Consider the following 72,089-nt stretch of genomic DNA (forward strand, 5'->3'; position numbering starts at 1 on the left):
CTAGCCAGGGGAACTGAGACACACAACACCTGGAAAATCGGGTAACTCCCACCCCAATACTGCGCTTTAAGCAAACAGGCACACCAGGAGATCATATCCCACACCTGGCCGGGAGGGTCCCACACCCACGGAGCCTCCCTCATTGCTAGCACAGCAGTCTGTGATCTACCGGCAAGGCAGCAGCGAGGCTGGGGGAGGGGCGCCCGCCATTGCTGAGGCTTAAGTAGGTAAACAAAGCTGCTGGGAAGCTCGAACTGGGTGGAGCTCACAGCAGCTCAAGGAAACCTGCCTGTCTCTGTAGACTCCACCTCTGGGGACAGGGCACAGTAAACAATAACAAAAACAGCAGACACCTCTGCAGATGCAAACGACTCTGTCTGACAGCTTTGAAGAGAGCAGTGGATCTCCCAACACGGAGGTTGAGATCTGAGAAGGGACAGACTCCCTGCTCAAGTGGGTCCCTGACCCCTGAGTAGCCTAACTGGGAGACATCCCCCACTAGGGGCAGTCTGACACCCCACACTTCACAGGGTGGAGTACACCCCTGAGAGGAAGCTTCCAAAGCAAGAATCAGACAGGTACACTCGCTGTTCAGCAATATTCTATCTTCTGAAGCCTCTGCTGCTGATACCCAGGCAAACAGGGTCTGGAGTGGACCTCAAGCAATCTCCAACAGACCTACAGCTGAGGGTCCTGACTGTTAGAAGGAAAACTATCAAACAGGAAGGACACCTACACCAAAACCCCATCAGTACATCATCATCAAAGACCAGAGGCAGATAAAACCACAAAGATGGGGAAAAAGCAGGGCAGAAAAGCTGGAAATTCAAAAAATAAGAGCGCATCTCCCCCGGCAAAGGAGCGCAGCTCATCGCCAGCAACAGATCAAAGCTGGACGGAGAATGACTTTGACGAGATGAGAGAAGAAGGCTTCAGTCCATCAAACTTCTCAGAGCTAAAGGAGGAATTACGTACCCAGCGCAAAGAAACTAAAAATCTTGAAAAAAGAGTGGAAGAATTGATGGCTAGAGTAATTAATGCAGAGAAGGTCATAAACGAAATGAAAGAGATGAAAACCATGACACGAGAAATACGTGACAAATGCACAAGCTTCAGTAACCGACTCGATCAACTGGAAGAAAGAGTATCTGCGATTGAGGATCAAATGAATGAAATGAAGCGAGAAGAGAAACCAAAAGAAAAAAGAAGAAAAAGAAATGAACAAAGCCTGCAAGAAGTATGGGATTATGTAAAAAGACCAAATCTACGTCTGATTGGGGTGCCTGAAAGTGAGGGGGAAAATGGAACCAAGTTGGAAAACACTCTTCAGGATATCATCCAGGAGAACTTCCCCAACCTAGTAGGGCAGGCCAACATTCAAATCCAGGAAATACAGAGAACGCCACAAAGATACTCCTCGAGAAGAGCAACTCCAAGACACATAATTGCCAGATTCACCAAAGTTGAAATGAAGGAAAAAATCTTAAGGGCAGCCAGAGAGAAAGGTCGGGTTACCCACAAAGGGAAGCCCATCAGACTAACAGCAGATCTCTCGGCAGAAACTCTCCAAGCCAGAAGAGAGTGGGGGCCAATATTCAACATTCTTAAAGAAAAGAATTTTAAACCCAGAATTTCATATCCAGCCAAACTAAGTTTCATAAGTGAAGGAGAAATAAAATCCTTTACAGATAAGCAAATGCTTAGAGATTTTGTCACCACTAGGCCTGCCTTACAAGAGACCCTGAAGGAAGCACTAAACATGGAAAGGAACAACCGGTACCAGCCATTGCAAAAACATGCCAAAATGTAAAGACCATCGAGGCTAGGAAGAAACTGCATCAACCAACGAGCAAAATAACCAGTTGATATCATAATGGCAGGATCAAGTTCACACATAACAATATTAACCTTAAATGTAAATGGACTAAATGCTCCAATTAAAAGACACAGACTGGCAAACTGGATAAAGAGTCAAGACCCATCAGTCTGCTGTATTCAGGAGACCCATCTCACATGCAGAGACATACATAGGCTCAAAATAAAGGGATGGAGGAAGATTTACCAAGCAAATGGAGAACAAAAAAAAGCAGGGGTTGCAATACTAGTCTCTGATAAAACAGACTTTAAACCATCAAAGATCAAAAGAGACAAAGAAGGCCATTACATAATGGTAAAGGGATCAATTCAACATGAAGAGCCAACTATCCTAAATATATATGCACCCAATACAGGAGCACCCAGATTCATAAAGCAAGTCCTTAGAGACTTACAAAGAGACTTAGACTCCCATACAATAATAATGGGAGACTTCAACACTCCACTGTCAACATTAGACAGATCAACGAGACAGAAAGTTAACAAGGATATCCAGGAATTGAACTCATCTCTGCAGCAAGCAGACCTAATAGACATCTATAGAACTCTCCACCCCAAATCAACAGAATATACATTCTTCTCAGCACCACATCATACTTACTCCAAAATTGACCACGTAATTGGAAGTAAAGCACTCCTCAGCAAATGTACAAGAACAGAAATTATAACAAACTGTCTCTCAGACCACAGTGCAATCAAACTAGAACTCAGGACTAAGAAACTCAATCAAAACCGCTCAACTACATGGAAACTGAACAACCTGCTCCTGAATGACTACTGGGTACATAACGAAATGAAGGCAGAAATAAAGATGTTCTTTGAAACCAATGAGAACAAAGATACAACATACCAGAATCTCTGGGACACATTTAAAGCAGTGTGTAGAGGGAAATTTATAGCACTAAATGCCCACAAGAGAAAGCAGGAAAGATCTAAAATTGACACTCTAACATCACAATTAAAAGAACTAGAGAAGCAAGAGCAAACACATTCGAAAGCTAGCAGAAGGCAAGAAATAACTAAGATCAGAGCAGAACTGAAGGAGATAGAGACACAAAAAACCCTCCAAAAAATCAACAAATCCAGGAGTTGGTTTTTTGAAAAGATCAACAAAATTGACAGACCACTAGCAAGACTAATGAAGAAGAAAAGAGAGAAGAATCAAATCGATGCAATTAAAAATGATAAAGGGGATATCACCACCGACCCCACAGAAATACAAACTACCATCAGAGAATACTATAAACACCTCTACGCAAATAAACTGGAGAATCTAGAAGAAATGGATAATTTCCTGGACACTTACACTCTTCCAAGACTAAACCAGGAAGAAGTTGAATCCCTGAACAGACCAATAGCAGGCTCTGAAATTGAGGCAATAATTAATAGCCTACCAACCAAAAAAAGTCCAGGACCAGATGGATTCACAGCTGAATTCTACCAGAGGTACAAGGAGGAGTTGGTACCATTCCTTCTGAAACTATTCCAATCAATAGAAAAAGAGGGAATCCTCCCTAATTCATTTTATGAGGCCAACATCATCCTGATACCAAAGCCTGGCAGAGACACAACAAAAAAAGAGAATTTTAGACCAATATCCCTGATGAACATCGATGCAAAAATCCTCAATAAAATACTGGCAAACCGGATTCAGCAACACATCAAAAAGCTTATCCACCATGATCAAGTGGGCTTCATCCCTGGGATGCAAGGCTGGTTCAACATTCGCAAATCAATAAACATAATCCAGCATATAAACAGAACCAAAGACAAGAACCACATGATTATCTCAATAGATGCAGAAAAGGCTTTTGACAAAATTCAACAGCCCTTCATGCTAAAAACGCTCAATAAATTCGGTATTGATGGAACGTACCTCAAAATAATAACAGCTATTTATGACAAACCCACAGCCAATATCATACTGAATGGGCAAAAGCTGGAAAAATTCCCTTTGAAAACTGGCACAAGACAGGGATGCCCTCTCTTACCACTCCTATTCAACATAGTGTTGGAAGTTTTGGCTAGGGCAATTAGGCAAGAGAAAGAAATCAAGGGTATTCAGTTAGGAAAAGAAGAAGTCAAATTGTGCCTCTTTGCAGATGACATGATTGTATATTTAGAAAACCCCATTGTCTCAGCCCAAAATCTCCTTAAGCTGATAAGCAACTTCAGCAAAGTCTCAGGATACAAAATTAATGTGCAAAAATCACAAGCATTCTTATACACCAGTAACAGACAAACACAGAGCCAAATCATGAATGAACTTCCATTCACAATTGCTTCAAAGAGAATAAAATACCTAGGAATCCAACTTACAAGGGATGTAAAGGACCTCTTCAAGGAGAACTACAAACCACTGCTCAGTGAAATAAAAGAGGACACAAACAAATGGAAGAACATACCATGCTCATGGATAGGAAGAATCAATATTGTGAAAATGGCCATACTGCCCAAGGTAATTTATAGATTCAATGCCATCCCCATCAAGCTACCAATGAGTTTCTTCACAGAATTGGAAAAAACTGCTTTAAAGTTCATATGGAACCAAAAAAGAGCCCGCATCTCCAAGACAATCCTAAGTCAAAAGAACAAAGCTGGAGGCATCACGCTACCTGACTTCAAACTATACTACATGGCTACAGTAACCAAAACAGCATGGTACTGGTACCAAAACAGAGATATAGACCAATGGAACAGAACAGAGTCCTCAGAAATAATACCACACATCTACAGCCATCTGATCTTTGACAAACCTGAGAGAAACAAGAAATGGGGAAAGGATTCCCTATTTAATAAATGGTGCTGGGAAAATTGGCTAGCCATAAGTAGAAAGCTGAAACTGGATCCTTTCCTTACTCCTTATACGAAAATTAATTCAAGATGGATTAGAGACTTAAATGTTAGACCTAATACCATAAAAATCCTAGAGGAAAACCTAGGTAGTACCATTCAGGACATAGGCATGGGCAAAGACTTCATGTCTAAAACACCAAAAGCAATGGCAGCAAAAGCCAAAATTGACAAATGGGATCTAATTAAACTAAAGAGCTTCTGCACAGCAAAAGAAACTACCATCAGAGTGAACAGGCAACCTACAGAATGGGAGAAAATTTTTGCAATCTACTCATCTGACAAAGGGCTAATATCCAGAACCTACAAAGAACTCAAACAAATTTACAAGAAAAAAACAAACAACCCCATCAAAAAGTGGGCAAAGGATATGAACAGACATTTCTCAAAAGAAGACATTCATACAGCCAACAGACACATGAAAAAATGCTCATCATCACTGGCCATCAGAGAAATGCAAATCAAAACCACAATGAGATACCATCTCACACCAGTTAGAATGGCGATCATTAAAAAGTCAGGAAACAACAGGTGCTGGAGAGGATGTGGAGAAATAGGAACACTTTTACACTGTTGGTGGGATTGTAAACTAGTTCAACCGTTATGGAAAACAGTATGGCGATTCCTCAAGGATCTAGAACTAGATGTACCATATGACCCAGCCATCCCATTACTGGGTATATACCCAAAGGATTATAAATCATGCTGCTATAAAGACACATGCACACGTATGTTTATTGCGGCACTATTCACAATAGCAAAGACTTGGAATCAACCCAAATGTCCATCAGTGACAGATTGGATTAAGAAAATGTGGCACATATACACCATGGAATACTATGCAGCTATAAAAAAGGATGAGTTTGTATCCTTTGTAGGGACATGGATGCAGCTGGAAACCATCATTCTTAGCAAACTATCACAAGAACAGAAAACCAAACACCGCATGTTCTCACTCATAGGTGGGAACTGAACAATGAGATCACTTGGACTCAGGAAGGGGAACATCACACACCGGGGCCTATCATGGGGAGGGGGGAGGGGGGAGGGATTGCACTGGGAGTTATACCTGATGTAAATGACGAGTTGATGGGTGCTGACGAGTTGATGGGTGCAGCACACCAACATGGCACAAGTATACATATGTAACAAACCTGCACATTATGCACATGTACCCTAGAACTTAAAGTATAATAATAATAATAAATAAATTAAAAAAAAATAAGAATTTGAAATCAATAACATAAACTTTCACTGGAATTATAAGACACTGGAAAAAGGAAAGCAAATGTAACTTAAAGCAAACTGAAAAAAGAGAATAATCAAGATTAGGCAAAACCAGGGACATCTTTAGTTATATCTAAAACACCTGACACTTCCTTTGCTGCAAAGTAAAGATTAGTCCTGGAATCCATTTAAAGAATGTAGGCTCTTTGCCCATGTCTCTAGTGCTACCACTGCCACAAAAAATGTTAGCGCCCTTATTCACCAAATAGTTATTGGATTGTCTGCTTTAGATGATATACTATGCTGAGGTTTGATTTTAGTCATCAGAGAATTAACATCTAATTGGGTAGTCAATCTGCAAACACTGGCAACATTGTGGACACCCTCCAGGAAGTGAGAATGCAGTTTCCTCTGTGATGTCAAGGACTTTAAGGGTTGTAGATGCTGCTGTTGTCAAACACCTTCTTGATATCAGTCCAAAGGAGAAGAGGTGGGCAGTGTTCAGCATGTTCTGCAGTGTGGCTTTACTGGCTTCCACTTTGTCTCCAGTCCTAATCAGCTGTACATCACTGAGGATTTCAATAGTGACCCTGGAGATTTTAGTGGTGATGCCTAAAGCCTGGAAGAAAAATGACTTCTTGGGCCCCAGACTAGTGTTCTGGGCTGGCACAGTGACTTCACGTGGGGCAATGGCACCAGCACAGACATGAACTGGCACCTATTGGCCAGCAGTATGTCCCTAATCTCAGTGAAGTCCTCCTTGGTCAATACAAAGCCCATGTTCCCTCAGATATGAGGCAACAGTTTCTCCAGAGCTGAGTTGTTTTCTGGATGGCCTCAGATGGCCTTGTGTGTTATAGTGTTCTTTTCCATCAGCTCCACAGACTTCCCTCAGAAGTACATGCCAACCTGTATCTGCTTGGAACCCACATTGTCACTTCCACAATGAGGCATTTTGGATAATCATCTAAAAGTTGGTTGCTCTTAAGGAAGTGGTTGGACTTCCAGGTTGTCTTGTCTTGCCTAGATATCATGGAGGTGTATCAGGGATTGCCATGCAGGGTTTAAAGACAATATCACTTTCATCAGGACACCTGGCAAGAGGCTTGTTGGTCACATTTTAGCAAATCTAATACATAAATTTACTTCTTACTTTTTACGGTATAATAGGCATCACTGTGAATTAATCTGTCGTTATTTACCTAATTATGAAGTGTTTCAGCTTCCTTGACTCCATTTCTACATTTTAGCCACACTGTATAAAATCATGCCTGAGGAGTTCTTTTATTTTTAGATATAAAGATAAGTATAAGATAGCAAGTCATGTTTAAGGTATTTGGGGGAAAATATATAAACAAAAACATCAACATATATTATCTTCTTTATTTCTTGAAAATATGTGGTACATGTGAAGATGTGGAAAGTGATGAGTGACAAGACAAACATAACAATAGGTGACCTATATAAATGATTATCTTTATATTCTTCTGTACTTTTGTGCTCCAGGCATCCTCTAATGTCCAGAATCTCTAATGTCTTTACAAATAAATGAATACTACTTTCTCCAATTTTTCGTAGATATATAATTAAGATAACATGAAGTAGGGGAACATGGTTGAAGCTAGACAGTAAGGCTTTGGGATAATTCAGAAGAGACCACACATACTGAACTGAATTTATTTGAGCCTGTTCTAACCTTTGGATCTTATCCCTCCCAGAGGAGATAAAGAAATCCATCCACCAGTGCACACCGAAAACACTGAGTCTACTATCTAATAAACTGTTGTGTTAGGCATTATTTCCTGCTTACAGTATACACAGCTAGAGCATTCAATTCAGATATAGTGAGCAGTGGCCAGACATTTCATGACTCTCAAAAGTTTTTTCTTGTGGAATAATTTAAATGTTAAAATAACTTTAAATATTTTGCTTTTACTTGTTTTGCATTCAGTGTTTAATTCAGAACTGTTGTCTATTATCTTTTCATGCCTTTATATCTCATATAAACCTCACAATAAACTTCTTGGTGATTTAAAATACTATGTAAATAAAAAGCTTTTCAGAAGGCCTTATTAGAAGCTGAATTGGGTATTTGAAGGAAGGTTTCCCCTCCTGAAGCCGAAGATGTCTATTTAACTGCTGTGGTACCTAAGCCAAGCATATTGACTGATTTACTGTCAATCCAGTACTTGCCTAGAAGCCATTTCAGTTTAAGAGCATGTGGTTTGGCAGGCAGCATTGCTTGCAATAATGTAATAAAACAGAAAAAAAAATCCATACCTGGTTGTGAAAGAAAAGAGTCTATTTTGCCAGAGGCAGGTGAAATGGGTCTGTGTGATTTAGTGGTGGGTCAGAGCATAGACGTATAAAAGAATCCACCATTACTTGTATTTCTGAAAATGATCACATTCTTTAGAGTTCCTAAATCCTGTGCACTGTTTAGTAGTAGGGAGTAGGGGGAAGGTTACTAATTTATTTGTCTTCTGAGGCCATTGGTTTATGATGGTGCTATTACATGGTTGCTCTGGTCAAAGTTCTTTTGGTGCAACAATCAGAATGTCATGTAAGCTTGCTCAACTCTCATAAAATCAGAGGCCAGGGGAGGAGGTGGAGGTAGGCTTCAGATAAGGTAGAACTGGGATAGAGAGGCTACTTCCTATCTCTAGGGAGGCCAGCCTTCCTCTTCACTGCTCCTTCCAGCAAATCAACTCCACTCTTCTCTTTTAACACACTGGCTTCCTCTGGTTGCCCAGAATCTCAAATCACTGCATTTCTACTTTGTCCTTTTCTTTATTATAGCCTTTATGCAACATGTTTCACTGCTAAAGAACTGAGTTTCTCAAGGTCCCTTTTTCAAATTCCCCAAGAATAGAATCCATTTGGATCAATTCATGTAAGTCTTTTTCTTTCTTTCTTTCTTTTTTTTTTTTTTGAGATGGATTCTTGCTCTGTCACCGAGGCTGGAGTGCAGTGGCACAGTTTTGGCTCACTGCAACCTCCACCACCTGGGATCAAGCAATTGTCCTGCCTCAGTCTCCTGAGTAGCTGGAATTACAGGTGCGCACCACCATGTCTGGCTAATTTTTGTATTTTTAGTAGAGATGGGGTTTTGTTATGTTGGCCAGGCTGGTCTTGAGCTTCTGACCTCAGGTGATCTGCTGGCCTCGGTCTCCCAAAGTGCTGGGATTACAGGCATGAGACATCATGACTGACTGAATTCATCTAAGTTTTGATCAAAATTTTTGCATAAATCGGACGAGAGAGAAATAAAGGACATCCAGTAGGCCGGGTGTGGTGACTCATGCCTGTCAGCACTTTGGGAAGCCCAGGTCAGCGGATCACTTGAGGTCAGGAGTTCGAGACCAGCCTGACCAATATGGTGAAACTCCATGCCTGCATTTGGGCATGGTGGCGCATGCCTATAATCCCAGCTACTTGGGAGGCTAAGGCAGGTGAATTGCTCGAACCCAGTAGGCAGAGGTTGCAGTGAGCCGAGATCACGCCATTAATGGCACACGAGCCTGGGTAACAAGAGCAAAACTCTGTCTCAAAAAAAAAAAAAAATAGAGAAAAAGAAGAAAACAAAGAAATAAAGGGCATCCAAGTTGGTAAAGAGGAAGTCAAACTGTCACTGTTTGCTGACGATATGATAATTTACCTTGAAAATGCTAAAGACTCCTCCAGAAAGCTCCTAAAATTGATAAAAGAATTCAGCAAAGTTTCTAGATACAAGATTAATGTGGCCGGGCGCGGTGGCTCACGCCTGTAATCCCAGTGCTTTGGGAGGCCGAGGCGGGCGGATCACAAGGTCAGGAGATCGAGACCACGGTGAAACCCCGTCTCTACTAAAAATACAAAAAATTAGCCGGGTGCGGTTGTGGGCGCCTGTAGTCCCAGCTACTCGGGAGGCTGAGGCAGGAGAATGGCGTGAACCCGGGAGGCGGAGCTTGCAGTGAGCCGAGATCACGCCACTGCACTCCAGCCTGGGCGACAGAGCGAGACTCCGTCTCAAAAAAAAAAAAAAAAAAAAAAAAAAAAAAAAGATTAATGTACACAAATCAGATCAGTAGCTCTTCTATACACCAACAGCAACCAAAGAGAGAATCAAATCAAGAACTCAATGCCTGTTACAATAGCTGCAAAAAAAGGAAAATACTTAGGAATATACCTAACCTAGAGTTGGAAGTCCTCTACAAGGAAAACTACAACTCACTACTGAAAGAAATCATAGACAACACAAACAAATGGAAACACATCCCATGTTCATGGATGGGTAGAATCAATATTGTGAAAATGACCATACTGCCAAAAGCAATCTACAAATTCCATGCAGTCCCCATCAAAATACCACCATCATTCTTTACAGAATTAGATAAAGCAATTCTAAAATTCATATGGAACCAAAAAAGAGCCACATAGCCAAAGCAAGACTAAGCAAAAAGAACAAATCTGAAGGCATCACGCTAACTGATTTCAAACTATACTATAAGGCCATAGTCACCAAAACAGCATGGTAGTGGTATAAAAATAGGCACATAGACTGATGGAACAGAATAGAGAACCAGAAATAAACCTGATAGTTACAACCAACTGATCTTGGACAAAGCAAAAGAAAACATAGAGTGGGGGAAGGACACCTTTTTCAACAAATGGTGCTGGGATCATTGGCTAGCCACATGTAGGAGAATGAAACTGGATACTGATCTCTCACCTTACACAAAAATCAACTCAAGATGGATTAAGGACTTAAACCTAAGACCTGAAACTATAAAAATTCCAGAAGATTACACCAGAAAAACTCTTTTAGATGTTGGCTCTGGCAAGGATTTCATGACTAAGAACCCAAAAACAAATGCAATCAAAACAAAGATAAACACCTGGGACCTAATTAAATGAAAGAGCTTTTGCACAGCAAGAGGAACAGTCAGCAGGGTAAACAGACAACCCACAGAGTGGGAGAAAATCTTCACAATGTATACATCCAACAAAGGACTAATATCCAGAATCTACAACAAACTCAAACAAATCTGTAAGAAAAAAAATAAACAATCCCATCAAAAAGTGGGCTAAGAACATGAATAGATAATTCTCAAAAGAAGATATACAAATGTCCAACAAATGTATGAAAAAATGCTTAAAATCACTAATGATTAGGGAAATGCAAAGTAAAAACACAATGTGATACCACCCTACTCCTGTAAGAATGGCCGTAATCAAAAAATAAAAAAGAGAGATGTTGGTGTGGATGCAGTGACCAGGGAACACTTCTACACTGCTGGTGGGAATGTAAACTAGCACAGCCATTATAGAAATCAGTGAGGAGATTCCTTGAAGAACTAAAAGAACTACCATTTGATCCAGCAATCCCACTACTGGGTATCTACCCAGAGGAAAAGAAGTCATAACTCAAAAAAGATACTTGCACGAACATGTTTATAGCAGCACAATTCACAATTGCAAAATTGTGGAACCAAGCTGAATGCACATCAGTCAACAAGTGGATAAAGAAACTGTGATATCTATATATCTATATATATATGATGGAATACTACTCAGCCAGAAAAAGGAATGAATTAACAGCATTTGCAGTGACCTGGATGAGTTTGGAGACTATTAATCTAAGTGAAGTAACTCAGGAATGGAAAACCAAACATCATATGTTTTCACTGATATGTGGGAGCTAAGCTATGAAGACATAAAAGTATAAGAATGATACAATGGACTTTGGGGACTTGGGAGGAAGGATAGGAGCAGGGTGAGGGATAAAGGACTACAAGTATGGTGCAGTGTATACTGCTCAGGTGATGGGTGCGCCAGGATCTCACAAATCACCACTAAAGAACTTATTCATGTAACCAAATACCTGTACCCTAATAACTTATGGAAAAATAAAAAAATATGTTTTTGCACCAGATGATATCATAGGTCCCTTGCCAGCCTATAAATTTGTGCCTCAAACGTGATATGTCAGGTCCCTTGTCATGTGGTCTACCATGCATTCAGCATGGACTATGGACAGGAAAGGCAACAAGTAGTAGGCATGTCTAATATAATAGTAGCTTCTAATTTTATTAAAGGTGGGCTATGCCTTCTTTTATTAAAAAGTGTTGAGTGCCTGCTATATGCTACTATGCTGAGTTCTCTATGCTAACTTCTGGAAATACAACTGTCCACAAGATGAAAAACCTCTGTTCTTCACTGATCTGGCCTGGCCGCTTCATCCTTAGGTTCCTTCAAGCATATTTATTCAGTGTGTCCTTTATTTAGACTGTATACTCCCACATCTGAGTCTTCATAATATTCCATATCCTAAAGACCCCTGCTTATAGTAATGCATCAAGCCCTACCATTTTTATTATTCCAAAAGCTATGTAAAGCCTATTCTTTCACAAAGTGTTTTCACTCCATCCTGTATCAAAACACTTGCAATTTCTTACCAGTCTTACACTTTCTATTTGGGTATTTATCACCTTAAAATGTTCTTTCTTTTGTCTTTATCCTCTTTCCCTATCTCAGCTTACAGAATGCCCTGAGCTGATTAGAAGACTGTGTTGTTGAAAGAGTTGAAGACACAGTATTCTATATAAATATACATTTGGTTTATATTATTCCCCGTAAGTCAGACTTGAAGAAGGATTTAAATTAATTAATTAATTTATTATTATTATTATTTGAGATGGAGTCTCGCTCTGTCCCCCAGACTGGAGCGCAGTGGCGCGATCTCGGCTCACTGCAAGCTCCACCTCCCGGGATCACTCCACCTCCTGCCTCAGCCTCCTGAGTAGCTGGGGCTACAGGCGCCCACCACCACCCCCAGCTAATTTTTTTTTTTTTTTTTGTATTTTTTAGTAGAGACGGGATTTCACCACATTAGCCAGGATGGTCTCAATCTCTCGACTTCGTGATCCTCCCATCTCGGCCTCCCAAAGTGCTGGGATTACAGCTGTGAGCCACAGTGCCCGGCCGGATTTAACTTTATTATACACAAATTTGCTTTTCCAGTACAGAGACTGTGCAAAGGCATTTCCTGTAGCAAAAGAAATTGGCTAAATAAACGTGATTCTCTGGTGATTCATTGAGCTGGTAAAAATCCAGGTACACTATTGTTTCTTTCTATAGGTACTTTAGCAAACCAAGTGAATAGCCCACTAGAGAAAAGTTGTCACTTTCACTGATTCATCAACACTTTTCCCAGCAATCACAGTACCTGCACCATCTGTGTTTAGTACTTTACAAAAAAAAAAAAAAAAAAAAAAAAAGGTTCTTTGCAACTGCCATACAAATCAGGGGCACTAACAAGGTCACACAGAAGGGAATTTCAGGACTCCAGTAAGATGTTCTACTGCATGGCAGTAAGCAATAACAGCATTCTACACAAGTTCTCCAGTATCCCAGGCTGCTCTGCCCCAGCCTAGAGCTGCTTTGGGTCCACTGGGAAATGTGTATTATGCCTGGGTTAATTTGCTGATTAATCTCTAGTCAGTGGTTTGTGCTTTCCCCAGATGGCCAATTAAAATTTACAACTGGCAGAACAGTGTCCTGTTGGCAGGCTGCTGAGGGGCTAAACCTAGAGGCAGTGACAGAAGGCATGGGCCGAGTTTTGCCTTGTTTTCCCCTCCCCTTTTCTTTATTTCTCTCTCTTGCTCTTTTTTAAGCTGCTGGATTTATTCAGAGGAAAGTGTAAGCCGGGCTTATGCGGTAAGTGTGAGATGTGGGGTGTAGTTTACAACTCTGCTGCTATTTACTCTTCAACACTCTCAGGGCCGCTCCAGTATTCCAGGCATCAACGGTTTTACCCACAGCAAATATAGCTGACAAAATCAGCCAGGGGGCACAACTGATTTAACAGCTTCTGAAATGTAATAGCCTTTTTTTTTTCCCCCTGATTTGCAGTCCCCATGGATTGATGGTCTAATATCATTCACTTCCTCACAAATATATAAAACATTTACAGTTGTTTGTGTAAATCAAAGGCAAAGTGCTGTGTGTGAAGCTGATAATAAGTAATGCTGTGATATATATAAAAGATAACATACTTTTACAGCAGTAGCCCCCCAAATTAACTGCTACTTTTTACTTAGCATTCTATACAAATTGCATTGTATACACATTTGAATAAAACATACAGCAAGGAATTTAATTAAAGAAATGCAATTTGGTATTACTCTTTATTTTACAGTGAAATGTTTACCATGTGCTTCAAATACACATGAGTCATCTGGATTGGAAATTCTGAAGGAAATTTAATCGACTACCATTGATCTTTACATAAGCCAAACATGGTAATGATGTATGGTATTATGATAGTTTTTTATTTCATTAACTGTTGATATTAGTTGCCAAAAAATAAAATAAATACATTTCTTGATACAGAAAAAACATTTTAAAGATGCACATTACATTACTGATGATAAAAATAATTTAGGGGACTCAAGTATAAGTCTCATATGAAATAAACTAGGGGATTCAAGTATAAGTCTAATATTAAATGAACAGGAAGGGAGGTGGCATTGTGTTAAATTGCCTTTATGTAAAATGCATAAAATTTTGGATATTTTGGATCCTGTTTTTACAAACAGCATGTGATACAGAATTTACATATTGGACATTGAGTCCCTATTAGACATTGAGTCCCTATTAGATAAACCTCACATTCACACATGGCACTCTGTGAGTCATATTCACTATGCCATCTACCACAACAAATATGTAATTGTTAAATTAATTTTTATGAAATAAAATTTAAAAGTATTTAGAGACATGTTAAGTTTCTTATGGACAATGACTACATCTTGTTAAGCTTTGGTCTCAGCACCAAGAATATTACCTTGTGTATTATATATATAGTGAGCTTTCAAGAAATGTTTGGAATATTACATTAAGAAATAACCCTTCATCAAAGAGGAAAAGCTAAATTTATTCCCTGCAAGATTTTCCATGTCAACCTCCATCCAAATGAAATCTCTCAGAATATTTTTCAGAAGGGAGTCTCTCATGTGTTCTGGCATTGCATAGCTCTTGTCCACATGATCATAGGATCCTTTGTGGCAAACATCATGTATCCCAACTTTTTTGATCCTCCACAGTGTTAGCACCATTGTACCTGCTCAATAAATGTATCTTGAATTGTATTCAAAGTCCCGCATGAATTGCTGCTATACTTTACAGAAACAACTCAATTTCATTGGTAAATTTTTCATACTATGATGCCAAACCTTGACTATGCAGGATTTCAGTTCAACTTTTAAGGGAAGTGGTATAGGCCAAAAGAATTATAAATGGGATATCTGCAGACAGGACAGAATTGCAAGATTAATATTTCATAGTTTTATATTTTTTTGTCTAATCACGTAGACTACAAATTTATTTGAGGTTTTACCTATTAAACAAAGTACTTTTATGTAATATATTTGTTATTCTGAGATATTTGGCAGTACTTAAATCATATTTGTTCTCAGTGGATTTGGGGAGTTTATATTTAACTAGTAGCTGATGCTCTGACTCACTGGTGAGATGATAGGACCCAGATAAGAGGCAATACAGTATTACTAGTTGGAATTGATCCATGAATCATCATGTCTTAATGGACAGACTGCAGGTTAACTTCACATGTATTTATTAAACACATATTCTATTCAATGTACTGTGTTAAACACCATTGGGCATCAGATATAGTTCCAAATATCAAGAAATATGTGATCTATGAGCCAAAATAAGAGAAGGCGTAATCTGATTACTGCCAAAGATCGAGTACAAAGAGCCATGTAGGACAAGTATTAGGAAATGATTGAATTTTGTCTGAAAGGATTGGGAAAGCCTTCTTGGGGAAGGTAAGCCTTATGGAATAAGCCTTATGGAATAAGAAGGGAGAAGTGAAGGAGAATTTCCAGGAAGAGGGAATTGCATGAGCAAAGGTATAAAGGTGGAAAGATCTTAATTTAGTTTAGGGAGTAAGAATTGATGAAAGGATGTAAGAATGTGTGAGTATGGGTACAAAATGAAACTGGAAAGGTCAATTGGTAAATTTGAGGTATAGAAATTTGAATTGAGTTTTTGATCAAGGCAGAGTCTTCAAATTTGTTAGGCATAGAAGGCATCCTAGTTATGTCTTCATTTAACAATAAATGAGAGATGTGGAAATCTGGCAGTCGAAAGAGAAGTCGGCACTATTACAATAAATTAAACAAGAGGTATGAGAGCGGCTGACCTAGCCATGATGGTGGGAATAGAGAAGATGATGAACAGCAGAGGTATCTGTGATGCAGAACTGACAAGACAGGATGATGATCGAGACGTTGAGGATAAGGAAGAAGGTAAAGTCAGAGATTGTCTCAAGTTTCTAGGCTAGGAGGCAAAATGGTAGGCAATGCCCTTACAAGGAAAAATATGACAATGGAAAGATTATGTTTATAGAGGAAGAGAGTCCATTGAATTTTTGATTTGTTGATTGTGAGGCATTGACAGAGTATCATTTTTTTAATATATATAATATATTGTTAGAAATACAGGTCTGCAATTGGAAGTGAGTTAAAGACTAGTGTTGTGTGCTGGGCACAGTGGCTCATGCCTATAATCCCAACACTTTGGGAGGCCGAAGTGGCAGGTCACCTGAGGTCGGGAGTTCGAGACCAGCCTGACCAACATGGAAAAACCCCGTCTCTACTAAAAATACACAATTAGCCAGGCGTGGTGGCGCATGCCTGTAATCCCAGCTATTCAGGAGGCTGAGGCAGGAGAATTGCTTGAACCCGGGAGATGGAGGTTGCAGTGAGCCAAGATCTTGCCATTGAACTCCAGCATGGGCAACAAGAGTGAAACTCCGTCTCAAAAAAAAAAAAAAAGAAAAAAAAAAAAAGAAGACTAGTGTTGTGGATTTGTTGGTTACCTGTGTAATGCTGTGTGTAATGTGTCAACTGAAGTCGTAGGGATGGATAATATTGTCACTGGTCAGCTGACAGTACACACTGACTTCACCACACAGATTATTAAAGTATTAGATTACTTCTCTATGGAGTGGTAAATATAGCTGTCCCAAGTTCTCCAACGTAACCTCTCCCTGAGCCATCCTGGCACTTCTAGAGAGATCCTGTGACCACTGCAGCAAAAAGACAATTAGAAAGTTAGCATCTGCCCAGCATAAGGCCACCAGCACACTGGGGCAATGCTGGGGCTTTGCCTGTTCTCAGTGGTTGATGCCATTTTTAAATATATATATTTTTGGTCATTCTTACCCACAGAAGGACTATATAGCAAGAATAGAAGCAAGCTGAGGTGTATGCCACATGACATGACAGGTAGGAAGAAGTGCTCACAAGGGACATAAGCCTTTCTCATCCTTGTACCTACCATATTCTTTAAGTTAGTTGCCACGGTGGGACATATAATGAGATAAATGAAAAAGACATTATATAATAGAGTTTTTATTGTGTGATGATATAGTTCAATAATAAGATGGCATATGCAAAGATGATCAGTATAAACTTTTAATTCTTTTCTTATATTTTAATTGGCACATAATTTGGTGAAAAGCATTCATGTGAGGCAAAGGGTTGTGAATAAAAATGTATTATACACAAATTTACAAAGTTTTATTCTATATAATCCTGCAAAACTTAACTTATATAATCTTCTGAACCGAAGGGAATTGAATTTCCCTGAAATTATTACGCCCACTGCAACACACAATGTTTCATTAATATGTCCACATTTTCTTTTTTAAAATTATACCTACATTTGGGAAAACTTAAAGGTACATAATCTAGAAAAATGCAAAACAGGGAGTGCACATTGAATTTATACCAGAAACAATCGCTTTTGACTATTGGATCATGAATATCTTACCTACAAGCTTCACATATCCTTGTGACTATATTTGAGCAAACTGTAAATTCTTAGATCTCAGACATTTCCCTGATTTTTCTTTTTGTTAGGTAGAATAGAATGTAACAGATCATTCTAAGGCAAGATTGTGAGAGTTTTCCAGTTGAAAGGTCATGTAGCAAAATCAGTGTGCTAGCTGTAATCTTATCATGCCTTTCTCAGCATGGGAGAAATTTAAGTATTCATGATATTGTAATTACACATACTGATCCTGTTTCACTAATGACCTTGGACGAGAGTTAGAAAGGTATGTTTTTCCCCTCATCACAAGAAAAAAATATTACTTATTCTAATTATTTGCTATTGAATTTATATTATACAATTTTTATAAATACTTTAATTTGATCTGACAATTAATTGGTCCTACAAATGCCATTCTTTCCTTTCATCATCTGCTTTCAGAGAGAACAATTTTGAAGACATATTTCTAAGTTATTATCCAGTGAATTACAGTGAATAAGCCTTACGTAAATAATAAAAATGTAAATATTAGATCTATGCCCTAATAAGAGGTGGGTCAGAGTACTTTAAGATATTACAGGGGGAAGCCCAGCTTATTGTCACTATTTTCATTCTTTTAATTGTATATTCTTAATTGAACACTTAAGCAATGTAGAGTAGGGTGAGCCCATAGCTACTTTTTGCATAAACATATGTATGATTATTTAATCAAATGTCAAATCAACCCTTGCCTGTTTTACAGTGACCTGCAACACTTTCTAGCAAGGATTTTCAAAACTGCCAGTTCAGTAGCAAGCAATATTGGTATATCTACCCCTGGTGCTTTTGGTAGTCAACACAATTCACATTCCTCTCCAGAATAGGCACAGACCTACTGAGGCATTTGGTGCATTTAATGAGATTTTTACATGAAAATATTTTTATTTTACCTTAATTAGGCAATTAAAATAAAATAATGAACTCCTAACAGCTAGATGGGTCAAACACAAGTTAAAAGAAGGCCTTTTGCTGTGTTTCATTCTTTTAGTCGAATATAGGGAAGAATAAAATGTAGAACAAATAAAATATTTATTATTAGGACAATGAATTATTATTTGAAAATCCAAATGACATGAAGCAATTATAACCTTGGTGAAGAAATAGCTACTCATTTGCAAACTCATGTTATATGCCTGAACACTGCACTTTGGGAGATGATATAGAGACAGATAAGTTGTAGGATGGCTCTGTATGAGCTGAGATCCTCCAATGATGCAACTACATGGGACCAAATTAATGTAGGTAACGCCTGAAGAAGATAAAGGTCATAACTGATGAGATTGCATGACTATATGCAAAATAAGTAAGCTAATAAATAAAACTAGAGAGACAGAAAGTAGGAAAAGAAATAAAAAAGAATGATCAAATGAAAGGACGAAAACAACTTTTAAAATAATTTTTAAGTGTAACATCCAGGCAATTTTCCTTTCTAGAGGATGAGCAGAACTTTGAAAATGCAAAGCCACGATGTCTGTTGAAAAGTTCAGGCATATTAACTGTTGCCCAAATTTTAGTGCCTGTTTGCAGAATCTGTGACACTGAGTGTAAGTGAAAGGGGCTGGTTGAAAGAAGATCACTTTAAATTAATATGTATGCATTATAGTGATATTTAATGTTTATGCATTATTATTCATTTTGTTAGTTATGTATAGTTTACTTATTCATTTATTCACTAAATCTTGTATTATCTAACAGAGGAAACACATAGCAGTGAATAAAACAGACATGCCCTTACTGTCACAGAGCCTATATTGTAGTTGGCAGGGAACAGACCATAAACAAATATATATGAAATAATTATAATGGTTATTAGTTCTATGGAGAAAAATATGGCAGGAAGTTAGGTCAGGGAATGCCCTAGAAGAAGCATTGCAGTTTAAAATAGGAATATCAGGAAAAGTCTCATTAAGATGGTAACTTACAACCAAATACAGAAGACAGGTGAGGGAGTAAGCTTTATGGGAAGGCAGAGAAGTCCACACATGGGCCTGGCATGTTTAAGGAAAAGGAAGAGGTCAGTGTGCTGGCAGTATGGTAAGGAAGAAGGGAAGTAACAGAAAATGTGGTCTAAGAGGTCAGAGAGGATTGCGTGGAGCCTTTTAGACTAGTGAAAGATGAATTTTTTGCTTTGTTTCTTTGTTTGTGTATTTTTGGTTTACTTGGAGATGCTGTTGTGGTTGTGAGCAAAGTGACAAGGAGACAAGAGCAGAAGTAGGGTCATCTTCTAGGAGGCTATAAAATCCAAGCCAGAGGCAGTGGTGGTTTGATGATAGTCATAAAAGGAGAATGATTTGGTTGGCTAATGAGCTACTTGAAAGGTGGAGCTGGAAACATGGGCTGATGAATTGCATGTGGGTTTCAAGAGAGAGAAAGAAGGGAAAACTTACTCCAAGGCTTGGACCCTGAGTAACTTGAATGGAGTCACTATTTTCCAACATGAGCCAAGATTGCTGGAGAAGTAGGATTGGAGTGAGAGGTGAACAGGATTTGAATATATTCAAATTTAAGATATCTTAAGATGTTGAGTAGGTGGCTAAATCTATGAATTTGGAATTTAAGAGAGGTGGGAATTGGTAACACATTTGGAAGTAGTGAGTACAGAATTGTAATTAAAACCACAGACTGGATGAGCTTCACCCTTGACATGAGTGGAGATTAAGAAGAGGGAAGTTTGAGGGCTGAGCTTTGAGGGTTTTCAATGCATAGAAGCTGGATAGAAAATGAGGAAAAAAATAACAGAAGAAATTGAGAAGTAGTGACCAATGAGGTGGGATAAAGATCAAGAAGATGTGTTTTGGAAGCTAAGTGAAACAAACATTCTCAAAGTGAAGAAGTAAACAACTGTATCAAATACTACAGATATGTCAAGTAAGGATTGAAAATTAATCACAGATCCTTGTATTGATGGATACCCTTTGGAATTCTGAACTAGAATGGAAGCATCAGTTTTATCTGAAGTCATATTGGAACAAAAGCAATACCAAGTTTGTTCAGTACACTTTCTATATGGGACACAGTGATCAGAATGACTAGCTGATGTGAACCTGAGTAAATTTTCACCTGCACAAAAAATAAAATGAAGAGTCCTTCATATAGGACAGTGATACAAAGAGAATCTGAAGGTTCATGGTTTTCTAAAAATAATTTGAAATGAAGTTTCACTTTTTCAATGGTTGCTATTCTGCATAATTTAATGATAATGTGAGGAAATGGAAAGGCCCCAAGAGAAGTTGTCATATACTTGGGAGGTACCATAGATTCACACCATGTGTTGAAGTTCTTCTATCACAGGTCAGCGTGAGCTGCACCTTCGGATCCTCTTCTTTCTTGAACCATGTTGCAAGGGGAGGCGTGTGCTAGGAAACACATCCCGAGGGAGCTCCGGCAACGGAGAGTCTGCCTACTAGGTCTCAAGCGCACCTTTATGGGAAAAGAAATTCTAGTGTTGGGTAGTGAAATTTGTGAGACTTCATAGTCTATTTTTATAATGAATTTTCATAAATAAGCAAAAACATGTTTCCGTGAGGAAGAGAAGCAAAGGTTAGTGACTAGAAGCAAAAACAATGGTTTGGTAAGAATTTTACGTGTATCTCAAAGAAAATAAAGTCATTCTTGCAGCAGTTTCAAAAACTTACCAGCTGTGGGAAAAAATTGTATGTAACAAATGCATTACGTATAACATTATCTAAATGTAATAAAAGTGAAGCCATCACTCACTTGGTAAATATTTTTATTGGGGATCTACTATATTCTGGATCATTTTGCTAGCACACAGAAAACGTGCTTTCAGAAGATTTATAATGAGAGTTCCCATTAAACTTAGTTTCATTTGATATGTCAAGGAACATTATCTGTCTAAAGTAGACTGCATGTTTGGTGAGGCATTGCCACATTCACAAGAGTCTCTGTCCCTGTGATAAACTGCAATATAAAGCTGATTCCTAAAGCCTGGAGATGAGAAAGAGTTTTACCTCTCTTCCACACAAAGCACAGGACTTTCCTGCCAGTAGAAGAGAGCAAGCGGCTCTGCAGAGCAGGCTTTGCCTAACTCACCCACTTGACTGCACAAATGGAGAAAGTGGGAGAGTGAGTATTCATGGCAGGAAGAAGAGAGAGGATACTGTACAGACACTGACCTTTAAGGCACATTAACGCTCACATAACAAGTGGCCCAGTTAATGTCCTGGCTCTGAACAACCAGATTAACAGCTCTTCCTCCCTGGTCTGGGGATGAGGAGACCAGTCAAAGCACTCTTTCCAAAGACCTTAGTTTTCTCATATATATAATGAAGCAGTTATTATGAAATTCTCAGATACCATCCAGCCTAAAATTCCACGTGGCATAAAAACAGAATTTTGAAAATAATATGTAAATTAACACTTTTAAATCCTACATTTTATAAGGATTGGCGTATATTTGCTTCTCAAGCTGTGTTGAGTAGAATCAGCTTCAGCTGGAAATTGTTAGAAATAGAGTCTTCAGGCCTTACCCCTGGTGAACTGAACCGGGATCTGCATTTTAACATGAGCCCCATTTTATACGCATATCTAAGGCCACATTCAGACCAATCTTTGAGTAGCAAGTTTATAGAGATAAAACCACAAGACACGTTAAATTTCAAAAATAGTGGGTTACACCTAAGACAATTACAAATGGGCAGCAGCTCTCTTTACCATTCTTTGAGGATTCTATTTACTATAGAGTATTACAATGTAACTAATTAATAGAAAATCTGTCTAATGACATCTGGGATTGTCATTTCCCATTCGGTTAAGAAAATAAAGGAAAAATGCCTACTTGGTACTTGTCTTCTACATATATATTGAAATTGTATTTAAACTTACAGTATCGTCTAGTTACACCTCCCTGATTCCCTTGGTTGTGCTACTTTGAGATTTGTCAAAATGTTTGCCTGACTATTCTGAGTTTTCTCCCAAGGACTATTTTGGAAAGGAGTTTCTAAAGTTATCAGGAACTTATATGAAGTTGTTTAAAGATCATTGAAAATCAATGGCTTTGAAATCAACTACGTATCTTGGCTTATTCTAAAAACTATAAAAGAAATTACAAAAATATAACTGTTGTACATGTCTATCAACATACTTACTGTCAAATTTTCTTCTTCCTCATTCAAAAGTATAACTTAATTTTATTTGGATGAAATTAAATAAATCTGATATCAAATTTAAATCATACAATTATTTTGGTATAATTTCAAGACCATTATTAATCATAGAGAAATACGAAAAATTATTAAAATACTTTAGTATGAGTTGTTCTTAAATGTAGAAAGCATTTTATCCTGTAATACAAAGAAGGAAAGTTTAAGAAAATACCTAGAGGGAAATGGCACACCGTTACTGCAATCCAAGGAGCACTGATAACTAACAGTTAACAGTATTTTTAGTTGTAAATACAGAAAGCCTAATCAGTGTAATTTTACAAAAAGAAAACTCTCATTGTCTTAAGTGACTGAAAAATACAGAGATAGTCTGGCTTTCAGTGATTCTGGACCCAATGGCTCCAGGTTTTTGATCAAGACTTATTTCTTTCCATTCATTTCCTCCTCTCTACAGGACTCCAACCGCAGCAAACTCCCCTCTTGACATCACATTGGCTGACAGTAGCTTTCAACTCTAGGTGCTTTCTTGATTTACTTCAGCAAAGAAAAAATACAATGCTTTTGTCCCAATATTTTTAGCAAAATTCTGAAACTTAGTGTGATTGAACCAACTTAGGACCCGTGCTCACTTCTAAAGCAGTAACTCAACCAGGGGGTTGAAATATACTGATTAATCTAGTCTTAGAGAAGCCTACATGCTTGATCTGAGGAAGGCGTGAACTTACCTAGAAGCACATAAATATCTCATTGGAAATAAAGGTTCCTGGTGACAGAAAAAAGGGAAGTGCATGCTGAAACAGCAACCAACATTCACTCTACCTGGCCTGGTAGCTAGCTTTTCCTGATGGGAAAGTAAACAAGCGAAATTTCATTTGGTGGTAGGTGTATTTTCATATTTGCATTAAAAATACCCTAAGGGAAAAATGTAAGGACATTCTGGAGGTAAGATATGAGATGACAGACAGAAAGAGAGCTAAAGAGTTCCTAAAATCTAAAATCAAACTTGGTTCAGAAATACGGGAAGCACCCTTACTTATTTGAAAAATAAATTTAATTATACAAATACTTTGACTTAAAAAATAAAATACTTCATATTGTGTGGGTGCTGTTATCCTTCTAAAACAAAGACACAATCCCAGTTTTCCTCTGATCAGAAATATTTCGTGATGACCCATTGCTTATAGGGTGAAATCTAAATTCCTAAACAAGTGAGTTTCCACACAATCTATCTCTAATATTTCGATCTTTAGTTTCTTCAATTCATTCTGCCCTTCCCCACCTCACATTCTTGTCTCTGTGAATTCTGCACTTTTCTCCTTCCCAGACCCACCGATCATTTTCATAAGTTCTTGCCTTTACTTATCTGTGTCTTTACCTGGGACACCTCTCCTCTATTTAGTCTCAGACCTTACCCCATGCTTCTGATTCTATGAGGCAGAAGGCCCCTTTCTGCTTTTGTGCCGTTGTTATTGTACTTATCCCGTTCACAGTGTTATTACTGGTTGCATCTTATTTTACTGTAAACTAATTGAAGGTTGTGAAAATGTTTTATTCAGCTTTGTGTAGTCAGAACCCAAGACAATAGTCTTTCACTAAATGTATATAGTCAGTTAAATTTTAAGGCACTCAAAGATAACAGGAAACGCTGCATTCAAGAAAGCATTTTTTTTTAAACATCAGGGATTATAAGTTCAAATTACTGGTTTAACACAAATCATTGTAGATAAATAGGTAGATATTTGGTTAGATTTTTTTAAAGGAAATATTTTTGTTTTCAAATTTTACTGTTATATTAAATGTTTTTCCAAAAATGTCATATACTAGGAAGCTTCTTTGTTGAGGTAGATGATATAGGAGGAGTAATTTCTAGAATTAGCATATTATTGAATTTGTTAAACATCTAGTTGCTTATCAGTCAGGCAAAAGAGTTATATTATAAAAAAGAAATATGTGAATGATGCATGTGTAGTTTTATGGGAAATTGCCAGCGATTTTGGGAAATACTATATATACAGTATTGGAGTTCAATGTAACATATAATCACAGTTTACTTGTCAGGTGTCTACCTCTAGTCTTGGTAAGTAATACAAGATACAAGTAGAAAGAACCATAATGGGCTCAAACATTATTATTCGGGAGAATGGGATTCAAGTTATAACCAGGATATTCAATCTACCCTCTGAGCATCAGTGTCCCAATTTATGAAATGAAAGCATTCCAAGAAAAGCCAATAAATTTTGTTCTCTGAGGTTTTGAAGCAACTTACTGAAACCTAAAACTTTGGGTAATTTGTTTTCCCTTCCAAAGCTATCATCTCATGTCATTAAAAATATTTTTCAGTGATATTGGCAGCATTCAATATATTTCAGAACATTTTTATAATTTTTTTTAGAGTAGAACATAAAATTAATATATACTTAATAATGAAACAATCTTTATTTTGTGTGTGTGGTTTTTGTTTTGGAAACTAGTGAACAATTACTCCTAATTTAATAAATAAAGTGTTTACTATGGTTTGGACACAAAACTAAGGTGAGAATACAATTTGTGAGTCTTTTAAAAAGATGATACATTTTTAAAGAAGGCATATCTGGCTGGGCATGGTGACTCACTCCTGTAATCCCAGCACTTTGGGAGGCCGAGGTGGGTGGATCACGAGGTCAGGAGATTGAGACCATCCTGGCCAACATGGTGAAACCCTGTCTTTACTGTAAAATACAAAAAAATAGCTAGACGTGGTGGCCTGTGCCTGTAATCCTAGCTACTCAGGAGGCTGAGGCAGGAGAATCACTTGAACCAGGGAGTCGGAGGTTGCAGTGAGCCGAGATCCTGCCACTGCACTTCAGCCTGGCAACAGAGTGAGATTCTGTCTCAACACAAAACAGACAGACAAAAAGTCATATCTAACAGCAATTCAAGCATTTGAACAAGCATTCATATCTAACATAGCGATTCAAGCATTTGAGCATAATTTCAGCAAGTATATAGCCTTCAAAAAGTTTTACTGCTAAGAGCAAGAAAGATATGGTTTGTTGAAAAATTAATTGACCTAATTCCCTGAGACTGAGGAAATATGAATATGGTTAAGAACAAAAGCTAAGTCAGCTGTGAGTTTAAATCTAAAATCTATTAAAAAGAAATAGTCATAGAGTTGTTATGAGGATTGAACAATATACATTCATTACAAAACACAATGCCTAGAATAGTCAGCCTTCAACAATTTATTGTTGTTGTTGTTGTTGTTTTTGTTGTTGTTGAGATGAAGTCTCAGCCTGTCACCCAAGCTGGAGTGCAATGACTCTATCTTGGCTCACTGCAACCTCCGCCTCCCGGGTTCAAGTGATTCTCCTGCCTCAGCCTCCTGATTAGCTGGGATTACAGGTGCCCACCATCATGCCTGACTAATTTTTGTATTTTTAGTAGAGATGTGGTTTCACTATGTTGGCCAGATTGGTCTTGAACTCCTGGCCTCAGGTGATCCGCCCGCCTTGGCCTCCCAAAGTGCTGGGATTACAGGCATGAGCCACCACACCCAGCCTCAACAAATGTTTTCTATTAATTATTATTACCTAATAATACTCACATAATCAGATAATATGTCAAGTTGTTACAGTTTGTTAAAGATGTTAATATGTTCATTTAATCACATAAATATTCATAAGTGGTTTATTGAAACCATATAGATCAAGAAGTGAAAAATTGAAGCTGTATAAAATTCAGTGGTGTGGTCATGCCTAAACAAAATAAAAATTGTGCCTTTCAATGAAAACTTATTCTTCACTAATAGGGATGTGCTTTGAGAATTGAAAAAAGGACTAGCAGGGTCTAGCTTTTTAAGGAAGATAAAAACTTAGCTTATGAGATATATTTAATTATATATTGTTTCACGATTCTTCAAAAACTGCCACATCTGTTGTTTCACATCATCCTCATAACAATGTTGTGTAGTAATCAGAGTAGGCTTAAAATCTACCTTTAACAATGGAAGAAATTGACACTTCGGGAGAATGTGACTTATCTAATGTTCAACGACTGGAATGAGGTGTAGGCAGATGGTCTTTGTCCTTTCGCTGGGTTCTCTCCCATCAGTCCATCTTCACTGGGAAGAGATACTCAGTAAATTATCCTGGATGACTGACATAAATATATATATATATATATATTTTTAAGAAATTTTAAAATTACAGGTTATCAAACATAGTAAAAAAATCTCTAAGCTGTTTTAGAACATAAATGTACTCTACATTACTTGTCTGGTTTAGTGTCTTCAGTTGGCTAGAGTTGAGTTGGCTATGGTCCAATCTCAAAATGTTATTCTTCTTATGAGAGGCTGGGATAATCAGGCAATGAGGGCGAGCAACAGCACAATCTACTTATGGTACTTTGTGGTGCTTAGAGATAAGAGTCACTACAACTCCCAAAGTATCATAAGCTTTGACTTCTGTAAATGCGAAGGGACCTTGCATAAGGCATTTCTAAGAGATTAACTTGATTTTCTAAGTGAGAAATGGAACCTCAGAAGCAATAAAACTATGGAACTGTTGAGGTTTGTTCTTAATCCAAATCAATAATTTAATCCTCATATAGGTTTAAGAATCAATGTTTTATTTTATTTTTAATATAAAAATCAATCTTTTGAGACGAACATAACCTTTACATGAATATTTTTATCTCCTGAATTACTGTCAAATAAAGTATCTTTGTTATCTGTAAAAGAAGATGTGAATCCTAGGTGAATGGCAAACTGATACTAAAAATCCATGGCTTCCAGTTTGCTCAAGACATGCAAATGGGAAACTGATTATAATGTATAACTAGGTTAAATAATTACATGATCATTTGCGAGGGTGCCACAATTCTTCAAAGTCTGTATTGGGAGCAGTGAAAGAAAAAGAGACTTATGTGCACTATATAGAGAGAATAGCTAAAGAAAACAGTCTATCAGCACCATAGGAAAGGTTAAAAAAAAAAAGAAAAGAAAAATGAAAGTCTAAAGTGGACATAAAGCATATATGATATTACAAAGAATGGGTTATTACAGTAAGGGTAAGATGAAAATGAGAAGTGTGATAAAAGGGTTAAGCATTGAGGTTATGGAATTTGGCTAACGTTTGAATCCTGGCTCTATCACTTACATCTTGAGCAAATTAATCTCTCTGAATTTCACCTTCAACTAAAAATGAGGCAGTAATTTTACTCTCACATAGAGTTTTTTGAAAATTAAAAAGGATAATATAAATAAAGTGTTGTGCATAGTTCTTGGCACATAGCAAATACTCAATGAAAATTATCATATTATTATAATATAATATATACTATTATTATCTTTTAGATTATCTGTTTTTAATCTCAAATAGAATTTCGAAGATTTTGAACATGAGAAGCAGAATAAAATAATATTCCCTAAATATATAGTTTGAAATTAACATTGTGAACTGGTGCATGTCCGCAATGCCCTTCCTTTCAAGTTAAAACAACAATAAAAACAATTAAGACTTAGTGAGTGAACAGAATCTCCTTTCAGACAATCTCGCCAATTCAGTAAAACTCTAGTAATGTAATTTTAATTTAGAAGGTCTTTTTCTATATTGCTTCTAAGGCAAAAATCAATTCAGAAAACTGATATTCAAATTTTACTCAAATTAATGATTTAAAAAATTCGTTATTCTATTAAAGTCAACATTTATTTACTGAAGGCCTACAAAATGTCCATAATGTAAAGTAATCTTATTCATCAGACCTTATTAAACCCATAATACTTTTTTTGGCATAAAATCCAGATCCTGCACAAAAAACCCATCATACTTTAAATCCCTGCAAAACACTATACAACAATAGTATTCATTAGAAATAGCACAGATTTGTCTATTAAGTGTTAAGCATCATTTTACTCCGCTTTTGTTCCTCTAGAGTAGATATGAAAAGTTAGAGTTTAGTTACTTCAGGGAATAAGATCAGTACAGAAAATAAACACATCTTAGTTACTAGCCTCAACCTGGCACACAGCTTGGCAACAAATGCTTTTCTAAAAGACAGTAAGAAGAAAAAGTAGTCCAAATCACACTCATACAGCAAAGGTGAGACAGTCACCTTCCCTAGAGTCAATTGCTCATGCTCAGATTATATGAACCACAGGATTGATTTCTATGCAGTCAAATGAAAAGCAAACTCTCCGTCACCCAGGATTTTCATCGTGACAGGAGACACTTGGCTCTGATTTTGAAAAAAAGTGGATGCGAGCAGAGCATTTTCTTTTGTTGAATATATATACATATTAAAACAAAGGGAACTATAATGTCATTCAAGGCATTAAAAAAAGACCCTAACATTTATTTTTCTTTGATATTCTGCCAGTCAGTTGTTTGAGCAATCTTTCTGAGACGAAAGTTCTTTAGAAAACAACAAACCGCGATAGTTCTCTCTGTTAACCTAGAAGTTAACATAAGTATGCCCACGGCCCATTTAACTTAACGGCTTGCCTGTCCTGGAATTGCAGATAGGGCTTGCAATAATCATGTTATGCCAGAGTGCTGTGGACCAATTCTTTATCAATTGTTTGGAAATAAGTCAATCCCAAACACTCAGCTCCTCAAATGAAATGACAAAATGTTAAAGAAGATGATTGTACTCCTGAATTGCAGAATCATAAAGGGAAACCTGATTAGGTCATCTGCTGTGACATGCAGAATGTTAATGAAGTTGGGGACTTAACATCTTGATAAGGGTGAGAGGTGCTTTTCAGCATTAAACAAAGCAAAACTAAAGCTGCCTGAAAGCTTGCTTTGTAGTTTCACACCAGAGTCCCTATTTTACAGGCAATAGGCAGGAAAGACCACAGCACTCTGTGTGATGTGAAAATATTACCTACCTAGATTTGGAGTGGACGTTATAAGCCAGTTTCTTTTTGTCTAAAATGTAATAGAAAAGCTATACATCTAACAATAAAAAAGGAATTACATTTTGGTGAGGGAATAGTAAAGGTTTCCAGCACTTTCACAGGCCAACCAAATGTCGTCTTCTGCCATGTAAATGCAGTAAAAGGATATCTGCATTAAATTACAGGATTTATAGTCGGCAGAAAAATGAAACCACGTAAAGATCATTTTTGCATTAAAATTTGGTTTTCTCTGCTAGTATATATTTTAAAAATATAGGTGCTTTTTACTAATGAAGTACATCAAAGCATATTATGTTCTGCATTTTGTGAGAACTAGGCAATTTATAAATGCGATTCACATTTAATTAGTAGTCATTTCTTCTCCATAAGCATATTTACTCGGATCTCTTGTTCCTACGGCAACCCAGTGAGTACTACAGCTACGAGAACAGCCTAGACTAACCTAAAAAAGGATGGAGATTAATGAGCAAGCTCAATATTAAGACTATAATGCTCTAAGACCAAGCTCTAAGATTGGTGAGGGGAGGATTACAAAGAAAGCTCAAATAAGAATCTCTTATTTCAAGGAAGCTATTTATATAGCAGCACAGATTTTATTTATTCAAGAGTGCCTATAGTATACAGTGAGTACAAGAGATGACTCATTTAGTGCTAAGTTCTGCTTAATTGGCTAACTACGCAGGTACGGTGTCACACATATACATGCATATATACATACATGTATATAATTATAATCCGCTTAACACACTTATCAAGGGACTATATAAACAACATTACAAGGAGTTGTGCTTATGGATGTTTCCCTTAAATACTGCACTTGTTTAAAAATAGAAAGTCTTTAAAATTAGCTTTGATATAAGATGATGTCATTAAACATTTAATGAAAAATGATCTTAAACCTGAATGTTTATGTTATTTTAGCATAATTCTCTGATCAACTTCTTATTCCAGTTGCAATACTCAGCCATTATTAAAGGGTTGACTTGAAAATAAATAACAAAAGCAATATTAAGGGTAACAGAACAAAAATAAATGGGTCACAAAAATTTTGCAGGTTCCCCTTAAAATTCTTCTTACAAGTGACATTTCTTAATTTAAAATTTAGATGAGAAAGGTAGGGATAAGGAATTGAGACCTAAATATGTTTCTTTACAAAAAGTTATATAATTTTACATTTTCTTTTAGAGACAAATTAGAAATAATTAAAAATCTTTTAAACTTTAGGGGAAAAAAGCCATAACAACAACAAAAAGCAAACTCCTGGAATCAGACTAATTTTGCTTTGCACATTGCAGACGGGTGACAATAATGACCGCACACTATTTGTCCTAAAATGTCTCATCTCAAAACAATATGTGGGAGAGATAATGAATATCAGGAAGGACAAATTAGAAATTATATAATCCTTGTTATCGAATCTTGCTTAGTAAAAATGACAGGCTCTCTTCAGAGCTGGGTAGTCCATTCTCACTACAACCACGTAGAGGCAACAGCATCCTTATCAAGCCTCTAAATTATCCTGCTTAGTGGCAAGAAGTAAAAATGATTCCTTCTGACCTTTCTACATTGCTTCGTTAACTCTAACTTGCAAGCAACAAGTAAAAATGAGAAGCTTTTGCAGCTCCCTCTGATATAACTGATTAAAAGAAGTGGCTGCTCAGTATCTGTTCAGGAGACTGGGTACCTCTCATGTGCTAAACCTGGTCAAATTCAGTGTGTGGTCTGAAATCCCTCCCATACATTCGCTAATGCTCAGTTTGGTTTAACCAGGGCATTTTAATTTGTTTCCTTTTTTTGATTCTTACAGATGTGAAACAGTTTGCATACCTTCTGCTGAGTTTCAGACAATAGTAAAATTATTTTATGTGGCTTCATAAATTTAAAGAATGGAACTATTTTATAAGGATTAATCTGTGCAAATACTGACAGTAAGCCAATTCTGTTGTCTCAAATCCAGCTGTATAATATAATATCAATCCCTTTTTAAAAATACAAAATAGCTCCTACCTATAATTTTTCTTTGTGAAAATGCGCCTTTACCAGCAACGATTGTCTATGCAGTGAATTAATTATACTGGACAATTAAATCACAAGGCATTTCTCTCCCAGATAATCTGTGAATTTGAGTTCAGAATTTCTATAGGTACTTTTGTTCCTGTATGGAGAGTATGTTAATACCAAAGAACACAGCAACTTAAATGCCATTGCCTGGGTTTTATGAAAAAGCAATACAGGAGAGTAAATAGGGCAGATACCAACAACAAAGAACCCGCCCCCCCCCCCCCCCACTCCACCACCCACTTTGAATCAAACAATAAATGCAAATAGAAGAACTAAACCAGAGCAGAGAGGTAGGGGGGTGAACACTGTGCACCCAGCATTTCTTCCTGAAAATGCTCACCAGCCTGTTTTAGGCAAGAATATTCTGCTACGTTTAAAAATATATATATATATATCATAATTGGCCATCAGTGAGTCCTCTTCGCTCAGCTTCCCAGGTAGAATTAAAACGCAGTCCCAGAGGCACCAAGACATGAAACCTGAGCCCTCTCACCGCAGATAATCAGCACAGAAGAGCAGCTAACTTCTTAAATAACCACAATTAAATTGCACACACTCTTCTCCCTTCCTGGTTTTCAAACGTAGGGTTATTTATCAGAGAAGAAAAACTGGAGGCTGCATCTTTAGAAGGCAGCCAGGCACTTCTAACCTAATTAGCGTTAGTCACCTCTGAAAATAAATCCCCTGAATCCTGCAGCTCCAAAGTCATCCCCGCCCCCTCTACTCCTCCATACACACAAGCACCTGGTCAGAACTGAGCAGCCCGACAGGAACCTTCCTGCCCTGACCCCCAGCAAACAGCTCTAAGAGGGATTTGCCACGACCTTCCAGGAAATCAGGTAAAACAACAACACGGGGTGATGCAAGCGATGTGCTTTTTCTGTGTTCAAACTTCATGCCTACGCCACCACAAAATACAGCCCGGAAGCTGCTCCAGCCCGGAAGGCTCCCTGCTCAAACAGAAGGCACAGAAAAGAATGGAGATTTGCAGGTCTGATAATGAGCCAGTTAATGACATAAATGATACCTCAAGAACCTCACTAAACCATCCAGGTCCTACAATTTAATCTGTAATAAATACTCCTGCATCATTGCGAGATGGCTGCTCATAATGGCAAATGAAATATGCTGGTATGATAGGTACAATAAATCTGGATTTTCCTATGGTTCCCTCAGGCTAGAACAATATGTAACCACAGTACGCACTGTCAGGATGAGCAGATCTCAAAGCCATCATAAAATCTAAATGGGGACTAATTAGGAGGCCCTTCCCTTCCAGAGTTACTATTTCTATTGACATTTTCCATGCATGAGCCCCTCCATAACATCATAAGTCACCAAGATAAGAACTCCCTAGATTATAGGGGAAAAGCTTTAATGGAGAAGTTGAACTCAAAGGCGATGCATAAATTTCCCTTTTGATACGATGGGAAGTCTGTGTTCAGTACTTTCTTTACAAACTTTCAAGCCATGAACACGGTACTTTTTAATCCCTCTGCACACTTTCTTCCTGCCTGGCCCATCCCCGTCTCTCTGCACCGGGGCGTGTGAGTGTCAGGTGGTGCCCAGGGAGGATATTAAAAGAGTGGGCTGCTCGTAAAACTGATGGCTGGGGGTCAGGAGAGTGTCATGGGCTGCACTTGGCAAGTTGGGTTCTGGGCCAAGGCCTTTTGCCTTGAAGGTTGAAACTTCCCTAAAGGTCACTGAAAATTAGACTTTCCTCAGGCTATTCCAAACAGGAATGGGGCAGATTTCCCTAAGCCAGCCCTTTCTGTGCTGCAGAGTGAATTAAGTATTTTGATACTAGGGTCCCACAGGTCCTTGAGAAAAGGTAAGGGGGTTTATATAGACCAGCATATGTGTGTCTGTGTATGTGACCTTTGAGTTTGGCTGTGGTGGGAATGAGACCTCCAGGGCCCCTGAAGTAGAAAGGTGGTGGAGAGAAAGCAGAACACTCGTGTCTGAAAAACTTTGTTTTGTTGTCTACCAATGATAGGACAAGTTGTTTAACTTTTCTGAGAAAGAAAGTCTTCATTTAAAAGAGGGAATAAAAATAATGAATCCCAAAAAGATATTGTGCAGGTAGGTACCTATATATGTAGGTAATTTGAAAAATAGCCATCAATCCTATTACTTTTGAAATTATTTTTTCATTTCAAAGAAATACAATTAGGAAAATGCCATGAAAAGGGGATGTGCCACCAAATATTCCTATGTCTCAAAATTTGTTTTATAAAATAGGAAAATCAGATTGTTGGGGATGAGTTGTTTTATGAAACAATCATCTTATACTAAAAAGGCATCTTCCTGTTCCTAGTTTAATTACTCGCAAGCATTATCTTGCTTTTGTATTTGTTATAGTATGTTTGGTTACTGAATGGAAGGCTGAGTAATGAGTGCAGAGCAAAGGCAGTGACACTGAACTGCTCCTTAGCAAGGCAGCACTACGGGGCTCTGTTAGCAGTCTCCTAACAGTCAAGGCTTGGGGTTCTCACTGTCCTCAAACACTTTCTAATCCATAGTGAGTATCAGTGACAACCAGGGCCATGTACATCTGTGCATAAAGGTGATTAACATACAAATCTTCAATATAACATGTAAATTGGCTATATTATCTATTGATTTAGCCACTGGTAAAATACTTTCCTGTCCTAGATCATAGTCTACTCTATGCAGTAGATTAAAGGCTGTCTGGTGGATATTTGGTGAATGCTTTTACCTGCAAATACTTTGTTAAGTCTGAATTTAAGATTAAACTGATAGCATCTTAGAAGATAAGTAACAACTTTGTGTGTACATCTGTTTATTTTAAATTTATATATAAATGTCTGCTTTGTATTCTTGTCTTCCAGTGTGGCTAAGTTTCTTCTTGTTGTTTGTTCATTTGTTTGAGAAAGGGTCTTGCTGTCACCCATGCTCGAGTGCAGTGGTGCGATATTGGCTCACTGCAACCTCTGCCTCCCAGGCTCAAGTGATTGTCCTGCCTCAGCCTCCTGAGTAGCTGGGATTACAGGTGCACACCACCACACCTGGCTAATTTTTGTAGAGACGAGGTTTCATCATGTTGGCCAGGCTGGTCTTGAACTCCTGTGACCTCAAGTGATCCACCTGCCTTGGCCTCCCAAACTACTGCGATTACAGGTGTAAGCCACTGCTTCTGGCCCCAGTGTGGCTAAGTTTGTTTCTTATTATTTTAATCATTGTTATTGCCAATCAGGCTTCTAGAAACTTTGCTGAACACATTTCATTTGTTTGTTTTGTCTACCAAAATGTAATTTCTATAATCTAATACTGAAAATTGTGAAAGCATCCTCATAATGTGTGTATTAGTCTGTTCTCACACTGCTATAAAGAACTACCTGAGATTGGGTAACTTCTGAATAAAAGAGATTTAATTGACTCACAATTCCACAGGCTGTACAGGAAGCATGGCTGGGGAGGTCTCACAAATCTTACAATCATGGTAAAAGGAGAAGGGGAAACTAAGCACGTCTTTGTGTGGCCAGGGAGAGAGAGAGGGAAGGGGGAAGTGCTACACACTTTCAAACAACCAGATCTCATGACAACTCACTCACTGTCACAAGAACAGTAAGGGGGAAATCTGCCCTCATGATCCAATCACCTCTCACCAGGTCCCTCCTCCAACATCGACATGAGGATCTGGGTGGGGATGTAGAGCCAAACCATATCAATATGTTATGTGTTATATTTTTATAGAAAATGAAATAATTACCTGTAAACATTATAAGGACATCAATAGAATAGGATAAAATATATTCCAAAGCCTATATAGCTTTCAAACTTTGTAGTTTTTATGAAGTTAAAACCATAAGTTGGATTGAAAGTAGTTTGGAGATGCTAGTTAGGTTTCCTTTGGGTCTGACTTCCAATTTTCTTTCTAAAACTATTTTTCATAATTTCAGTAGAATACTTGCTTGTTTCCCACCTCAACCATGCAAAAAAAATTTGTAATTACAAGAGAGGTAAAGGTAATTACGTTATAGGATTTGTTATACCACTACTGTCCTAATTTAAAAGTTAAGAGAAAATACTGTTTAATACAAATAATTTTTCAAACTTGAGATGTATTTCCTGGACTCTGAGCAAGCTGTTGGGGTTCAGGGCCATCCAACAGGTCAGAAATGTTGTCTTAAAAACTGAGACTTATAGAGAAAAAGGGAGGCTGAAGTATTTGTAAACTAACATACCTTAGGTTTACAGCCCAGAGTTGAGAATTAAAAATTTAATTTTAGCCTCACACACACCTGCCTTCATGGGATGCCTTAGTTTGTTTTCTGTTGCTATAACAATATCATAGATTGGGTAATTTATAAAGTAGTTCTCACAGTTCTGGAGACTGGGAAGTCCAAGAGCATGGTGCTGGCATCTAGTAAGGGACATCTTATTGCATGATCCCATAGTGGACAAGTGAGTTGATCCCATGGTGGACAAGTGAGTACATGCAAGAAAAAGAGGCACCAGGAGCTGAACTTGCTTTACAATAACCCACTTTTGTTATAACTAACCCACTCCTGACATGACAACATTAATCCATCCATAAGGGCTCTGCCCTCCTGATCCACCCAATCTTCTTCTCCCTACACTGTTGCATTGGGGATTAAGTTTCCAACACATAAATTTTGGAAGGACGCACTCAAACCACAGCATGGGGCTTCTGAAATACTGATCAGCTTAGCTCTAACTGGCTCAGAGTTGATTCTAAAGTGTTTAGTAGTTAATATAGTTTGGATGTTTGTCCCCTCCAAATCTTATGTTGAAATGTGATTCCCAATGTTGCAGGTGGGGCCTGGTGGGAGGTGTTTGGGTCATGGCAGCAAATCCTGCATGAATGGCTTTGTGCCCTCCCCAAGGTAATGAACTCATGTGAGATCTGGTGGTTTAAAAAACAGTCTAGGCCCTCCCTGTCTTTCTCTCACATCCTCTCTCACCATGTGATATGCCAGCTCCCCCTTTGCCTTCTGCCCTGATTATAAGCTTCCTGAGGCCTCACCAGAAGTTGAGCAGATAGTAGTTCCATGCTTGTAGAGTCTGTGGAACTGTGAGCCAAATAAACCCTTTTTCTTTATAAATTACCCAGCCTTGGGCATTCCTTAATAGCAATGCAAATGGACTAGCACAGTAGTTACAGGTTTTTCACTCAAAAATATTTATTTTATGTCTGTTCTGTGCTAAACACTATTCCAGGTGAAACAGCATTGTACAAACTGGCAAAAATCTGGCCTTTGTAGAATTTTGTTCTACTATATGGAGAAAGACAATGAATAAATATACAAGTAAATTCAAAATATGTTGGATGGTGATAAATGCTATGAAGAGAACTGAAACAGTGTTGAAGGGATTAGTAGTGATGAGTACAGAGGAAGGCACTGATATTTGATATGGGACAATCAGGCAAGGTCTCACTGAGAAAATGACATTGAAGCAAAGACCTGAAGTCGATGAGGGATCCAGCATTGTGGATATGTGGAAGTAAGGCATTTCAGATAGAGGCAATAGCAAATATCCTGTGGTGGGCCAGGCATGGTGCCTTTAAAAAACATGGAATGTTGGTATGGGGAAGGGATCAAAGAGGAAAGCAATAAAAAGTAAAGTCATTGAGGTGGCAACTGGCTAGCTGGTGTAGGGCCTGATGACCACTGTAAAGATAGTGACTTTTAATTTCAGTAAGAACTCTGAGAAGAGGAATGAGAGGATCTTGCATTTTTAGACTATCAATCATTCCAACCACCATATTGAAATTAACCTGGGAATGGAAGAGGTGAGGGCTTGGCAGCCAGGGTAGAAGCAGGGAGAGAAGTAAGGATGGACTGTGGTAATCCAGGTGAGAGGTGATGGGGGTTGGGACCAGAGTGGTATAGCTTGGAGAAGTGGTCAGATTTGGGATATTTAAAAGCACAATATAGAGAATTTGTGAAAAGTTTCAATAAGCCCATGAGTGAAAGACAAGAATGAGAAAAGGAAGGACTAAATACTCTTTAAATATTTGTTTAATAGTAAACACTGATCATATTCTCAGACTAACATAGGAGACAAAATGATTATTTTGTTGTGTGTTGTCCTTCAGTGTATACCTGTCCATCCATTCAACAAACACAATAGAAGTTGATTGAATACCCACCATGTGCCAGGTTCAGTGCTGGCAATATAATGGTTAACAAGGCAGATGATTTCCTCAGAGAGATGGAGCTCATGATTGAGTGAGAGAGGAGGAGCAGGCAAATAAAAAGCAACCAAGAAATAAAGGAGATTGTGGTGTCTGCTGTGAAATAAATAGCAATGCTGATGTGCTTAAGAGAAACAGCTCCTGTCATGAATTATCTTTAGGTTCACTCTCCTGATGACGACTTGTAAAAAGGATACTGCTTCCAAAATTTCTGCCCACTCCAGAGTGAACATTTCTTTACTGAATAGGTGGTACTGAGCTTTAATGAAGTCAGGACTCCAGACTCATAAAGAAATAGAATCATATGAAAGAGTCACAAATGAGTGTGAAATATCTACTGGATATGCAAAGAAAATACCCCAAATCTATGAAGAGGTAGAAAACCAAAATCATGCTTGTACTGGACAAATATAGAAAGACCCATTCTCTTTCTGTTTTAGTCTTAAGCTAAGGAAAAATGATTTGCTGCTAGTTATGAAGATGGAAACTCCCACTGAAAGTTGATTTTTATTAAAAGTGTGTTTAGCCAAATGGGGTAATTCAGATGATGAAACTGAGTTTTGAGGTTTTGGTTATTTGCTTAGCCTAAATTCAGTAGATAATTGCTTCACAACTTCTTTGGATGAACCTATTTGTTCTTGTAATTTTAACTAGTATACCTAATGAGAACATTCAAGTCTATATTTTTCTAGCCCCAAGAATCCACTGTGCTTCTGGCTCCTATACCTAAGTGTTGGCTAGACTTATCTACTGGCATGACACAGCTGCTTTAGAGTCTGCACATCATCACATTGCCACTTGTAAATCTTTCTAAACTGATTTAGCTAGCTTCTTCACTTGAATCTTTTCTCATTAAGTAGACGGTAAACCATCTAACCAATCATCAAAACAAAACTAGTTTTCTTCTGCTTCCTACTATATCACATACACAAACACTAATAAACCCTTACCAACATCTTTTAGTCAGCATAGACTAGGTTACTCACTACTAGCAGGTGATACCCAAATCTCAGTGGCTTCACACAACAAAAGTTTATTTCTCATTCTCCAAAAGTCTTCTGCATTAGCCCTCCTTGTGAAGATTCAGCATCATATCCATCTTTGTTCTTGTAGGAAGTCCATTGTACATGTGCTTCCACAAACACCATGGCAGGGAACTGAACAACGGCAGGTCACAGACAGGCTCTTCCATGTTTTGACCCAGAAATGCCGTATGTCCTCCTTATCCACAGCCTATTGGCAAGAGCTAATCACGTGGCACCACCCACAACCAGGGACCTGAGAACTGCAGTTTTTACATGTGCTCCAAAGGGCAGGTGAACATACTCATGGTATCTTACAAATATGTCTCATTGCTTTTTACCCATCTTGAAATACCTCCATGCCTCCCATTATCTATGGAATGCAATACAGTGTCCACAGTTCTGTGCATCTTGCTCTCTTACACTCCCCACTCACCAAGTGAACTGACTCACATGGACAGTTGCCTGACATGCTTTTCCTCCTTCTGTACCTAGCTAACATGCAGTGATCCCGAGAATAGAGATCAAGCCACATTTTCTCCAAAAGGCATTGCTGATCCTCAGGTTGTGCCATCCATAGTCCTTGGTGCTACTCGAGTTCTCAGCACATGCCTTTATTAGACGACGTATTGCATTAGCAGACCAAAGTATTTTTTTACATAGCTGTCAAACTCCAACTCCTGCATTAGAAATTCCTCAAGAGCAGATACGTGTACAATTCACCTGTATCTCTAGCACTTAGTACAGAGCCTGGCACATAGGTGACTTTTATAAATGTCTGTTGAATTAAACAATTATCTAGATCTTACTACTTTATTTGGAATTTGAATATCATATCTAATATTTGGAGATGCTGAAAACAATAAGGCACAATAGAATTTGTGTGGTTTAGATTAAAGTGATTAGGTTCCCATTAATTGATGCACAATAGGTGAATGTTAGTGAATTTGGTTCTTCCTTTTTTTGTAGTAGTCTTAAGACTAAAATCTAGTTTTGAGGGGAGTGCAGTGGTCAGAATCCAGTTCAGTTCTCTCTCCTTTATCTTCCTTTCCTTTGAAAATGTATGGGCTGTGTAGTGGTTTTTGAAAGTAGTGTGTTTTAAAAAAGAATTTTTGAGCTCTTTTTTACAGACAAATTGTTAAGCTCAAAAAGCACTTTATGAACTACTGTATCCTCCTTTTAGTCTAGATATGGGAAATCTTGAAACAATATGTGAAAAAGAAAGAAGACCCACAGCAAAACCTACCCAAACATATGCCCGAAGATACATGCTCATGGAAAACTTAGATTATCAAAATTACACACCAAGCAAATAATGATTCCTGGATTTCCTAGGTTAAAGTTATCTTATTTATTTTCATAAGATATTAATATTAACATATATGATCCATTCAAGTATTTGTAAAATAAATTATTTACTGGGCAAATTACATGCGTGACAAATAAAAGTATTAAGATACATTAATAATTTGTAAAGCAAGTAGAAATGGATAGAAGTATTTTGAGTGGGCTCCATTTTTCTTATTTACATAATGAGGTTGTTAGAGTAGATAATACATATGATTTAATAATATCTTAAGAATCTGTGAATAGAAGTACAAAGGCATGAGGGTACAGTGAAATGGATTGACCAAGTTGAAGGTTTGGGAAAGCAGTAAGAGAATTTTTAGAATTGTAAAAGGTGTTCACAAATAAGTGAAAGACCTATACTCAAAACAGTAATACTGATAGCTAATTTTTATTGAAATAAAATAATATAACACGATACTAGTCATCAATTTAAATACTTCAGATGTATTATTTTATTGAATCTAAACAGTGCAATAGCACTGTTCGGTACACACCGGTAATATCTGCATTTTAGAGACAAGGAAACTGAATCTGAGAGAAAGTAAGCAATTTATCCAGAATCACAAAGCTATGAAGTGGAAGTGCCTAATTTGAAAGTAGGCAAGTCTGAAATAGCCCATGCTATTAATATTAATAATATTCTATTTCCTATCGAAGTTTGGCTTCTTTTCATCCTGATTGCCAAAAAAATGCTTTTTAAATTTTTCTCTCAAGTAATCTCACGCTACTGAATTACAAGCTTTTAAGAACTTCTTTCAATTTTGTGATGAAATACCTATTTGATGTATTGTACTTTAAAAAAAGCATGAGCCACATCAAAAATGAGTAAGCATTAGCGCTCAACCCTAAATTACTTTTCCTGTAGGGTCTTTCTTCTGGGTATGAAGTCTTTGTTCCCCATTTGAGTCAAATTTATATTGTCTCAGTTTGCGAGTTAATTTTTTTTTCCTTCAGTGACCTACAGTATCTTATCCTAATGACAGCCATAAGGCCCTGTGAATATGGCCTTCTGATGATTAACCTTTGGGATGCCTAGGATCATTCTGATAGAAGGTTTAATACTTTAAAATGCAAATCTGGTCATCTGGGATGTCCAAGTAGATAATCATCACTTCTCAACATTAATGATTTCTATGGATTTTTTTAGAAAGTACTACATTTCTCCTTTTCCATGGCTTGTGTTGAGATTGTCATTTGTGTGTATATGTGTGTGTAATAACATATAATAATATATGAATATAAGGTAATGATACACATATACACACACATACATTCGACTTTCAGCAAAGATAGCATAAGAAAACTTTCAAAATTTGCTACATATTATATTAGAACCAGTGAAATATATCACTGAGAAGAAAAATGAGGTTGACATGTTAGCCAAGAAGGGCTAGATTATGCTGTAATACCAACAATCCTGCATTTTCAGTAACTTATCACGAAATGGTTTATTTTTCAATCACACCATAAACCGAACACAGCTTTGTGTGTGCAGCTGGTGGTGGTGGCAGCAGCATGCTGGGATCTCTGCTCAATGCCTGATGCAGATTTAAGTTTCATCTCAATATATGCTTCAACACAATCCATGAAAAGGAAAAGGACATGTTGAACCATTTACTGGCTCTGAAAGCTTCTGCTTGGAAATGTGCCACTCCCTTCCTTTTTCAATTCATTTGTCACAGCAAATCACATGAAGAAGCCTAAATTCCAGAGAAACAGTTTAAAGAAGTACAATTTACCACAATCCTAGAAGGTAGGAGTTGGAAATATTTGGTGGACAGCTATCATGACTACCACAGTATAGAAGTCAGATTTGAAATGCACAAAAGATCTAATAAACTTCAAAAAATTCTAGCCAATATTGCTTAAAATGAGGAAGGGTTTTTGCAAAACATAAAACTTTCCTTCAGGACAAGCTAAAGAATTATTACAGTAACTGACAAATTTTAATTTCAAGGGACAAGCACTATAATTATGGGAATGTCATGGAAGACATAGGCATTAAACAATTTTAGTTGGCAATTGAATTGTAATCCAAGGATATAAAGGCAGGACTAAAAGAAGAAGTGTGTATAGGCTTGTCTCTTTCCAACTCCCAATGTGGCTTCTTAACTGGATTGCAGTCTTTCTCCTTCTACTTTGGAAATGGTGTGGACAAATGAGAACCATGGATAGATAGCTGCTGATTTACTTAGTCCCGTTTTTAAAACTGTGGACAAACAGTAGCAAATAAAGTTGCAGAATATTTTCAATAATTGTACCTTCACCAAATTAAAAAAAAAAAAAACCACTTTGTCTTTTCTGTAATCTGTTTTCTCAACAACATGCCTCACTCCAGTGAGAGGAATTATCTCTAGAACTGGAGGGAAAAATACTGAGTCAGGACAAAGCGCTTTTCAAATTTAGCAGATAGCAAATAAAAGGGAACCCAGGTGCAGAACAAAAGTTAGTTGAACCTCAAAATTACCTGGAGACACTGCTGCATCTAGCCATATAATTGGTAACAGACTAGTCTTCCCATTGAAAACACCTGTAAAACTTGGCAAATTATATGAAATAACCATTTTTTGATATTGGAAACAAGGAAGTGCAAGATTGTAATCTATGAGGGAAGGTGAATAAACAAGGTGAGTACCATGACTGTACCCATTTCTGCCTGCCGGGCAGGAATGAAAAGCTCAAATAGATCATGGCAGTCTCACTGAGTTGAGTAGACAGATACAAGTGTTCTGAGAAGCTGGAATTGTGGGGCAGAATACCAAGAGAAAAAACTATTCAGATAAGGAAGATAAGGAACCCCAAAAGCCTATATAAGGAGTTATTAAGGCTTCGACCTAATACTATAAAGATCATACATATGCAGGGCAAGACTCTACAATATGAGGCAAAGAACAGCCACATAATAAAAGAATAAGTGCCAGGAAAAGAATCACAACAAGTGAACTGAGCAACATAGTCAAAGTGCAGTGACATTATTGAACACTTGGAGCATTGGGTAGAAAGGGTCACCCTGTATTACTGGGACTATACCAGAACTAGAGAAAAGGCTACTCTAGACTTACCCTAACAAATTTTGAAAGGATTGAGCCATGTAGAAGTAAACTAACATCCTACTAGAACAAGGTTCAACATTATTAAGGAAGTTATCAAAATCCAGATATTCAACAGTGTAACATTCATAAAGTCCAGCATCTAGTAAAAATTACTAGAACTGGGAAGAAATAGGAAAATGTGACTCATAACTCACAGAACCACATCAGAATGATAGAGATAATGAAAATAGTCATCAAATACTTAAAAGAACTAGGATTAATATAGTAAAGTTTCAAAGAAAACATGAATATAATGAAGGTACAAGTAGGGAATCTCGATGAAAAAATGGAAGCAATGGAAACAAACCAAATGGAAATTCTCTAGTAACAAGTTCAATATCTGACATGGACATTTCTATTGCTTTGTGTTCAATTTGATCTTATCTTCATTTCAGGATTTCCTTTGGTTGTGTGCTTTTAAAAATATCTTCATTTTCTATTCTCATTTACATTCCTTTTACAACTTTATGAGTCTTTTTGTGCCAATTCCATTATATTTATAATTTTTGTCTCTTTTTATATTTTCATTTTTTCCCTTCTGTTTATAGGTAACATTTTTCAGCTTCCTATTTTTCCAATTTTTTTTATTAGATGCTGGGCATTGTTAACATTAAATTGTTGAATGTCTGAATTCTGTTGTCTCTGTATATCAAAGTACTTTTCACAGCAATTCTGTTTCTTGCAGATAACCAAAACCCCCAAACCCATGATGTGTAGAGTAATTCAGCTTACCACTGCATAGTAAATCATCGACTGGCCTTGTAGAGTTTTGCCCTAAGCATCCACAGCTTAATGTTTGGTAATAGAAGCAATGAGACCCTGATGAAAATTTCTGGGGCTCTTTCTATGCACACCTACTTATTCACTAATACTTGCTCTGTATAAAGGCCAATTTGCAAAAATCAGTTGTATTTTCAAATACCTACAATTAACAATTGAATAATAATGTTTAAAAAATACCATTTATAGTAGCATTCAAAACATGATATACGTACATATAAATTTAACAAATGTATGTAAGACTTGTACACTAAAATTAACAAAGCATTGTTAAGAACAATGAAATTCTTAAATGAGTAGAGATATATCATGATTACAGATTGCAAGATAATGTTCTCAAGAAATAAATTTTCTTCAAGTCGATCTATTGGTTCAATGCAATCAATCTCAGTCAAAATCTAGAAATGTTTTTGGTAGAAACTGACATGATGATTGTAAAATCTGTGTGGACTTTCAAGGAACCTAGAATACCCAATTTTGAAAACGAAGAGCTGGGTTTAAACACGAAAACTATTAATACTCAATTTCAAGACTTACTGTAATGAAACTCCAGTAATCAAGACAGTGATTTATATCAAGATAGCTATAAAGATTTTTTTTTAGCTGTCAGAAAGAATATAGAGTCCAGACAAAGACTACACTTTTATAGTCAAAAATTTTAATGAAGGAATTGGAACAATTCAATGGAGAAAGACAAATCTTTTCAATATATGGTTCTGGAAAAACTGACTATGTGGGGGAAAAATGAGCCTTCAGTCATATCTCAGATCATATATAAAAATTAATTCAAGACAAATCATAGACCTAAACATAAAGTATAAAACTCTACAGTTTCTTGTAGAAAGCAAGAGAAAATCTTCATGACCATGTGGTGTAGAAAAAAATTTAAGAACTGGATCCAAAATCCTTATTTATGAAAGAGAAATAGATTAAATGAATGTAATCCCAGTTTAAGATGCCAATTAAAAGATACCATTAAGAAAATGATAAATAAACAAGTCTCAGATTGTGAAAAAATGTTCACTATATGTTGACGAAATAATGTTATATTTCAAAAGGACTTCCGTCCAGAAAACATATACAAATCTTACAATCCAATACTGAAATGTAAATGAACCCACTAAAATAATAGACAAAAGATTTGAACAAATTTACAAAGGAAGATATAGAAGTGGTCAATAGAAACATTTAAAAATGTTCAACATGATTAAAGAAATGGAAACAAAAACCACTGGTGTTACTGGCACAGACCCAGTAGAATGATAAAAATTTTTAAAAGATTGGCACAATGGGAAAAGGTCAGTTTTATCAACAAATGATGCTGGAAAAACTGGGTATCTACATGAAAAGAATAAAGTTAGATCCTTACCCTGAACCTTTTATGAAAATTCATTCAAATGGACCAAATACCTAAATGTAAGTGCTAAAACTATAAAACTCTTAACAGAAAACTTAGGGGAAGATCTTCATGACATTTAATTTGTCAATGATTTCTTGGGTATGACACCAAAAGAAAAAAAGTAGATAACTTGGACTTCATCAAAATTTAAAACTTTTCTAAATGAAAGGACACCATCAAGTGAGTGAAAAGACAACCCACAGAATGGGATTAAATATTTGCCAATCATATATCTGATGAGAGGTTAACAGTCAGACTATATAAAGAACTCCTATCACTCAACAACAATAACCATTATGAAGCCCATTATAAAAATGTAGAAGACATGAAAGTAGATCAGTAAATGGAGAGATAGACCACATTCATGGATTGAATAATTCAACATCTTAAAAATATATTGATGTATAGATGCAGTATATTTCCACTTAAAATTCCAGCAGGATAATTGGAGGGAGAGAGAGACAGTTTGACAAATTGAAATAAAATTTCTGTGGATTAGCAAAGAGCCAAGAAGTGTCAAGATATTTTGAAAGAAGAATAAAATGATGAAGACTTGCTAAAGTAATTAGGAAAGTGAGGCAGTGGTATTTGGATACGAAAACTATCAGTGGAACAGAATAGAGATCCAAAATGAGGCTCACATATAGAATCTTGATATATGACAGAACTGACATTGAAGACAAACAGGTTAATAAATAGTACAGTGAAAACTGCTTATCTACATGTAAAAGAAAACAAACTGGGTTCCTAGCTCACATCATAAACAAATCAATGCTTGATAAATTAAAAATCTAAATGTGAAAGAAGATGTAGCTGAATATCTTTATAACATTGAGTTAGAATATGATTTCTTCAATAAGACTTAAAAATTATAAGTGAAATAAGTGGAAAGAAATTCAGCACATTAAGAACTTCTGTTAAACAAAGAAAACAGAAAGTAAAAAGCTAAGTCACATGAAAATCTTTGCAAGGCACACATCATCAGATAAAATATTAATATCTAGAATATCTATATTATACACACAGGTGGTAGAAATACAAATTTTTGCAATCACTTTGGAAAACTATGTAACATTTATTAAGGCTGAAAATGTACATATTTTAAATGACTCAGCAATTCCATTCTTAGGGATATATCCTAGAAAAAACCTTGCACATATATATATGGAAACATACAAAAATTTTTATAATAGCTTTGCTTAAAATAACAGAAAAACCTGGAAATAATCTAATTGTCTATTGACAGGTAAATTCAACAATAGTGATAACTTATACACTGCAACCCAAAACAGAAAGGAAAAGTAGATGAATCTAAGGTACATGCCTCAACATAAGATAAGAATCATAAGCATACTATGATTGGAAATAAGAAGTTGCAGAAAAATGCTTATTCTATGATATCATTTATATATAAAACATTCACAAACCTGTAGAACTGAACAATTAGGCATCTCTCATTTTCAGTAAGAGTTTATTTTCAATTTGAGCTGAAGTTATTTTACTCATGCTGAAAATAGACCTAACTAGTATGGTAGGAGTTTGAAAGAAGACAGTAGATGAGGAGAGAGAGTGGGAGAGCTCTCAGAACCTCTGGGCAATGTCTTGAGGCAGGGAGATGTTCCAGAGGCTATAGATGCAAATATGTAAATGTTCAAAGGCTGGCAAGACAGATAGCTTGACAAGGTAAGAGACAGCAAGGGGGAGCATGTAAAAGGATAGATGCTGATGTAGGATTTTTCTTCTCAGTCACTTTGCAAGACAGGGACCCCCAGCTGGCAAGGCCCCGTCCCGTCCTCACTCAGCCATAGCTTGTACCTGCATTTGGGGGTTTCCGAGCTCTTGTACCACGTCCAAGAATGAGGTCATTGAGGGTGAGAAGGGCAGAGAAGAATTTTATTGAGCAACAAAACAGCTCTCAGTGGAGAGAGGATGCAAGGGGTAGTGCCCCACTCCCACAGTCAGGAAAATTCCTCCGTGTGGCTGGGTCTGGGGCCTTTTATGGACTCAGAATGCTGTGTGTGTGCTGACCGGTTTGTGAGTGTGCAAAAAAGGGTAAAGCAAAGAGACCACTCAAGGTGGGCATGACAGTGTGGAAAACCAATTAGGAAAGGGTAGGTATATGTAAAATAGGTGAAAGGTGGGAATAATAAGAGGAAAGCATGCCAAACAGGAAGAGTTCTCAACCTGGTCCAAGGATTTAACTGGTAGCTTGTCTTTCAAGTTTTAACCTGTCTTCGGCTTGGAGGTGGGGTTTCACTGGGGACCTACCCTTTTCTGCCTAGGCATTTGGCTGCCTCCTGCCACTCCCAGTGCTAGAAGTGAAAGTGGCACATCTCTGACTTGACTTGTCCCTATTGTAAAAATACATTTTATTTCCATTTTTGTATGTGAGGATTGAGTGTGGGGGTAGCAGTGGGGAAAGAATGGCAGCTCAGGGTTTTATGAGGGTCATTTTGATCTGTATAGCTCTATTAGCAGTAGCTGACCAATAAGGAAAGGAAGTAAGCTTCCGATGTATTTGGCAGTAGCAAGGTCTCCAGTACTCACAGCCTGTTCCCGTTTGAGGGAAGCACGACTGACAGAAGATAGAGAATTTGGAGAGATTCCAGAAGCAATCAACAAAATGATAAAATGGCTGAGAAATGGGACCTCTGAGGAAAAGTTAAAGGAGCTGAGCTTTTAAGCCTAGAGAAGAAGAAACCTAAGGCTGATATAACTTCAGGAATATGAGTGGTTATTGTAAGGATGACAGAGACCAGCTGTTCTTCCTGATCACAGAGACTCAAACTGCAGGAAATGAGCTAAAACTGCAGCAAGAGAAATTTATATTAGATAGAAGGAAGAACTTCACAGCGTGTGAGAAACTTACTTTCTATTCCATGGCATTAAAAAACTTAAAACTACCTGCTCTACAGAGCTTTCAGAACAGCATGGTTTGAGGATGGTTTGGGGATCTGATAGACTCTATAGGTGCCTCTACCATTATTCTGTTTATAGTCTCAGTTTCCAGGCTTTACTGAAAGTTTTGATTCCTGTTAGCTCCGGGTGGTAATTTAGAGCCTATGTTGCATTCTTAGAGGATATTTAGCAAAACTTAAAGAAAGGAGGATTTGAATCTTACACAGGTGTCTTCTTAATATCCAAACAAACATTTATGTGCCTGAGATTTAAAATGATACTTCAAGTTAAAGGCACCTGTGACTTTAATAAAAGCTTGTTTGTTTAATGTTGAAGAGGAAATAATAAAATGCATTGTTTATTTAGAACTAACAGAATTTCCCTTAAAAAAAAAACACAATCTAGAAATTATGTAAAAGCATTCCTGTTTCCTAATTTGAGGTATGAATTAAAAAAAAAAACCTTCCATGGAAATATCTTATTTCAAGCAGGTAGTGTTTGATACACACTTCTTATATCAAAAACATTCTTCTCTGTGAGTTAGAAGAACCTTTATCACAGTTTTACACAAAGACTATCCCTGGAGTATTATTAGAGGTAGTTCACATGTTCATAGACTCCAATGAGATACCCTGAGTGAATATCTGATCTTGATAAATAACCCTGTGTCTCACGTTGGGATTTAAGAACTTGAAGGTGTTGCAAACCCCCTACATACTTGAGTTGAGACTTTGATTAGAGGAAATCTCTTAGAGAACACAAGAGACCACTATAGTTAAGGAGATATCGATGGTCTTAAGTCTTTGGTCTTTGCAGGCCTGGCTTTCGATCTTCCTTTTGGGTTGATCTCTAAGAACAGGAAGTAATCCTTGCAGCAAATTTGTCAGCAGCAAAGTCTTCACTTTTTTAACTATGTAAGTGACTTCATTGCTCTAGAAGCAATTTAATATTATCCATACATTCCTTTGCAGGTACAATATAAAATGTCCACTTTCTACTTTCTGTGGCATCAAGAAATATCTGAATCCAAATCCCAATTCATCCTTTCAGTCTTGACCAATTATTATTGCACACTTCTAACTGAAGGTCCATGTGCAACAAAACTTTATTCTTCCCATTTTTCCTTAAGTGACCTAGACTTCTATTTCTCTTTGCAAAATCATCACAACCCAGGGCCAGCTCTACCCTCTCCATTATCAGCCCCAGTTCCTGCAGACCTCAGTCAAGGTTACAGTCGTGTCACACTCTCTTGCTTTGTTTTTCCAGTCAGAAAGAAGAGTCTAGACAACAGCTTAGACAAGGGCAACCACAAGTCTAACCACTTCAGCCACTTTGAAGTGGTAAAGAGAAAGCTTTTGAAAGGATAGTCAAATGTCTAAATCACTGTTTTCAAAATGGGACTGTAGCCTGTGTCTTGAGTTGTACTATTATTGTCAGATATGAGATTGGAAATAATTTGGTCAAGAATGCTATTTGTGGTCAGGTGGGTGGAAGAATAGTGATTCCGGATGCAGTTACAGGTGCCAGCAGGGTCCAGCCATATCAGAGAAGGGGCTTTCAAGGCCTTACTAGGTTTTGTAATGGGCTTACTCAAGTGTTCTGGTCAGGGAGAACTGTTAATCCTACCAAGAGGTCCAGTGCAAATTAAGAATTAAACATAGTGCTGAACTGAGTTCTTTACAGAGGCAGCCCTTAAAATAATTCATTTCTCTCAGCTGTAAAAACAAAAATAGTGTTATAAAATTTATGACATAATGCTTGTAGAGAACATGCTGTATAATAAGCATGAAGTTAAAATGCTCTATTTCTATAATAACTTATTCTACATTAATATTCTCTATATAATTGTCTATAGAATAGTATATAGTCTATAATATAATTCTATAAATTACAGAATTATAGAATTATATATTCTATAATACATTATAATATATAATGTTATATATAATATTCTATTATAGAATAATATAGAATAATAAGTATATAATATATAATATAGAATTATGTAATAATGTATAATTATAATATTCAATGTTACGATTCAATTATTATTATTATTATTACTTTCTTCAGCATGGAAGCTTACTGGGTAATCTAGTAGTCTTGTTTTGAATACAGAGTGGTTCATTTACACAGGTTCCTGAAGGTGCTAAAAGGCATAAGAAATATCAAAGTCTAGAGAGGAGTAGCCATGGGAGGAATTACAGAGATGGCTTGGCTAAGAAACCATGTTTCTTGGAGAACTCCACCTTTCTCATGCTTAGCATGAGTCAACACCATGGGTAAAAGTCCATGATTCCCATAATCCCCTCAACATTTTGGAAAAACTAATCTTTTATTATACTGAAGAGAAGCAAAATATCCCATCCCAATAAAACCTATTAAGGTTTTATTTAGTTTTAGAATTCAAGAACTCCAGATAGTGGTTCAAGCTAACTGCAGAGACCCTAAGCAGTTACATATTTTTCAAGTCGCAAGTTAAGAAGACCAAATTAAACATAAGAGAGAGACCATTAATAATAGATTTTAATTAAAACACAAAAGGTTTATCAAATACTATCTTTCTACATTGCAATGTGATCTTGACATAGGTGACATTTTACAGTATGAGAGAGCATGCTGCTTCATCAGTCTTCATCTTACATAAATTCTGAGAAGATGCTAATCTCAAAATTTTCAAGAAATTGAGGGGAAAATCCTAGCTATAATTTAATGAACTCTGCCTACCTGTGCCAGTTTCCCTGTGTATTATATAATTTAATCTTTTTAACAACATTTTAGGTAGGATATTACTCAAGCAGACAGAAGAAAATTATGACTCAGAAAAATGAAATCCTTTGCTCCAGGTCATTTAGCTGATATATAGGGCCAGGATTTAAATGTGTCAGTCTGAATCTAGACCAGTGTTTTTTTTCTTCATTATCTCCTTCCCTAAGAAATGATATAGAGCTTTTCTTTTTTTCCAGAATAAATGCTGCAAGGAAGATTCTGGCCTTACAAAGTACTGGTAGGCATGGATTCTTCCAATGGAACAGCCCTCCAGAGATTCATAGAGCTGTGTGTTCCTTTATGCTCTGCTTCCACACCCGTAAAGAGGCTATAAGAGTTTCACAATACACAAAATATAACCCAGACACTTACATTAAATCAAATGACTTTCTGAAGTTCCCACAGGGTACTTGAGGTATGCTGGGGTCAGAAACTATGCAGGATTCCTTTCACAATTGGGGATACAAAGATACCCTTATTTCTTCTCCATTGCTATAGGATGTTTAGTCTTTCTCAGATACACTCGATTTTACAGAGACATATTTATACTACACAATGGGGGTAAAAATTACTCAGAGAATTCACCAAACAGGCCAGTTGTTGTGGCTCACACTTGTAATCTAAACACTTTGGGAAACCGAAGTGGGAGGATAGCCTGAGGCCAGCAGTTTGAGATCGGCCTGGCAACATAGGGAGACCCCATCTCTACAAAAAAGTAAAAAATTAGCAGGGCATGATGGTGCACACCTGTAGTCCTAGCTACTTGAGGGGCTAAGGTAGGATTGCTTGATCCCAGGAGGTCAAGGCTGTAGTGAGCCATGATCGTGCCACTCCACTCCAGCATGGGTGACAGAGCAAGACCCCGTCTCAAAATAAATAAATAAATAGAATTAGCCAAGCATCTACTAACATGTACATTTTAGTTAACTTCATAAAGGAAACGTTTCTCCAAACAGAGTGTCTAAAGCACTACATGGTCGGTCACTATTTGAAAGCTCCAAGTCTGAAATGATAAGGAACATAGAGTCATGAGGTGGTTTGAATACATATTCGAATTAGAAACTCAGATATTTCTGAGACTTTAGGGAGAGAGGGAACCACACAGTATTTGTTAAATTAATATGTACCCGTATCATAGAATGTCATTATTTAGAAGTGATTGTGAGCTATTGAAACCTGAATAGTTACTAAATAAAAGATAAAGAGCTAACTTTCAGATAAAGGATAGCTTGGTATGAGAATGAATGGGTTTGCTACTGAAGGATGAATAGCAGCAGCTAGGTGAGATGAGAAGCCTCTTTGATTTCAGTGCCCTTCAATATTATCTATGATAAGGCATCGAAAAGCCTAAGAAATGGGCACACACTGACACATTAGTTTTCGGTATCTGGAACCTCGTTATTTATGATCTTGAGGTCCAGAAACTATGGTGTCCCAACTTGTTATTAAAACAAGTAACAGTTTTCATGTTTATCAGCCTCGATTGTGGATAAAATTGCTCTTTTCCAGATTAATTTTTGATAACTTAAGAAAAAGTAGTCTCTACCACTTGCCAAAGACAACTGTTGCTAATACTTCTGATTTTCCAAGAAGAAATAGGGTTAAAAATAATCCTGTGTAGCTTCTTACATATTATTAGGCAGAACTAGTTACATACTTTGTTGAATAGAATGAAATAGTTGTTAAAAACGTGTAAGAATGACTTTTTCTTTTCTTATCTGTTTTCATTTTTTTGTTATTGTTTGTTTTGACATTCTTTCTTTTCCTTAAGGGAAAATACTTCCCTCCCATCTCCTCGACTGAATGACTATGGATGCGATGCAATCTAGATCAATCATATTATCGCCTGGGGCCTTTAATTTGTAGTAGAGAACTGGGTATAATGCAGTCCAGATTCTAATATCTGAAAATAGCTCCCTGGCCAAGAAGTCTGTGACTTACCCATATCCCTGCCCTTCTTGCCTAGCTTTTTTTTTTTTTTTTCCAAAAAAAAAAAAAAAAAAAAAAAAAACCAAAACTCTATGAGTTACGCTAGGTGTATATAACTTTTTACTCAAATTAGTCAGAGTCACTCTCTCTGCTTAATAAGAGTGTCGTCTAATATACATGTCTTTTGAAGCCCTTCAGTCGCAGTCAAAAGGAATGAAGACAACTTACAGAGTTCATTTGAAGGCAAACAATGATTGTATGTTACAAGGCATAAGACAACACAATAAATAAGTTATTTAGAATGGTAGTTAGGAATCCCGGAAGTCTGCCTCAGTCTCCAGTGGTGTGCAGTTCTTTATTTGGTGCTCTGTCTGCATTACCTAGACACCAAAGACAGGGATAGTGGACATATAGACATTGACCAATGTTTTTAATAGATCAGAAAACGAGGTTGCTTCAGACTGGAAATTCATAAGGCAAGTGGTCCCGTATCATCCTCACCTAACTCCACCTTAGCAGCTTTTTATTTGAAGTCAGCATTTTAAGAAAAAGATAAATGCCTTAAAGGGTTTGAAAATTGAATTTCTTTACATATTTGCATTTGCAATATATATATATACACACACACATATATATACACATACACACACATATATATATTTTCTAATGAAGTAAACTCTTTATGGCAGGGAAAGCAATCTGTAGCCTGTGGGCCAAATCTGATCCTTACCGTGTTTTTTGTTTGTGGAAGCTAAGAATGGGGAGTTATTTCTACATTTTTACAGGGTTTTCAGATATAAAAACAAATAATATTTGACACAGACTATATATGGCCCACAAAATCTAAAATATTTACTCTCTTGCCCTTTTCAGGCAAAGTTTGCCAAATCCTGCTTTATGGGATAAAAATATTATATTTTGGGAAAAATAGATTCCTTTTATTAGCTACTTTTTGAGAAGTCTCATCTTTTTGTATGATGCATTTTATACATCTTTTATGTAGAAGTCTGACGTAAAATAGCTTAGCAAAATAAAAATTTGGAAAAGTAAAAATAGTTGAATTAATATATCACTTCCATATATTCTGCATTAAATCATAAGTTTACATATACATATATATGCAAACATACATATACACATATGTATGTATGTGTATGTATATATAAAAAGATAAAAACCTTACTGTATTTTCATTAGAATACTTTCTATTTGTCAATGATGGTGATTTTGCACTCCAAATTTGATGAGACTCTGCCAAACTTTTAAAAACTTTCCATACGATTAAAAATAAATAGCAGTACATTGAAAAGTTTAAAAATATGAAACAAACACTATTTTAAATGGACTAGTGGGGGGACATCAAAGAAACTCCCATTAATTCCCCTAATTCAAAATTTCTTTCTCTTTTGTATGTTTGATTCTAATATAGCTTTTTAAATAGGAAAATATAATAATTATTTTGTATAAAAGAGTTAATAGCTTCATTAGTCATAAGGCTAAATTATGTCGAATCACAGTAACTTTGCTCAACAAAAGTTGTTTCTAACCCTTGTTACATGTTCAAGGAAGGCTAGCAAGGGCAGGGAATTTTGTCTTTGCAAAGTCACCTAGGTACCCAGTATAATGGAGCCTTCGCCATCTATATCAAATGTCACCAGTGATCAAGGCAGGGCAAGAGAGGAAGACAAAGGGATGGTGAAAGGGTTTTTTACTTTCTTTGCCCCCAAGTGACCCACAGTTAAGCTTTCTGTTTGGGTTCATGACCCTGCCTAAATGCAAGTCCACTGGGAAATGCAGTTTTCAATGTGCCCTAGGAGGAAGAATATCATGTGTGAATTGATGCACATTTTCTCTGCCATACTATACAAAGTTTTAAGTAAATTATGTGTTCCATCTACATGATTTCTATTTGGTATGGGCCTTCTGGAAGAAAAGAAACGTTTTCCAAAGCTCAAGGATTGTTTTAGTTGCTTAGTGCCAATTAAATTCAAGTAAAATTTATTACCTATTTTGCTGAACCACATGGAAGTGTCACAACAGTAAGTGTCAGCCCAGAAATGGGTTTTTGGGAGAAAGGAATGTTATTAGTTTGAGAAGCATCAAATTCTGGCTCCCCAAGCAGATGGTCCTTGTATTGGCCACTGTCCCAGAGAATCATCTCCCGGAATGTTCCAAGAGACAAAATGACTCACTCTATAACTTTCTCCAAAGGAAAAAAAGTAGGATCAAGAGGTGTTTCCTATGTTTTCCCCTTTCCGTTTTGCATTGTTTTTGTTTGTTTGTTTGTTTGTTTTGTTTTTCTTTTAACAGATCACTGACTGCTCAAATGCGGAGTTTCCCTTTGCAGCTCTCAAATTACTCATGACCCACTACTTAGGCCAGTGTTCTCTAGCAGTAACACCGTACTCAGAACTCCCTTTCTCCCTCTTTCCCACATCAGAAAAAAAGAACTTCCTGTGCATTCTAATAGTCATTTACTGGAAACCTTAGTAAGTTTGATGTGTGGATGTTAGTTGTTATTAGTGATGTATCTTTTATCTCTTTGCAGAAATATCTGCATTTAAAAAAAAACTGGAATCCTGGAGAAGTAATGCCCGTTATCCAGTGTTATTTGTCTTTTTAATGGAAGATTATCAAGAATCATGTCATGGTAGATTCCCAGGAGAATATTCAAGCAGGGAGTCTTTTCATGATCCTCCCAAAATGTTATTCATTATAAAATAGCTTGTCATTTTGTCTGACTATATTCAGTGTCATTTATTTATTCAAATATTTATATTTTTAATTCATCAAATATTTATTATTTACATACTATTGGCTTGGCCAGATACTGTATTAGTATCTGGGAATGAGATAATATATTATTTCCACTGCTTTCAAGGAGGTACTTACTGGATGCAGGCTCTCATCTCCCACCACTGCCACTGCTGCCTCTACCTGAACATGCTGCCCAGGTGCCTGGGAATTTCCCCACCTATTTACTATAGTCTGCACCCATGCACAGACTATATGCAGGATTCATTTCATAATTTGGGATACAAAGATACCCTTATTTCTTCTCCATTGCTATAGGATGTTTAGTCTGAAGTAGTGAAGAAGGGGGTTTAGGACAGGCACATCTAGACTGGCACCACTCCCCCTTAATGCTGGAGCATGCTACTTAGGGGCCTGTCAATTGCCCTGTCTCATTCACCACATCTTGGATCTGTTCATTTCCCTCAGCAGCCTGAGAATGAGCCTGCCCAGCCTTCCAGCACCACCACTGCCAACACCCACCCCCACACATGCCACCAGGAAACCTGAGAACTGGCCCACCCATCTCATCACAGCCAATACTAACACCAGTGTGAGTTACCTGGAATCCCAATGATTATCCCATCACTGCTATTGCCATTGCCCACAGCACACTTGCTGCCTGTGGGGCTGAGGATCCACCCACCTGCCCAGCCCATTGCTACCATTGCTGGCACTTAAGCCAACTACCTGGAGCCAAAAAATTAGATCCCCGGGACCTACTAACACCAACTGCCACATACAATTCCTGGGTCCCCAAGTACAAGCATGTTTAGCCTTCAGCAGCCACCTTTGGGCTCAAGGCCTGGCCCATCTGGCATCCCCGTCTCTAGGATAGCCTCACATATCCTCTAATAACAACTTCAGACACCACTGACACTGTTTAGAGCTGAAGACATCGTAGGGAGACTACACTACTGCACACACCCAGAAAAAAACCTAAAGAGCTCTAATCAAACAATACCATAGATGAATCTTCAGGAAAAAGTCTTCCCCAATGAAAGCCAATGCAATAAATTGGAAGAAGTGACTGTCACACCAGATGTGTAGGTATCAAGGTAAGGATACAATAAAAATGAAAAACTGGAAATATAACACGTCTGAAGAAACACAATAATTCTCTAGCAACAGATTCCAATTAAAAAGAAATGCATGAAATGCCAGAAAAATAATTTAGAATAGTGATATCAAAGAAGCTCTCTGAGATCCAAAAATACACAGACAAACATTACAAATAAATTAGAGACAATTCAATATATGAATGAGAAATTCACTTGAGAGAAATATCCTAAAAAACAAACAAAAATCCTAGAATTGAAGAATCCTATGAACTAAAAAATACCTTCAAGAGCATCACTAGAAGAAATAATTTTAGAACTCAAAGACAAGCCTTTTGAAATAACTCAGACAAAAAAAGAAAGATAACGGAATAAAAAAGGAATGAAACTAAGCCTACATAACATATAGAAAACCATAAAGCAACTAAATACTCTAATTTTGGGTTCAGGATGATGAAGACAAGGCCAAAGGCATAGAGAAACCATTACATGAAATAACAGATTAAAAACTTCCCAAGTTCAGAAAGATATTAGACATCCAGATATAGGAAGCTCAGAGGTCCCCAGATAGATATAACCCTAAAAAGGTTCCATAGCACATTACAGTCAAAGTGCCAAAAGTCAAAAACAGGGAGAATTCTAAAAATAGCAAGAGAAAAGCTTCTAGTCATGTGTGAGGGAGCCGCCATCAGACTAACAGTGAATTTCTCAGCAGGAACCTTATTGGGCAGGAGGGAATGGGATGATATATTCAAAATGCTACAAGAAAGAAAGAAAACCTATCAGCTAAGAGTACTATACCCAGCAATATTATCCTTCATGAAAGAAGGAGAAATATGCTCTTTCCCAGACAAGCAAAAACTGAGGAAATTTACCACAACTGCACTGGTCTCGCAAGACATGCTTAGAGGATCCCTATACCTGGAGGTGAAAGGTCATTATCTACAATCATGAAAACATGAATGTATAAAACTCACAGGCAGAGTAAACACACAAATGAAGAGGAGAAAGAACTCCGAAGTTACCACCACAGAAAACCACCAAACTGCAATGATGAACAATAAGAGAGAAAGAAAGGAACACGAAAATATACAAAACAAAGAGAAAACAATTAATAAAATGACAAGAATAAGTTCTCACATATCAATAATAACTTTGTAAATGAATTAAATTTTCCAGTTAAAAACATAGACTGGCTGAATGGATAAAAATGTGACCCAACTATATGCTACCTACAAGAAATTCACTTCACCTGTAAAGAAACATATAGCCTAAAAGTAAAGTGATGAAAAAACATATTTGATGCAAATGGAAACCAAAAATGAGCAGAAGTAGCTGCCCTTACATCAGGTAAAACAAACTTTAAGTCAAAAACAGTAAAAAGAGCCAACGAAGGTAATTATATAATAAAGGGATCAATTTATGAAAAGAATATCACAATTATAAAAATATATGCACCCAACATTGGAGCATTAAGATATATAAAGCAAATATTATTAGATCTAAAGAGGGAGCTATACTTTAATACAATTCTTCACTCTCAGCATTGGATAGGTTATCTAGACAGAAATATAACAAGGAAACATTGAATTTAAATTGTGCTTTAGATCAAATGGACCTAGCAGACATTTACATAACATTTTATTTAACAGCTGCAGAATACACATTCTTCTCATAAGCAGATGTATCATTATACAGGTTAGATGATATGCTAGGTAACAAAACAAGTCTCAATAAATTTTAGAAAATGAAAATAATATCAAGTATGTTTTCTGACCACAATGAAATAAAACTAGAAGTTAACAACGAGAGGAACTTTGGAAACTGTACAAACACATGAAATTTAAAAAATATGCTCCTGAATGACCATCAGGTGAATGAAGAAATTAAGAGGAGAATCACAATTTTTTTTCGAACAAATGAATATGGAAACAAAATACACCAAGATCTATGGGATACAGCAAAGGCAGTACTAATAGAAAAGCTTATAGGAGTAAATCACCTACATCAAAAATGTAGAAAGATTTCAAACAAACAGTCTAATGATAGACCTCAAGGAACTAGAAAGGCAAGAACAAACCAAAAGAAAGCTTTAGTAGAAGGAAAGAAATAATAAAAATCAAAGCAGTATTAAAGAGACTAAAAAAATCCCCAAATAATACAAAGGATCAATGAAACAAAGTTGGTTTTTGAAGATAAAAATCTATAAACCACTTGCTAGACTAGCCAAGGAAAAAAAAAAAGAGCAAGACCCAAATAAACAAAATTAAAAATGAAAAAGGAGACACTACAACTGATACCACAGAAATAAATACAAAAGATCATCAGAGACTGTTATGAACAGCAATACTCTAACAAACTGGAAAACCTAGAGGAAATTGATTTAAAAACCAAGATTGAATGAGGAAGAAATAGAAAACTTGAACAGATCAATAATGAGTAATGAGATTAAATCAGTAATAAAATTCCTCCCCATGAAGAAAAGCCCACCAGATCTCTACATGGCTGAATTCTACAAAACTTGTAAAGAAGAACTAACACCAATTCTTTTCTAACTATTCTACAAAATTGAAGAGGAGTAAATTCTCCCTAACTCATTCTATAAGCAGGCATTACTTATAGACAAGGACAAAACAAGAAAGAAAACTACAGGCTGTACTCCTGATGAACATAGACTACAATCCTTAGCAAAGTACTAGCAAACCAATTCTAACAACAGCACATCAAAAAGATAATACATTATGATCAAGTGGGATTTATCCTAGCAATGTAAGAATGTTTCAACATATGCAAATCAATAAATGTGATATATCACATCCACAAAATGAGGAAGAAAAACCATATATCATCTCAACAGACACAGAAAAAGTGGTAAAATTTAACATCCCTTTGGAATAAAAACTCTCAAAAACTAGGCATAGAAGAAACATACCTCAACATAATAAGGTCACATGTAACAAACTCACAGCTAACATCACATTTAATGGGGAAAAAGTGAAAGCCTTTCCTCTAAGACCTAAAGCAAGACAAGGATGTCAACTTTCACCACTTCTATTTAGCATAGTACTGGAAGTTTTAGCCAGAGCAACCGGGAAAGAGTAAGAAATAAAAGCCTTCTGAAAAGGAGAAGAGAAAGTCAAATTATCCTTCTTTGTAGATAACATAATATCACATTTCGAAAAACCAAAAGGCTCTATTAAAAACTCTTAGATCTGAGAAACAAATTCAGTGAAGTAGCAGCATAGAAAAACAACATGCAAAAATGAGTAGCATTTCTATACAACAATAATAAAGTAGCTGAAAAGAAAATCAAGATGGATCATTATACAGATTAGATCACGTGCTAGGTAACAAAACAAGTCGCAATAAATTTTAGAAAATGAAAATTATATCAAGTATGTTTTCTGACCACAATGAAATAAAACTAGAAATTAATAATGAGAGGAGCTTTGGAAATTGTACAAACATTGATTTTAAAGATAAAAAATCTATAAACCACTTGCCATAGCTACATAAAAAAGACCAGTAATAAGTTTAAGGAGGTTAAATAACTCTACAAGGAAAAGCACAGAACACTGATGAAAGAAATTGAAGAGGACACAAACAAAAAGTTATCCCATGTTTGTGAATCAAAAGAATTAATATTGTTAAAATGGCCATACTATCCAAAGTAATCTATAAACTTAATGCAATCCTTAACAAAATACCAATGTCATTTCTCACAGAAATAGAAAAAAACAATCCTGAAATTTTTATGGGACCAAAACTTGCATGGGATGAACAACCCAAACATCCTAAACAAAAAGAACGAAGTTGGAGGCATCACACTTCCTCACTTCAATATATACTACAATGCTATAGTAATAAAAAGATCATGATATTTTTGTGAAAAACAGACACATAGACCAACAGAACAGAATAGAAACCCAGAAATAAATCTGTATATTTATAAACAACTGATATTTGACAAAGGTGCCAAGGACACACATCGGGAAGGAGACACCCTCTTCGATAAATTGTGCCAGGAAAACTAGATATTCGTATGCAGAAGTAAGAAACTAGACATTTATCTCTCACCATATACAAAAATCAACTCAAAATGGATGAAAGACTTAAACATAAGGCCTCAAGCTATAAAACAACTAAAAGAAAACATGGGGGAAACACGCCAGGACGTTGGCACAGGCAAAGATTTTATGGTTAAGATCTCAAAAGTACAGGCAATAAAAACAAAAAATAGATAAATGGTACTATATTAAACTAAAATGCTTCTGTATGGCAAATAAAACAATCCACAGAGTGAAGCCACAACCTCTTGAATGGGAAAAAATATTTGCAAACTCTTCAACTGACGGGGCTAATATCCAGAATATATAAGGAACACAAACAATTCAACAGAAAACAAACAATAACTCAATAAGAAAGTGGACAAAGAACCTGAATAGACATTTCTTTTTGAGAAATTCTCAAAAAGACATTTCTCAAAAAGAAATGTTTATTCTTCTTTTGAAAGGAGAATTTGTATATGATCAACATGTATGTAATAAAATGTCCAACATCACTATCATTAGAGAAGCACAAATCAAAATCACAATGAGATATCATGCTACCCCCGATTGAGCGGCTATTCTCAAAAAGAAAAGAAAAGAACTGATGTTGGTGAGGATGCAGAGAAAGGAAAACTCATGCTTTGCTGATGGGAACACAAATTAGTATAGCAATAATGAAAACAGAATGGAAATTTCTTAAAAACTCAACATAGTAGTACTCCATGAATCCCACTACTGGGTATTTACCCAAAGGAAAATCAGTGTATGGAAGGGATATTTGCACCCCCATGTTTATTGCAGTACTACTCACAATAGGAAAGATATGAAATCAACTTAAGTGCTCATCAATGGATGAATGAAGAAAGAAAATCTGGTAAACATATATGATGAAATACAATTTGGCCATAAAAACCCCCCAAATCCTGTCATTTGTAGCAATATTGGTGGAACTAGAGGTCACTATGTTAAATGAAATAAGTCAGTTACATAAGGACAAAAATCATGTGTTCTCATATATATGGCAGAGCTAAAAAAGTTAATCTCTTGGAAGTAGACAGTAAAATGATAGTTAACAGAGGCTAGGAATGGTGTGTGGTGCAGGCGGAGGTGGGAAGACGTAGATGAAGAGAGGTTGATTAATGGGTAGAAACACACAGATAGAAGGGATAAGCTTTAACGTTCAATAGCAGAGTATAGTGACTATAATTAACAGAAATATATTATATATTTCAAAATAGCTAGAAGAGAGAACTTGAAATTTTCCGAAAACATAGAAATGACAAATACTTGAGCTGATGGATATCTTAAACACCCTGGCTTGATCATCACACATTCAGTGCATATACTAAAGTATCACATGTACCCCCATAAATGAGTACAAATATTATGTATCAATGATTCAGAAAGTGTTAAGAAATCGTTGCCCCTCTCCAAATCAGGGAATTTTACTTTTATATTTATTTTGTACATTTTATAGTTTTTGTGTTTACATTTAGGTCAATTTCAAATTAATTTTTGTGTATGATGTGAGGTAAAGGGAATGTTTCATTTGTAAAATGGGTATCTAGTTGTTCCAGAAATATTTACCGAAAAAAATACTTTCTCCATTGATTATCTTGACACCTTTGTTGAAACCAACTGACCATATATGTATGAATCTAATTCTGGAATTTCTATTCTTCTCCGTTGATCCATATATCTATAATTCAACAAATAACATATTATCTTCATTACTATAGCTTTATATTACATCTTGAAATTAGATATTGTGATCCTAACTTTGCTTTTGTTCCAAAATGCTGTGACTATTCTAAATTTTTTGTATGTCCCATAATTACTAGAAATAACTTGGCAATTTCTAAAAATAACACTTCTGGAACTTAGATTTGAATTCTATTAATCTATAGATTAATCTGGGGGATAATTTACATCTTAAAACTTGAATTTTAAAATTAATGAACATGGTTTATGTTTTTTTATTTAGATCATCTCTAGTTTCTCTCAGGAATTTGTTGTACACATTTGATTAAATTTATCACCAAATATTTGATACCTGTAATAATATCATCTCTTTCATTCCTGATACATTTATTTTGTGTTTATTCTTTTCAGAAGACTATATAGAGGATCAGTCTATATGTAGGATTCTCAATTTGTTTGACCTTTTAAAATAACCAACTTTTCTGTTTATTTTTGTTATTGTTTATCCCTTTAAACTGATATTGATTCATGTTTTTCTTGTTTTTTTACTGTTCAGTCTGAAACAGCAAAAGGTCTAACATGGTATCCTACTTTCGTGCATGCACACACACACAAACATGTACTGTTATATTTATTCTATTAGAATAGTAAAAGCTCTCTAGATCTGAGCTAGGCTTTTAATTATTGACAAAACTTTTTGTGTAGGTTTTTCTATACCCCAATTTCTTATGAGGTTATACAATGAAAGCAGATGTCACCTTTACATACAGTGCACAGGAAAGAAACTCTAAAATTACGATTATCAGAGCTCATATAGGGCAGCTGATACATCCACTCCTCCTCCCCTCCAGATATGGAGAAAGAAAGATTTTGACTCTGGAATGTAATCACATCTTCCCTCTGGGTAGGAGGGTAAGGTCTCTGGGATTTTATTACTCTTTGGAATGTAAAAAATGTCTCTGGGATAGTTGTCTCTAAATCTCTCTGGAGGTCTCTCTTTTTAGGGTTTCTATTCAATCATTTCTCACTCCAGGTACCACCTACCCAGCTTAGAAAAGTTCTGAGCAGTATATATTTGAAAATAGCCATAGGGCCGGGCGCGGTGGCTCAAGCCTGTAATCCCAGCACTTTGGGAGGCCGAGATGGGCGGATCACGAGGTCAGGAGATCGAGAGACGATCCCGGCTAACACGGTGAAACCCCGTCTCTACTAAAAAATACAAAAAAAATAGCCGGGCGAGGTGGCGGGCGCCTGTAGTCCCAGCTACTCGGGAGGCTGAGGGAGGAGAATGGCGTAAACCCGGGAGGCGGAGCTTGCAGTGAGCTGAGATCCGGCCACTGCACTCCAGCCTGGGTGACAGAGGGAGACTCCATCTCAAAAAAAAAAAAAAAAAAAAAAAAGAAAATAGCCATAGATCACTATTTTCCAACACCTGCCTTCTACTTACTTTGATGTATTTTTCTTTTCCAAGCTTAATGTAGAAGCTTAGATAATGATTTTTAGAACTTTTTCTTTTCTAAAATATAAGCTAATAAAGCTATAAATTTCACTTTAAACTTCACCTAGCAGCAGATATGTTGTATTTTCATTATCATTGAGTTATAAGTACTGTATAATATTTCTTAGCATTTGACACATAGTTCATTTAAAATTGTGTTGTGTAATTTCCAAATATTCAGGAATTTTTCATATATCCTATTATTTTTTTCTGGCTTAATTCAGTTGTGGTCTAGAACATACTCTGTAGTATTACAATAATTTTAAATTTATTAAAACTTGGTTTATAGCCCAGCTTATGGTCTATTGTAGTAAAAGTTCGATATCCACTTGAAAGTAATGTGTGTTCTTCAGCAGTTAGGTGGCATGTTCTATTAATGTCAATTAGATCAAATTGATTGATAGTATAGTTCAGATCTTCTATATACTTAGTGATTTTCTGTCTACTAGGTCTGTGAATTACTGAGAGAGGAGTATTGAAATTTTCAACAATAATGGGGTTTTGTCTATTTATTTTTGCAGTTCTTTTAATTTTTTCTCCATATATTTTTTGGTGCTTTTTAAAGTTCATATACATTAGGATTTTTAGATCTTCTTTATCTATTGTCTGTTGTATCATTATAAAATAATAATGTCCTTTTTATCCCTGGTAATATTCCCTTTCATGAAGTTTGTTTTATTTATTTCATAGAAAGGAATCTATTTACAGATTCCCTTTGAAAAATCTGTTTATAGATATTAATATAGAGGTTTCTGCTTTGTTCTGATTAATGTTTGCATAATATATCCTTTTCTGTGCATTTACTTTTATCATATATGTGTTTCTATATTTCTAGTAGCTTTTTTTTCCTACACAGTAATTGAATCTTGCTATTTTGTCTAGATTGGCAATCTATGTCTCTTAATTGAAGTGTTTAGAACATTCACATGTAATGTAATTACTGATATCCTTGAGCTCAAATTGGTTCTTTTCACTATTTATTTTCTAATTTTGCATTCTTTTTCAACTTTTCCCCCGTTTCACTCTTTTAACTAATAAATTTTTTCATATTTGATTTTATCTCTAATATTGTCTTATTGGTAATAATTCTGTGCTTTATATTTTTAGTAGATTCATTTGAGTTTTCAATATGCATCTTTAACATATCGTAATCTAACTCAGAAATTGCCAAACTTTTCTGTGAAAGACCAAATAGTAAATACTTTTGGCTTTATTGGCCACATAGGGTCTCTGTCATATATTCCTTTTAAAAAATAACACTTTAAAAATGTAAAAAACTTTCTTAGCTTGTGAACCTTACAAAAACAGGACTCAGAAGAAACTTGAGCTATGACCATAGTTTGCCAGCCATTACTGCCAATATTTATATTTGAAGCTTCAAATACAAGAAATTTCACATATAATGTAAGGAACTTACAACAATGTGGTGTGATTTTCCCCTTCTATCTTTGATGCTATTTTGTCATATATTTTCCTTCTGCATGTAAGCCTCACTCTTTGTCATTATAATGTTACTTTGAATAGTCAATTGTCTTTTAAAAGAAACTGAAAAGCAAAGAAGTAGTCTTATATATTTTTCTATGTATTTATTATTTCAGATACTCTTTTTCCAAGTATACATCCAGTATCACTTTCTTTCAGCTTGAGGAATTTTTAAGTTATTTAATATTTTTAACATTTTTTCTTGTGCTAATCTGCTGTATATGAATTCTTTCAGATTTTGCTTGTCTACAAAAATGTTTACTTAACCTGCAACTTTGACATGAATGTTCACTCAATATAGAATTATTTGTTGATTTTTTTTTTGACACTTTTAAATATGTCACTCTGTGACTGGCTTGTGTTTTTCCTGACGAGTAGTCTATGGGAATTCTTATGTTTGTTTCCCTACGTGAAGAATGTCAATTTGTATTTTGTCTTGTTCTTTAAATATTTTTCTTTCAATCGTTTGACTTCAATAATTTGATTATGATGTTGCTTAGCATGACTTTCTTTGAATCTCTGTTAATATAGCTCATCAAATTTGAAATATTTTTATTTTTATTTTCCTGTATCTTTTTTGCCTTTTTCTTATTGTCTCTACTTTCTTTCACTCTAGGTACATATATATTAGACCACTTCATATTGTCCCACAGATGACTTAGGGTCTAAGCTTTTTTAGTCTTTTTTTTTTTTCCTGTGCTTTTGAATATATTTCAATATAGTTTTTGTTATATTTTCAAGTTCACTAATTCTTTCTTTTTCTTCTGAAGAGTTTAATATGCTGTTATGCCTATCCAGTAACATTTTCATTTCAAATCTTACAGTTTTCAGTTGTAGAAATTCCATTTGTTCTCTTAAAAACATCTTCTGTTTCTGTACTATTGAGTATATGCTTTCCTTTAAATCACTAGGCATATTTATGAAGAACACTTTAAAGATTTTTCTGCTAATTCCATCATCTTTGGTATGTTTGGCTCTGCTTTTATTAATTGCTTTTTCTCTTGGTCCCAATTTTGCTACATTTTGTAACTTGGCATGGTTTTTTCAAGGCCTTTTTTAAAAGAATTGTTAGATTAGGTCTAAAATAGCCTTTACTCTAGAGTAAGTTTAACCTTGCTTGTAAGGTGTGATCCTTCTGATATTTCTATTGAATGCTTCAGATATTCAACAAGATCTTCCTATTATGGCTGGTAAACACTTGCATGTCAGCCACCCATATTTGAGCTTTGGGAATTGTTCAGCCTGTAGCTCCCTAACCCCTTATATATACCAAGCTTCATAGTGTTTCACCTGGTGCATATGCAGATTGTTTTTCAACATAGGATTTAACCTATAATATGGTTATATTGAACAGTAAATAAACAATGGTTTAGCACCATCTCCCTGGAGGTCTAGAGTTCTCACATGATCTGATTGCCTGAAATTGTGTAGCACTTCTCCCTTCACTCTCTCTCTTCCTCTTTTCACCATGCAAGATGTGCCTTGTTTCCCCTTTGCCTTCTGCCATGATAGAAAGTTTCCTGAGGCCTCCCCAGTCATCTGGAATTGTGAGTCAATTAGACCCCTTTTCTTTAGAAATTACCCAGCCTCAGGTATGTCTTTTCAGCAGTGTAAGAATGGACTAATACAGCCTAAGACTCTTGGGGATCCTTAGGTAGATTTCTGGAAGTCTTTTTCTGAAGAGCTCCCTCTTCTCCAGCTCTCTTATCCTTGAATTTCTGTGTTTGTCCCCTCAACACTGTGAGCATAAGTTCTATTTTGCCCTGGCAGAAGGCCAAGGAGCTTATAGGCTTCAACTCATTTGCTTCTGTAGCACGGTCTGCATTCCTGTGCATCCTCTTATCCAGTGGTTGAAAACAGTTGCTTCACATATTTAGTCTAGCTCTCTAATCATTTAGTTGTTTGTGGTGGAAAACAAGACACCTATCATTTACTACAGGGGTGTCCAATCTTTTGGCTTCCCTGAGCTACACGTAAAATACACTAACAATAGCTAATGAGCTTAAAAAATGCATAAAAAACCTCATAATGTTTTTTAAAAGTTTATGAATTTGTGTTGGGCCACATTCAAAGCCATCCTGGGCTGCATGCAGTCTTGAAATTCTTCCGTCCTGAAAATTGATAAAGCCTTTATGGGAAAGCCATGCTCAAATGGCCATGTAGACAAGGTGGGAACATCAGTGGAGAGTGAGTTCTGTGAGTGTCTGTCATTAGAGGGTATTTACAAATACAGTGGTGGAAGAGTAATTATTTTTGTTTGGAGAGGGATTAGAGAAAGTTTTACAGAGGAGGAGAGAGATGTTAGTAGAGTTTTGAAGGATAGAGAATATGAAGATTTAAAACAGGCAGTTTTCCAAGTAGAAGTACTGTGTGGAAGACATAGAGAGATGAAATGGAATGTCTTGAGCATGTAAGTTTGAGGAGGAAGGTATGTGGACTGTAAGTGTAAACAGGAAGAACGCTGACTGCATGCTATGGTATTGAGTTTAGTCTTTATCCAATAGTTGAAAGAAAGGCTTTAAGGAGAGAAATTATTTGTTTAGATAGGTAGAACACAAAACTTTGTGCTGGCAATATGGAAAATTCATTAGTGGGAATTATGGCTGGAGACAGTGTAATTCTTTTGCAGTGTTTTTCAACTTGCAGGTAGCAACCCATAAGTAAGTTTTAAAATCAATTATTTCTTTAATAGTGGAATCAAATAGAGTATAACAGTGTACATCACACATTAAGAAGAAGAATTGTTTTTTGGAACTTATGTTTCACCAATATATGTGCGGTTTTATTGATGCATGCTTATAGTGAGTTGTAAGGTAAACATGTATCTTCATGGCAACAAGAAAAGTTTGAAAGTCCCTGCTTTAATAGATTATGAAAATTGTCTAGTTAAAGATTACGAAAATTAGCCTGGGCACTATGGTGAGACCTGTCTCATCATATCTCTACAAAAAATTTAAAAAATTAGCCAGGCACAGTGGTGCACACCTGTGGTCCCAATGACTTGGGAGGCTGAGGTGGGAGGATCACTTGAGCCCAGGAGGTTGAGGCTGCAGGGAGCCATGATCACTCTGGTGTACTACAACCTGGGCAACAGAGCAAGACCCTGTCTCAACGAAAAATTATAATTTAGCCAAGGCATTAAAAATGAGAAGAAATAGGAAAGAGAATGAAAATGTAAAATGTATAGGGTTTAGAGTTAGTGAGTTATGTGGCTTGAGGGTATCAGATGAGTACAGTATGGCATTTCTGTGTCTAATTTATATAATTGGGTGTTGATGACTTTATTCCAAATACAAGTGCTAAAGGAGGAGGTACAAATTTTGAGAGAAGCAATATTACTGCAGACAAACAAAGATGCAGAGGGTGGTTAGGAAAGGATCCAAAACCTGTCTAAATTTTTACTAAACAGTAAAAGTTAATTTGAGCTATCATCATCTGTTTGGCCCTTGGAGAGGAGAAATTACAGGAAGAAAAGTGTAACAGCAGAGTAACCTGAGAGCAGATATACCATGTTGAGCAACAGCCTAAATGAAGTCGGACATTTTCTTCTCAATATATTATTTTATTTTTTTTGTCTTACAAAAAGCATTTGATGATGAAGTAAAGCTCATTGGATGATTTTGACAAAATATAGAAATATAGGAAGATAGATAGAAGAACCATACATTATATGTAATACATGAGACCTTAAGCCCTTGATGACATTTATCTTCACTTGTGAGAAGAGATTTAATAAAGTAATTTATTAGGTCTCTTCTCACTCATAAAAAGAAATGTCATAAAAGACCTATTCCTTCATATATTCTCCATATATTGAGTATTAATCCTTATATTCCTAACTCAGTATGGTACGCTAAATTTTCAGTAGTTCTGCTTTAGAGTAAAACAAATGTAGATGCTAAGAAAAATCTTAAAATTTAAGGACAGAGAATTTCAAGACTGGTAGATGCTTTTGAGTCCCTCAATCTTAAGTGCATATTTATTTTCAGAAAAGAACTAACCTTGGGAAATAAGCGAAACATCATTTCAGCTGGTTAAACTGAAATGCAAAATAAGATGTCTGTTTCCATTTAGATGATAGAGCTAACACTTTACATGGACCAAGTCTAGTTCCCAACCACACCTTTTCCAGAGAAAAAGTGACAAGGGTGTTGATGATTTCTTTACTCTTAGAAAGAAAGCTTAATCCAGAGTCTACAGTGTGCAAGACAGCAGAATTATCATCAAATATAAAATTCAACTATTTAAAGATAAACTTGAAAGCCATATAAAGTTTAAAACAAAGTTTACAAAAATAACTGGGAAGATAAAGAATTTGAGTGCAAGTCAATTCTAGCTCAATTTATTACTTTTAAAGTCAATGAAAATTATGCCAAATTCAATTTAAACATTAAAGTTTGTGCCATTTTAGTTATATATTTTAGCTGCTCCTAAAACATTGACTGTTTTTCACCTTCGCCTTTTAGGCATCTCTGCACTTGGGAAGGGAACTGTCTTGTCCAATAAATTTCCATGTATATCTTCAGTTGCTTGAGACATGAGCACAATGATATAATGCACAGCAAATATGAAATTACTTCAGAAATTGACACAAATTCCTACAATTGACACAAAGTGACAGGTCTTTTCAAAGGGAAAGTCAGCTGACATTGGATTGGGTTATTTTTCTCAAAGCAGCACTTCAGCTCCAGCAGCATAGGTAGGTGGAAAGGATTTGTAAGGAAATGGACAAAAGGATGTGATGTACTTTGATAAATGATCATAGTAATATGTCTGTATAAAGCACAGACCCCTTTATTAGTTGAAAATTCTAACTCGGAAACTTCATTTTTATTTTGAAAAATCTAAAATGCCTCTCATATGTGAAAATACAGATTCCAAAGTCTGATTCAGCTCTAGCTTGTTAAACAGAAAGCCTTGTAAGAATATGACTATTATTTTTAGAATTGTGGATGACTGCCTCTACAATGAAGAAACACTTATTTTAGGTAGAGGTGACACTGCAATTCGCAGAAGCAATATGATTAGCTTCCTTTTCTCAAATGTGCACTGGCCCGTCTATATACAGTACAGTAGTTCACTCTTCTCCGTGGTTTCACTTTCTGCATTTTCAGGTACCAGGAGCCAACTGTGATCAGAAAACAGGTGAGTACAGTACAATAAGCTATTTTGAGAGATAAACCACATTCACATAATTTTTATTACAATATATTGTTATAATTGTTCTAATTTATTAGTTATTGTTGGTAATCTCTTACTGTGCCTAATTTATAAATTAAACTCTTCATCATAACCATGTATATATAGGAGAAACAGAATGTTTTTGTATATGGTTTATAGTCAGTGAGCCATATATATGGTTCAGTTCTATCCATGGTTTCAGGCATTCCAGTTCAAGATCCACTGGGGGTCTTGGAATGTGTCCCCCATAGATGGATATGGGGAAATTACAACATAAGCAAAGGCCATGTCAATAGCTTAGTGAGTACCATGTAGTGTCTTATATGTAGTAGAAAAAGCATTTTCAATTTTATGCTTGCTCTTAATTATAAATTTCATTAAGAAAATTATAAAATACACAAAAGTATATAGAAGCAGAACTTGGAGACTCCCCTCTTTCACTCATGTTTTTACTAGATCAATTATTAACAGATAAGATATTAGAAATAGATTGCTTTTGGCTTTTAATAATTCAGTTAAGACAAAAAATCCTGTTATTTTCTTAAATAAAAAGTCAATTTCAGCATAAAATTAGTGAACTAATATATCTAATTATAGAAATAAGTTATCTTTTCATATACATTGCCATGACTTTAGCATAGAAAGGAAGCATGAGTAAAAAGTACAAAATAAAATTATTCCAAAAGGAGAATAAACATTGCTTATTTTTATTTAAATATAGATGATGAGATTGGTTTTCACAGAAGTGAGCTAGCAGTGGTTGTTTTTCTTCCCCCAATCTCCCATTTAATAATGCTCATAGATACCTCTGCTCTTGTGGGTGGAGTGCTTCAGATGGCAGCATTCCAAACTGGGGATTTCCATCAATTATCTTCAAAACCTCATAAAAAATTTCTGCTCATGCAGATTTGAGCAACATGAAGATTTCTGTAAGCCCTTAACACTTGCTCCCATATCAGAGAGATCAGATTTTTGCTGACCAAGGGA

The 72,089-nt window shown here is 36.3% G+C and overlaps 2 long non-coding RNA genes and 1 pseudogene across 3 annotated transcripts; 1 reads left to right on the top strand and 2 right to left on the bottom strand.

Moving 5' to 3' along the window:
• Positions 1-6,213: 6,213 nt before the first annotated feature.
• LOC102140785 (large ribosomal subunit protein uL10 pseudogene) lies at positions 6,214-6,989 on the bottom strand (annotated as a pseudogene).
• A 14,008-nt stretch (positions 6,990-20,997) lies between these two features.
• LOC135966429 (uncharacterized) lies at positions 20,998-32,568 on the bottom strand. Of its 2 annotated transcripts, XR_010579751.1 has the most exons (3): positions 26,932-27,020; positions 23,684-23,721; positions 20,998-21,255 (listed from the first exon to the last, which is right to left on the bottom strand). It is a non-coding gene; the product is annotated as an uncharacterized lncRNA (long non-coding RNA). The 2 variants fall into 2 exon arrangements; XR_012420948.1 differs by lacking the exons at positions 23,684-23,721; positions 26,932-27,020 and adding an exon at positions 32,411-32,568.
• Positions 32,569-32,647: 79 nt separating this feature from the next.
• On the top strand, positions 32,648-56,084 carry LOC123567900 (uncharacterized). The gene is made up of 3 exons (XR_010579750.1): positions 32,648-32,756; positions 51,609-51,649; positions 55,889-56,084. It is a non-coding gene; the product is annotated as an uncharacterized lncRNA (long non-coding RNA).
• Positions 56,085-72,089: the final 16,005 nt, after the last annotated feature.

The sequence above is a fragment of the Macaca fascicularis genome, chromosome 12 (assembly GCF_037993035.2).
Source record: "Macaca fascicularis isolate 582-1 chromosome 12, T2T-MFA8v1.1".
Classification (NCBI taxonomy): Eukaryota; Metazoa; Chordata; class Mammalia; order Primates; family Cercopithecidae; genus Macaca; species Macaca fascicularis.